A 70,707-nucleotide genomic window follows, 5' to 3' on the forward strand; every position below is an offset into this window, starting at 1 on the left:
CTCCTCGTCTCCTTCCTCTTTCACGCCCTCCATTTGGATCTGAAACGAAGGGAAATTTCAGCAAGGCATGCATCTATCACAAAAATCTTTTTATGTTAGGCCGAGTTAGTTGAGGAACACACTTACCAGTTCTGATTTGAGCTGCTTTACTCTTCTATTCAAGCTTGCAATATGACGACTGAGGGCCTGTTGCAAAGAGTAACACAATAATATTAGTGCCTGGAACAAATGGGTCAGACAATGTTGATAAATTTCACTTCCAGATAGTGAAAGTTACTCTAGCATAATACAAACAGATGATGCTATAATAAAAGAATCAGTTTCCCTTCTTTTGGAGTACCTAATTTCATGATGCGTGTTAAAATAGGTAGTAAACAATCTTAGCCACCCAAGAGTCAAAATAGTTGTACCTCACGTCTCTGAATCTCAATGGATCGAGCTAAAGCCTTCCGCTTTGACAAAAGATTCCTGGGTCTCAGCTTAGAAGGCCGTCTATAGTCTTTCCCACGAAACACCACGATGGCATAACCCTTGGAGACTTTGTCCACAGAAACTAAAATACCCCCACTCTCAGCTTCAAGAGACAATGCGATCTTCTTGACCTCTCCAAAAGACTTTGCTTTCACAAGTATTTTCACTAGTTCCCTGTACTTCCAGTGCAAGTGCATATTCTCAATAGTGCCGTCAAAAACTCCTCTCCTGCCTGAAAGCGGAAGAAAAAAAACTTAAGTACATAAATTTAAATGATGCAACAAGGAGTACTTTGAAGACTACATCTCATGTAGAGTAGATTATAACAAAATGAACATTGCTCTATCGAGAACAAAACATCAGAAGATTTGTAAGAAATAAAGAATAATATACTGGGATCCAAAAGAGTTCACCAGTACTACAAAATCAAAAGGAAACAAATTGCCCCAAACGTGTTATTAGAGATTACCTAGTAGCAGGAATGCCTTCATTCTTAGACCAAGCTTCCGAAACATGAATCTCTCTTCATCTGTTATTGTTTCAGCTAGTTTGCTCCCTTCAGTTGGCTTCAGAGCTGTCTCAACTTTTCCAAGGACCCTTTCAGCTTTTGCTATCTTCTTCTCTGCCTGTACAAAAATAATGTGAGGCAAGCAATTTGACAACACATACATAATTTTATGTGTGTATATACTAAATAGCTTGCAAGTAAACTTTGGATTTGTACTCTACAGAAAGAATACAATTGAGAGCTAGGTCGATTTCCCTAATTTTCAAGAAATAAAGTTTCATCGAATTTATACAATTATCATTGTAGTGTAGTGGCTTTGTTTCTGATGTAAGCCGTAGTATGTGCAACCATACAAGCTGATAAATTTATCTTGAGATTATCTAGACTGATTAAAATCGACATCTTGCTATACAAATGGATTGTTCAGATCATAAAATATCACAAACTTGTATGATAAATTTAACAAAGTGACCATCCTAATCAAACTCTGTTACTTACAAGTGAGAGCTTCCACTCTAGCTTCCTTACAAGGTCAGCATGTCTTGCAGCTTCTACAGTTCTAGTCATCTTGTCCTCAAAATTTTCATCCAGTTTATTTCCATATTTAGAGTTAGCCTCAAGAGTCTCTCCAAGGGTACCAGCTACAGTAGGCTCTAAAGGTGCCTCAGTGCTGGAAGCAAAGGAAGATGCTGCATTTAACCGCGCTTGCTCCTCATCTTGTAGGGACTTTGCCAATCTTTCCCTCTCTAACAGTGCCTCTGCAAGTTCTGAGGACAAGAAATCCTTCCCCCTGTAGAAGACTATAAAGTCATTGTTCCTTGAAAGCATTACACCACCTGTTAATTTCTGGTGTACCAAACAGCATTAGTCATGAATAATCAATTCATTACAAGAACTACATAACAACAAAAGAAATTGAATGTCGAAAAAAATTCAAGAAGTTCAATGCTATCCTATATCAAAATGAGGCTCTAAATTGTATTGAATAAACTGTCTCTGAATATGAGTATTCAAATGTACAGGTATGACTGGTATATGTCCATAACTGTATACATGCCAAAGTAAAAATGTCAGGTTAATTAACATAGTGACATAATTCGAACATACCCCTTCCAAGAGGTAACAAGAAACTACTAACAGTTAACAACTTGAGAAGATGAGAGAGTACGACATGCACGACTTCCTAAATGATGAAATGCAATCCAAACAAAATAGAGGAACTCCAACACTGCTTGAGAAGCCAATGTTCAACCAGACACATAAACGGTGTCAGGAATAGTATAGCACATGTGGTGTTTGTTTAAGTAAAGATACATGAGTTTAGTAATATACTTATATGCACAAATTAACAAAGTTGTCGTAATACAAGTAGAGGTGCAATACAATTATCCAAAACCATAACTCTGGCTAATCCATTCCCTCCAACCACCATGGACTAGTAATATCACCAAAAATATTCACCTAAACCCTCACAAAGTTCTTTGCATCCCATAGAAATTTCTCAGCTCCTTGCAATTACAACAGCTAGTAGCTAGCTTCTGCTCCACCTCAACAATGAATTGGGATACAAGTAACCATTCAGAAACCAAACAACCAGGTATGCACCAATGCATGGTATTTCTCCAGATCAAAGAAAATGATATAACTTAAAATTGACTTGCCATAAAAACACACAAACTAAAAAAGTGGTCCTAGATTCCATGGCTCTCATTCATTTAATCCTTCATGAGAATCTATAGTTCTTCTCTCAAACTCAGACAAACTTCTTATTGCTGAGGTGCCAGGCACCAATAAAGCTCATGCAAAGAGCACAACAATCGATGAGAGCCTTCAATTGCATGCGTAAACTTGTATTGTGCTGTTGCCAATAATCGATGAATATTTCACACTCTAAAGCACTAAAGATGCCAAGGAGATAGTGAAGTTAAGAGCTTTTATATGTACCTTGATATCTTCAGCCATCCTTTCACTGGTGGTAAGCTGTACTCCTCTTTTCAGAGCAATTTTTGCAATAGAACTTTTCTCCCACAACTTCACCATAGCTGCTGCTAAGCCTTGGAGTTGTCTGCTTCGCCCTAACATTCGTCAACAAGGAGAAGGGTCACTGAACATAGTAAGAATTGATTGAAAACAAAAAATGGCTAAAAACAGCAGAAAACGTACCAAGAGCAAAGTGAGGTGGCAGCCCACGGGCAAGACGCCGTAAATTTGTAGTGTCCCTTCGGCCGAGAGATGGACGCACTCCATATGGCAGAACTCTGAAAGGGGGTTTATATCCTGGTACAGTTGCAGGAAGCAAGTCTGCATCTACTGGTGATGGATCACCTCTTGGCCAGTCAGTGTATCTTGGCCCAAGCTCATCCAATAGCTTGTTAATTTCATCTTCATATTTGATTTCTGGAACCGGTTCAACTAGTCTATCTTTCTCAGTATTAGATAACAAAGCTCCATTGGTATCTTGCATGTTGTTTACTTTCTCATTGGGTAACAACGAAGGACCAGGTGACTCTTTGATGGAAGACATCATACCAAGAGTTTGCATATTCTTACTTGTTCTTTTAGTGGGTTCAGGTATGTCATAGGCTACTCCCCTGTATAGAGAAACTGAAGTTCCAGACCTCCATATTACCAACCCCCCTGTTTTTCTCTAACCACCATCAACCAAAATAAATAACAGAGATCAGATTGACTAGAGTTACCGGGCACATAAAAAAATATATCCAAAAAAATCTAACAGGTTGGTTCCAGAATGAAGAAATTAGTTGCCATATTAAGAACATTACACTTTATTCAGTTTATGTTTTAACAGTTCTACAATAGCCTTGGTTGTGTAATTTCCTCTTAGCTGGTAAATCAATTTCTCTGCTATTTATCATGGGAGCTACATACAGCAGCAAAAATGAATTATTTATACAGCATACAGTGTATTGATTTAGACAGCAGTTCTTATGTCGGTTAGTTCCAGATTGATTTCATGCCAAACTCAAAGATTTGCTAAAATATTTGTTTGGTCCAAAAAGTTTAAAACCTTTTCTCAACAACGCTAAATAATAGCACTTGGGTGTTAAGCACTCAGTTGAACAAATTCTACGGTGGGGCAGAACTGGAATGGGCAAACACCAGTATCAATGATCATCATAGAGACAAATAGTTATAGCCAATATAAACACACTCAATCTTTATTCTCCACTTCATAACAACTGAACGACTTTACAGGCTAAATGGTATTGCTTAGGGACAACTTCACAAGCAATTTATATAACAAAGCTGCATAGCAAACCGTGCTCAACCTCACACTTCGGGCTTAAACTTTCCAAGTGTCAAACCATGCAACACAATATCACCAAGAATTTTACCAGCAAATCCTAAAACTCCTACAATTCGCCTTGGGCATCAACGCAAGTTACAGTTCTACAGAAAAATTTAAAAGGTCACCAAAATTCTGATGCGGTATGAGTCTCTAGCAATTAGCTGACTTCTAGAAATGTACCAGCAATCCAGCATTTCCACTAACAACAAGCTACGGTGCTACATTAATCAACGGAAGGTACACAATCCTGCCGAAATTTGCAACACACCTCGAGTATCTCGTGGAAGAGACGCATGTTGAGCGCGGGCGTGCCGGTGACCTTTATTCTGACCACCTCCTCCGTCCTCCACCTGTCCCTGATCCTCTCCACGATGTCCTTGGTGACCCCGGCGCCCCCCACCTTGATCCTCGACTTGAGCCTCATCCCGGCGTGCCGCAGCCGCCGCAGCTCGGCCTCGGGCAGCGTCAGCTCCGCCATCCACGACTTCGACCTCGCCGCCCGCGCCGCCGCCTCGGGGGGCGGCATCGGCAGCTCCCACGGGAACCGCGCGTCCCCGAGCGCCGACTCCCCGCCGCCGTCGTCGAACCCTCCCCGCGCGTTGGGCAGCACGCCGTCGTCGACGCGGAACACGTCCTCGACAGAACCCCTGGGCGGGTGCCGGGGAGCGGCGGCCCCCGGGAGCGCCGCAGACGACGACGAGGAGGAGGAGGCGTGGTCGGCGGGCGGGTAGTAGCCGGCCTGGCGGAGGCGGCCGAGGATGAGCGTCATGGTGGAGCGGCCGGAGGAGCGGCTGGTGCCGAAGGCGTCCTCGTCGTCGGAGTCGGAGGACGGGGACGGCTCCGGGCGGAGGTCGAGCGCGGAGGCGGGGCGGCGCGGGAGGAGGCGAGCGCGTGGGGACGGCCAGGCGGAGAGCCACGGGTAGGGGGAGGTGGAGAGGAGGAGGAGGCGGTGGAGGCGAGGCGGGTGGTGGAGGTGGAGGTGGGCGGTCGGGGCCATGGCCGCCGCGGCCATGGGTGGCGGAGAGAGTGGAGGAGGAAGGGGTTTAGCGGCTTGGGGATATTTTTTTTTTTGGATGGCTAAGGGGATATCTCGGTTACTGTGGGCCGTCCGATCGGAGATTGACGCCTGCAGCCCGCAGCTGCCGCTCACTTTGAGCTTTGGAAGGCACGTACAAAGCCCTTATTGCTGTCTATCGGTGCATACTCGCTGACATGAAAGAGGGAGGATAGGAGCTGACATGAAAGAGAGAGGATAGGAAAGAGAAAAGTGACTGTTTTATATGGAGTTAGCAAAACATCGACTCTTTGCATATAAAACAAGAGACAACCAGAAAATCTGATTTGTACGTGTGACGACTCTAATCAGAGACGCTGATCAGATGGAATGTGAACAGAGAATTAATTAGCATGTAGTTATGAAGAGTCAGCTTGAAAGACTGTCTTTTATATGAGAAGATTATTTTTTCTGCTGACATGGCTTGAGATAGAGCCCATAATGGGCTCTACCATTGAACATGCCCTAATACTCCCTCCAGGTTTTACCTCGCGGTTGGCTTTTTTAAGGCATGTTTAATTATTTTTGTTATTTAAAAATTTTATATAAATTTATAAGTTAGGTTTAAAGTATATTTAATAGTAAATCAAATCACAACAAATGCTTGAGTAAAAATTTAACGGTGTTATCTACTTAAAAATCGGAAAGAGTAATAAATTTACAGGGTTACCACTTCACTGGTCATTTACAGCATAAAACCAAGAATAAGCTGCAGACCTGCTATAGTTAGTGCGCTACGAATATATAATAATTAATCCATTCAGTCTATAGTAATTTGTCAATTCTAAAGTATAGAAGTAACTCAAACTTCAAATAACATGGTCGGGGTTATAGTTTTATTTTTTTATGAGAACACAGTACAACGTAAACATTCACAACGCACGCACACTCTTCCCTAAGAACGCGCGCAAACCCCCCTATAAGCACCTCCGAAGACTGGCTGGTCGAACCCAGGACCTCAGGTGCTACTAAGGTCTTAAGTAACCATAGGCTACAGGCCCTTTCGCATGGGATCATAGTTTTATGACATGGCTAAGAGCATCACCAATAGCCCATCTATCCCATCCTCCATCCTAGAAATAGAGAATTGAGAATAAAAGTTAAGCTCTAGCAGAACATCTATCTCATCATCTATTTTTGGATGTCATCCTTATTAGGAGAGAGAAACTCTATATTTAGATGTTCTCTCCAATCTTCCAAATAGATATAGAGGATGTCATATATAGATGATCTGCTGTAGTACAAAGAGATGAAGGATGAAAGTGTTTTAGATGATCATCTAAATGAAGATATGGATGACTAAATTTAAATGAGTCGTTGGGATTCTCTGAATATAATACCTTCGTTTTAACAATTAACGTAGTGGGCTGTAGGTACAGAAAAAGAGGATGTGTGAGTTCCTGAGAAGATAGAAGTAACTCAAATATAATTGGAGTCTTGAACTTTATGAAAGGTAAAGAAATTGGCAGAATGTAACTTCTGGTACAGAACTAAGTCAGAGAGATATTTTGTAGCCAATTTTCGAGAATGATGAGGTAGATTGCTGCAAACTGTAACCAATTCATTTCCATGTGAGATAACCTAGTGTTCTGCTAACGCAGCAAGGCAATGAAGAACGGAATAATCCATATAAACACAAAAAATGAAGAGCTGACCTAGTCTGAAATCTTGGAGACAATAGCGTCTGCACAGGTGGTGTTCCGACATGGGCAAACATGTCCGGCAATGGACCACGGCCCAATACAAATATAAAAAAAAAAGATATCTGCTGAAACCTTCTTGTTCCATGTCGGAGAAAACGCACCATTCTTGAACTGATGCCAAACACCAATTATTCTGTCTGTTGTTCATAAAGAACCTGGTATGCATGTTACAAGCAAAAACATGCAGTTATCGAAGCACGTTGCATGATTTGTTGCCGCCTAAAATGGTTAAGTTCAAACACAAACTTAGAATCAAATGCATATCGACACGAACTAAAATGGTTAAGTTCAAACTCAAAGTAGATTAACGAAGAAACTTAGAAGAATGATACAATATTCCAGGAAATCTCATGAGCAGAAAAGGTACTGTGACCTTTATATCTGCTCACATTTTGTGAGAAGTTTGCACCGTTTGACTCTACTTGATCATAAAATGGCTCATATACAGAATACTCCCACATCCCACAAGAGCCAAGATGGAAACCTCACTAAAAACTCAAGTCCAGTCCATCAGGTGAAATCGTCCAGAGTTTCAAGTACCATGGTCCTGGGAACCCATAGATAGAGCTGGACGCCACAGGCACTGTAAGCTCCATAAGATTTGCAGTTGACAGTGGATTTCTTCAAAGATAATAAAAACAACTAGGGTGAGGCTGTGAGGCTTTTGTCGGAACAAACTGCTATCTTGAAGTCTAACTAGTCCTACCAGCATTCTTAAACATTTGAACATTTCAACAGGGACATTAGCAGAAATGAACGAACTACTGAAATTGGAAAATACACCTACGTGGTGCTATTTTTTAGGATAAGCTCTGCCCAATGTAGTCTTCATGAAGATCTCCGATCAAGCAGGGAGTGTACACGAATGACTCATGTAAACCATGTGAGTCGATTCCGTCGTAATTCTTGGGGCGTGAGTAGCCAAGATACTGAATCTTTGAGCTATCCAAATGATAGGCTGCTATTCTGAATGCTTGCTTCAGGAAAATAACATCCTTGTAAGATGAAATCCAAGGATGCCAAAGTCTGAACCTGTATTTCTTTCATCATCATCTTCTTCAATAGGAAGAAAATCATCATTGTCAGAGTCCCACTCAAGATCTTTGTTTGATACAACCTCAGTGTTTTCTTGCATATCGGTATCATCCTCTTGCGACATCCAGGGCCCAGTAATCCGGTCACCATGAAAATCGATTGACTCTATTTGTTTGGCGAAGAACCCAAGGTCATGTTGATAATTTAAGACCCATTCCATCTGTCCAGCTGATTCATTGAGGATCCAAACCGATAGCTGATGATCACAAATATATCCGAAAGACACACCCATCTTTGATTTTCCTAGATATGGCGTTTCATAATCAGCTAAGTGCGTGTTTCTTGGTACTCTAATCAATTGGTACCTGTCATCTGACAGGGAGAACCTGAAAAAGGGAGGGAGTAAATGTACCACGTATGAATAAGACGCAACAAATTTTCGAAGTGTAAATTTTACAACCTCCTTGTACATGTGGTGTTGTAACTGAAATTCATAAAAAAAATTTAACTAGTCTCTATCTAAATTTAACCAAAACATATATCTATCCATAATTATTAATAATAATAATTATAATTATACTAATTGGACACTTCTTACTAGCTTCCATGCTAATTAGAAAGATCCAGCCGTTGATTAGGTGGATTAAATTACCCTGGCCGTTTCTGATTAAAATTTCAAGTTAGATAATTAAAAATACAATTGAAGTTATCATGACAGTTTAGTTCTTTAAGTTTTCCAATCCAAATAAATGTGCATAGAAGTGGGAAATCCATTATCGTCGTATATGGTTTATCTGTTTGAACTAGTGTCTATAAATCTTCTAACCAAATGATGATATAACGAAGCAGCTATATATGAATTTATAGCCCTGATCCCAAGGCTATCTGTTATGTTTGTTTGCTGAACAAGCATGCAACCTAATCAATATAGGCTTAATAATAGAATTGAGCTGACTGAATTCACATGGTATATTCCAGACTAAATCAGTTAGTTTTCTTTTCCGTCTAAGCTAAATGAAAATTTTGTTGGAAGCGCTGATTGACTCTATAAAACTATCGATTTTTTAATATAACCCGTGCAATACATGGGATAGTGACTACTAGCATATATGAATCAAAAGTGCAATGGACTGTTAAGATTCATAGCCTCATAGGATAGTGATGAGAGCTTATATATACCTTGTAATGACATAACCTCCAGAGTGCACATACAGTGCTCCCTGCCAGAACACGCTGTACCATTGGCGCGGCTTAAAATAATTCTTCCATGGAGTCATGTCGTGCACCGTTGTCAGTCTCGCCTTCCCTGACAAAGGCCCTCTCCTCCCACTGCCCGGTCCTTGAGGAGAAGGCGTGGATCATGTACGGCGATGGCGGCCATTCTGTCAACCAATACCGTTCTACATTGTTCTCAAACCTCTCCCAATACACTTGTTCATCATCCGTAGATGACGGAGATGGCAGCAGCTCCCCTGATGGATCCCCCACCTCCTCCATGCTCCGGGAGGCGCAGTTGTTCCTCCCGGAGGCGGAGTTGATCCGTCTGAACAGCGAGATCAACGATTTGTCCTTGTTGGTACCGCACGGAATTGGTTCAGGTGGCACGGGCTTCTCCGGCAAGGCGGGGATCAAGAATACCTCGTAGTGCGGCGACACGGCCGGATCGAACACGAGGTACGTGCCGGCGGTGAAGTACGCGTCGTTTGGGCGCTGGGGGAGCGTCGCCCACCGCCGCGTCGCTGGGTTGCGGACGCAGAGGCAGCCATCCCAGCCAGCGCCGCAGAGGAGGAGGCCGTCACAGTGGTCTATCACGTGCCACCACCTGCCCCTGTGACTGCGAGTGTCCCTGTCAACGAAGGAGAGCTTACCGTCGATCCTGCATCCGCTCACCGCCGGCGACGATGAGGAGGAGGAGGAGTAGCCGGGGCGGGAGATGAGGTGCGGGCGGCGGTGGTCGTAGTAGTTGAGGAGGACGCCGTGCACCGAGCGCGGCAGGAGGTGCGGGCTCAGCAGCGCGAGGCCGTCGACGAGCGCGCGCCACGGCCTGCACACGCACCTCGCCGCGGCGAGACTCCGCGGCGGGAGGCGGCGGAGGACGTCGGCGAGGGCGTCGTCCGGCAGCGGCGGCGGCGGCGGAGCCATGTGATGTGGGGAATCAGGTGTCCATCTTCTAACAGTAAAACCCTAGTAGCAGTTGTAGTTGGAATTTTTTGAATTTTTGAATTTATTTATTAATTAATTTATAAAATTGATTTTGTATTTCAAAAAATCCCAGATCTAACCTCCTGAGGGCGGAAAGCCTACGTGGCATACGACGAGGTGGACGGCACGAACGACGATGACGGTGGCTCGATGATTTTGTGTTTAGCCCCTTTTTCACCATCTGTAAAGAGAAATTCGACACTATGCCACTCCCAATACCGGGTTATACTAGAATACCACTCCACATATTACCATATTTAAAATATCACTCTCGGCCTATACCGGTATTTGTTTTGCCATTTTGGAGAATCTAGGCCAATTTAATGTGTTTGACGACGCGGTGTGACCAAAATACCCTCGAGCGTGAAAGAGAGGTGAGGTCGTCGTTCTGTCCGAATCCAGTGTCCAGTCTCTCCTCCTCTCCTCTTGTCTCATAGGAGACCAGACGACGAATGGCGGCCGGCCATCGTCGAGCGCCGTCATCACCGTGGTTCCCGCCATCGCCACGCTTAGCTCTCGGTTCCTCCTCTCTCTGCCCAGCAGCTGCTCCCCCTTGAACATCGTCAAAGCCCTGTCAACCCCCACTGGGTGGAGTCGCCTACGCCCCGACGAGCTCGTCGCCCTCGCCTTGGTGCTGCCGCCTCACCCCCGACGACCCCGCAAGCTGCCTCCACGTCTTCCCCAACAAGCTGTCACTCTCCTCGACTCCGATGAGAGCTCTGATGACCCCGTCGTCCCCAACTCCGACCACCTCATCGCCCTTCGCTGCTCGGTGCCGCGGCGTGGGCCCCGACTACGATGTCGCCCCCCTCTCGGTGGCGACGAACATTGAGGCAACAACGGGAGAGAAGGCATGGTGACCGACACGCCGACCCACCTGCGGACGAAAGGACGACCTACGCCGTCGCCGAAGCCAGCCCGCTATTGTTGGAGCAAGCCCGGACCCAGTGAGGAAGAAGAAAGAAGAGTGGGCGCCGACTTCTGATAGCCTCAGCCTCCTAGCGAGGAAGAAGAAAATAACGAGAGGCATTTTCGTCCGCCCAAGTCAGCAAAATGAGCAAAAATGCTAGGATTCTCCAAAATGGCAAAACAAATGATAATCCCGTGCTCGGAGTGGCGTTCTGGCATAACCCAGTATTGAGAGTGGCACAATGTCCAATTTCTCCTCTGTAAGGGCGGAAATGGGGGGTTTTGCAAAATGGCCATCCTGCCTCCCTCGCCTCTTGGTGGGTGCACTTTTTTCAATTTTTCCCTTTCCGTCCTTGCAGAGGGCGAGAAGGGGCTAAATACAAAAAGCTCGGGCCGCCGTTTACGGCCGTCCCTCGCGGTCGGGCGCCTGTTTGCCACCTCACATTTCCGTCCTCCTAGAGGGTGGCAGGTGGCTAGTTTTGTGATTTTTAAAATATAAAATTAAATTTGTAATTATTTAATTAATAAATTCAAAAAGTTATTGGTAGTTGTAGGCGGCGGACTGAAAATGGGCCCGAATTGGAGCCCAGGCCCACGGTAGGAAAAGAGTGAAAACCACAAAACACTGGGTACTGTACCCTTCTAACGCTATAGCGTAATTTAGTATTGCAAAAAATATCATAAACTATTCCATGTAATTATATAAAATGAGGTGTGTGGTCGAAGTAGTTGAGGAGGATGTCGTGTACCGAACGCGTGGAAAAGTCGAGAATAAAAAATCTAAAATAAAAAGAACGCCCCGTAGTAGTAGACCTCCATATGAGAATTTTTTTTCTCTCATTAATTCAGTTTTAACTAGCTAAGCTAGCCACATATGGAAAACACAGGTTGCTGCGAGCAAGGAGCAAGTCCTGGTACCTACACAAAGGAGTCCGAGGACAGTTAGAACGTGTTTGGTTCCAGCGATGGAATAGATTAGGACAGAGTCAATCCCTCCCTGACTCTGTTTCGTTGGTAGATGGGTGGGATGGGTTGGACATAAGAGAGGAATATTCTTCCTAGATCTAGATTCAATCCATCCCACCAAAACGGTGGGACGGATTCATCACAGGACGACCACGACACACATAGTTATTTATTAAATTTATTTAAAATATATTACTTGTATAAATATACATTCAATTACTTTAGGTTATTCATATATTAATCCTAGTATTTAATATTTTATTTTGGATATGAAAAGTAACATTTATCCCATCTCATCCCTTCAACCAAACAAAAAAACAGGTCTAACCCATCTCATCCCATCCCTTCCACCAAACAAAAAACAGAGTTCAAGCCATCCATCCAACCAAATAGAAAAATGGAACCAACCCATCCTATAATCCAGGGATAGAGCCAACTTAACATACCTCGTCCACGAACCAAACGCATCCTTATAGTTCACCAATAGGCTGTCAGAAAAAATGTACAGGATAAGCAACGACTTCCACTCTCATCTTTTACCAAAATATAAATTTTCAACCACAAATTTATAGTTTATTTTAATGTTTTTTCATCAAAGTTTATTTTTCAGCATTAACTTTTAGATTGCTAAGAATACACATATAAAACAAATTTATTAATAAATTATTTTTCGTTTGTAAATATACTGTTTGATTTTTTCCATAAAACCCCGACAATCGCCCCTAGGTGGGTTTTGAACATAAACGCTGGTGAGTAATCCATGGCTTAAATCCAGAAATAATAACATTTTTTTATTATTTACAACCCACAAATGGTAAACTAATGAGAGGATTTGAAAGAGGAAAGTTAAGACCATGTTGCAGTGAAACAGATAAGGTTGCTACAGAGAACCGAAGAAATTGTCTCGCAGGTAACATGCATCCTCGATTTGCGCGGGAGAATCATCTGGTCGTGTGCACAGCAAAGGACTTTTGAAAAAAAAAACAAATCAACAACAAAACGTATACTACCCGTCCCAAAATAATATCATTTTCAATCTTTTATATAATATTTTGACTCTTTGTCTTATTTGAAATTTTTTACGAGTAATATTTTTATTCTTACTAAATGATAAAACATAAACAATACTTTATGCATGACTAATTTTTTTTAATTTTTTTATAAATTTTTTAAATAAGACGAATGGTCAAATGTTGGACACGGACAAACGAAAAATTGGTGTTATTATTGAACAGAGGCGGTAGGAAATCGTGTACATACGATGAAATTGTACGAGAAAGCCGTCTTCGCTGTGATTGTTTGCCGCGCCGATATATGCCGATAGGCGCGCTGCTACGTGGTCGCTGTTTAATCATACGTATGGCTAACGTATACGCTAAAGAGGGGAAGCAAATTAAGCTCAACACATAATTAATGAGCATGGCCCATATTTTAGTTATTAAGAACACCGTATCTTTTAAGCGTACGGGTAATAGTGCGAAAAGCTACCAATTAAGCACGATGGAGAAGTATTAGAAGAAAATAGTAGTGGACGCTCAATATGCGCTCTTTATAGGCCGCGTTCGTTGGAAGTTAACTTACCTGGCATGAAAAACGTTGTAATAGATTAGTATATAATTAATTAATATTAGTTATTAAAAAAATATAAAATAATTAATATATTTTTTAAAACAATTATTCTATAAATTTGTTTTTAAAAAATACACCGTTTAACAGTTCGGGAAGTATACGAACGGAAAACGAGAGAAATAAGTTAACTTACCCATACAACCGAACACGGCCCTAGACTCTTTAGAAGGAAACTTAGACTTTTTTTTCTATCGACCTTTGGTGGAAAAATTTATTGGTGCTCAGGAGGACTCTACAGAACTAGAGCCAATAGTGGAAACTAAAGACCTCTGGGGTCGTGTTCGGCTAGATAGTTATCTTATGTCGTATTTTTTCGTTTTCTGTACGCATGCTTTCTTAACTGCTAAATGATATATTTTTTTAAAAAAAATTGTATATGGAAGTTGCTTTAAAAATATATATTAATCTATTTTATATTTTTATAATTAGTAATTAATTAATCATGTACTAATCTATTATTATGTTTTTCGTGTCGGATAACTAACACACATTTCTACTGCTCCCAAACGCAGCCAGGCCGCAGATCTGCCACTTAATTATCACCGTGGAAGCCACGTGGACTGACTGAATGGAAAACACCTATAGATATGATTATTACAACACCCGCATGAACCGATGGCAAGTCGAGTAGCAAGAAAGCATAATAACTGCATAAGTAATACCGAGACAACATTAAAATGGTTTCATGGCTGCATGTAGTGAGGCGGATCGTCAATCACAGCGTGGGGAGCGTTTGGATCTTCTTGTTAGCCCTAACTTGCATCGCTGCACCATGAAGACGCGCTCTGTGCCGTAAGCTCTTTGGATGAGATGAAAAATGCTGAAAGCAAACCTCTGAAATGCCATCGGCTCTGTTCAATTATAGGTGATTTGCTTACACATTAAAAAAATCTAGATTGATTAAAAGATATTTAGCAGTACGTAGCTAGAATTAATTAATGCATTAACCATGTGTCATTTTACCATTTTCTTCTTTTTTTTTGAATCTTTCAGCCCCTTCTTCCTCCTCCTCTACTCTTTCCCACTCAATCTCTATAACCTATATAGGGTTTCAGTGTTTAGTGGGCTCGAGCCCCCACGCTAGATCCGACCCTGCATGAGTGAATAAGGACGGATACAGAAGAAAAAATATCAGTGCTGGCTAAATATTTCTTTTCCAGGTTTTAGAAAGAACTTTAGCTTCTTTTATTATAAACTTATGACAGAAAATTTAGTGAGGCTTTAGAATGGCTCCATGACATTAGAGCATCTTCAAGAGAATGCTAATAATTTGCTTTCCAAAAGTTTGTATTGGGTTCTTCTAAAAAAAATATTAGGCGTAAAATTTATGCCATCCTCCAACAGAAATCTAAAAATGAATAACTTGTATTGGGAACAAGTATTCTTACCCTAAATTTAGGAAACAAGTGATTTAATTTTATCCATGCATAAATATTATGAATGCTTTTAGAAACACATTGCAGATGTATTTTCTTGCTCAGTTCTCAAATTTTAGTTTTAGAGATTAATTTTAGACATATCTTGAACATGCTCTTAGAAAGTACTGCCTCCGTTTCATAATGTAAGATGTTTGACTTTTTTGGTTAACCATTTATCTTATTCAAAAATTTATTACAAATATAAAAAACGACAAGTTATGCTTAAAGTTTTTTTATAATAGAGTAAGTCGCACGTAAAATAAATAATATTTTTATAATTTTTTAAATAAGATAAATAGTTAAATATTGTAAACGAGTCTACCGCCGTGGCCCCGCGACAGATCCGCCGCTGCCCACTGTGAGCTTAGAAGCCGGGTGGGGCGAGCTCGTTGTCGGCACCCAGCTGCCGGCGGGCCGGGTGAACAGCACCCGCGCACGTATACCACAATCGATCCATGATCAATCACCGCACGAGCTACATGGCACACGAACCCACACGAACAATTAAACTAAAGCAATTAAAGCATGCAAGTACAGTATCGTACCAATACGTACGCTACTATATACGTATATACATGATCGAGACCGCGAGACGATGAGACCGAGCTCGCTAAATTAACGTACACAACGCATGCAACAATAACGCCGATACAGTACGCATCACGTACCTGTACTACTACTCTACACACGCTACACGACTACACCCATAGTTAGGGTTGATGGTTCGGACGATATATTTATAAACAAAATAATTTATAAATAAAATTTTACATGTATATTTTTACTAATCTAAGAGTCAGGACCAGATAATAAATTTTGATAAAAATGCCTCAAAAATTAATTTCAATTTTAACTTTAAAAGTTTAAAATTTAGCTTATAAATATAAGCAGAAGTGAAAATATTGGCTCCGTCTCCTACATGCGTCTCTAGGTTGAGACATACTTTGGGGGGAGTGGATTATAAACTCTTGAGTGAATATATTTTTTTCTTCTATTACATGTCATCAAAATGATTATAAAATTATTTTTTTAGAAAAGATGTGAAGATAGATTAACATGTGATCCATCACCGCAAAAACATGTAAATTCAAATATGATGTTTACGATTGTAAAAAATAAAAAACAAAAAACATTAGTATACATATATTGATCACATTCATAAATGTTATTGTTATTATAATTTGTAGAATTTATATTTATACTTAGTATACATAGATGCTCATCAATCGATTTATCTCAAACTAATCAAACTCCACAATCCTTTTCAACCTTTCGATCGGACATATGCAAAACATTTCATCTGCTACTGGATTTGTTTAAATTCATTCGTATATCAAAATATATATCATGTATATATTACTTGATTTATTAGTACGTATATGAATCCAGAAAATCTTACTAACGTACGTACAGCGACGTGCGCGGGTGGGGATCGGATGGATGATGATGTCGCGCGCGGCGAAATGGGACGCGGCAACCGATCCAACCCAACGGCCAGGGGTTGGGATCCGATCTGGCTGGCCGCGTTATATGGATGATCGTTTGGATTATTTACGCTATAGTCAGTTATTAGTCACGAAATAAACTAAATATATATTTGTAAACAAATAATACTCCCTTCTATCAAAAAATATTTTATCGTTTAGGCAGGGGAAACTAAAATTTGCTCAAGAGTAGAGCTGAGTTAATACAATTTACATAAATTTATCTTTTATCATTTCTTTTTTAAACTTTTAAGTATAATTTTAATGGATATTTGGGCCTAGGAGTAGGGCTCTAGCTCAATCTGCCCTTCTCCTAGTACCGGTCCTGCGTTTGGGACAAAATTTGATCAAACTTCTAAAATTACAACAAACAATTATTTATTAAATGTTTAGTTTAAATAAAAAAAATGATATACAAGTACTATATATCATAATTTATAAACATATTAGGTTTTATAAAGTTAACTTAACATAAATTGCTTGTCGGAATTTTATATGTTTGACCGAATCTTATCCGAAACGACAAATACTTTTGATTAGAGGGAGTAATTTTTTAATAAAATATTTATATATGTGCTCTTAGCGATCTAAAAGTCACTAAAACATAAGCTATGATTAAACAACTAAAATCTCAAAAGCAGAAATTTAAGATTGAAGAAATTATAAACGAAAGCGGAAAAATATGACTAGCTAGGACTCAAAGGCAGAGGGAGTACAGTCGTACGTGGTACCAACTGGCAGGCTACACTTTTGTGGCGGGGTCGGCGTCGGCGACGGCGACAAGTCGGTCGTTACGGCTGGGGCATCGGCCTCCGTGGATCACTTGCTTGGTCATCTAACTTAGGAGTATTAGCGTTTAATTTGGTTATCGCACTATAGCTAGGCGCCTAACTACATACACCGGTAATGGGTTTTTTCTAACCCTATTTAATTTTTTTAAAAAAAATAGCTTAAAATTTTAGATAATTTTATTTTCAACCTATTTTAAACCTAGCTCTTAAAATTTATAGGCAAAATGATTGAATCCATTGCCACCCTTACGTGCACCTGACTAGCTGTCGACGTGCCAAAAGGTTGGTGCCTTACTAGTCTTGGAGAGAGCGCTATAGTTACTCCACCTTTGAGCCAAGTGGATTTACTGTATAAATGAGCAAAATGGCTAACGGCATCTATGTAGCATAGCTATTTTTCTAATTTATTATTTGAGGTCGTTGACTTTCGATCACGTTTAATTTGATTGTTTATCTTATTCATAATTTTTGTGCAAATATGCAAGTTACAAGGCATGCTTAAAGTATCTTTTGTAATAAATTTTTTATACATATTTAACTATTCGTCTTATTAGATTCTTTTATAATATGTAAAGATATATATATATATATATATATGCATAAAAATATATTTAACAATAAATAATAAAAAATAATTAATAATTATGTAATTTTTTTAATAAGACGAATAGTCAAACGTGTATAAAAAAGTAAATGATGTCGAATATTTAGGGAACTCCAGTAGGCTAGTTGTTACTGTAGATAATTTATCGGTTACGTCACAGATGTATGGACGCTCATTTGTTAACCTACCAAGAAAATAAAAAATATATACATGTCTTCCCCCACGTGAAAAGCTTATAATTTTATATACTTGAATGTGTACTTTTTGGCACAACGGAATAGCATTGCATGCACGCCAACACCGTCCATATAAGCTACTATATTAATTAGCTTCATTAGGTTTCATAGCTAAAGTTAATTAATTAATTGTTAGCTCAGTTGGCCATTGTCAGCTAAGAGCCTTACTGCCTTTCAGTGAACAATCCCAACGGGCCCTATAGCTCGATCGATCGAGCCATCCATTTCGAATTCAATATCTTGATAATTAATTCCCCTAAACTCTTTTGCGAACTCTTGTTTCTGATCTGATAGAAGCTCTGAATTAATTCTTTGGGCTTGCACGTCAGTCTCAGCAATATTATCTCTACTTCTAGATAGCTTTAATTAATTTGATATGCTTCTCCATGAAAATTTTACAGGTTTCAAGCCTACTGCTTATACATCCATGTAGTTGAACTGTTACATGAAGACCAACTGTTATGTCTAGAGAGAGAGATGCTTCTCCCTGAAAATTTTAAGAGATTTGCTCCAGTTCAATAAAAAGTAATAAAAAGTATCTCGCAGTACCAAATCGTTTCTAATCATTAGATCTAACAGTGCACATCCTACTCAGCTAGATCCAATGGTAGAAAATAATTTGGTATCTTGAGGTACTTTTTGTTAGACCGTAGTAAATCTCAAAATTTAAAGGTTTCAAGTCTACTGCATACATCCATGTAGTTGAACTGTTACATGAAGACCAACTGTTATGTCTAGAGAGAGAGAGGGAGAGAGAGAGACTTGTAGTAGTGTGCAAGTGCAAGTCAGAAGATTTCTTGGAGCTTTCAGTGACTAGGACTGTTCATCAAATGCCTCTCTCACTCATCAGCTGATCAGAAAAGAAGAAGTTCAGAAATGTCAATGTGGCACAAGAAATTATTAGCTCATGAGTAGGTGATCAGTTTGCAAATTAAAAGTGATGATGTGTTATTGATCGTACAGAGAGCGAGAGAGAGAGAGAGAGGTTGGTAGCATGTCATGATGCTGGGATAGTGCTTCACTGGGGCTTAATTAGTACTCACACTTAATTAGTACAATACTCCCACTTGCATGGTCACGGCTATGATAAACTCATTGATGATTACGACGATGAGACCCTGACGAATGTTTCCTCTGCATCTGATTCCGATTGCAAATGTTATTGTTTTTAGTTTTGGTTTAACTTTCTGTTTCATTTGATTCCTTTGACAGGTAAAGAAAGACTGGCTAGCTACTGTTCTTATGATCAGCTGGTGATCACCAATCGCACACGTGCATTGTTTGAATAACATTTGTGTGATCTCTCTGTGATGCAAGAGTTTGATTTGATAATCATTTGGAATATGATCTTGTTGATTATCATGCGCAGGTTTCGATTGTTTAGTGTAGTTCTGCCTGCTTAATTAATTGAATTGATTACCACGCACGCGTTCGGCATTACTATTAGGTCTCTCTTATCTTCAAAATAGAAAAAAAATCAAATTAATATGGGTCTCTGTCCGCTCTATTTTACTGTTAGTATTATGCTATTAGAACTAATCTCATCCGTTAATTTAAAAAGGTATTTTTGTACTTTGTTAATTAACTGGTTAGTAGTATTTTGTAATTTTTTTAGACAATAAAGATCACAATAAAAAGGAAAAAGAACGATATTATCCCTTCAAATTTATACTATATATAATATTGTTGTTAGTATAATTTAATTACAGCCATCCGATAAAAATAGATTAACGGTGTGATTAGATTCTACTGTAAGTAAAATTCACTGGAGTTAGCCCCAACTAATATATATTTCCGAAACATGACAAAAGCATCAATCATTTTTGTAACGTCTGATCTATATATGAATTCAAATATTTGAGCAGAGCAAAGCTATAAAAACAGAGGGGAAGTTCAAACAGATTGCACAGAAAAACTTAGCTATGAATGAGCTTAATCATCTTCTATGCTCCCTTATGGTGATTCTGGACCGTCTGATTGGCTGTACTAATTAAGAATAATCATGAGCTGACAAATGACCAAACTCACCAGTGATAAGAGAGACATAGATATGCACACCAATTATAAGTGATCTAGCCGTACAAATCTAATTATAAGTGATCTACACACCAGCTGAAAACCAAGAGGAATTTGCTGTTTGATGCTGAAGTTTTTATGAGTTCATTGTCTAGAAAGTTTCTATGAGTTCAATAGAAGTTACATGGCAAATCACCTGGGTCCTGGGATTAGCCACACTACCCTGTTTGGTTTCTCTCTCTCTGTTTTTTCAGATTTGCTCCCATCCAACAAAAAATACCTCGAGGTATCGGTACCTACAGTATCAAATTGTTTCTGATCGTTGGATCTAATAATGCTCATTCTGCTCAGCTAGATCCAACGATAAAAAATGATTTAGTACCGTGAGATATCGGTACCTCGAGATACTTTTTGTTGGACCGGAACAAATCTTTTTTTTCCTGTGTGAATCTATCAAGGGGCCAGAAAGCTCATGCTAGTTAAACAATCTATGTAAACTTAAAAAAAGGTCATGGCAGCTAATGGTACTTTGTGTTCCTTAAACCTTGGTTTTGTGGAAAAGCAAGTGCGTTCTGGTGAGACAGAAATGTGAAAATGAAGTGGAGCTAGCTCAGCTGCCTACTTAGGCTAGGTGCTCATGCTACTAACTAATACACAACTGTGAAATTATGGAGTTGCTCAATCTAATCGGTTACACCTACTTGTGGCTACCAATAGGATTCTTGCTGATGGCCTATTGGGTTCAAACGAATTTCAAGAGAATTTTATAGGAATTGATGAACCGTTCCTATAAATCCTTCATAATTCTTAAGGGCCTGCCTGAAATTTGGAGTTGCGCAATCCTATAAGAATATACATCATAGGCTTTTTACGGTAGCTGAGAAAGTACACGAAGTTACCACATTTTACGTGTAAGAGAAATCCAGTGTTAACTTTTGGTATACCTGATATTTTTCTTCACCTAAACAACAACGGCTATAAAGAATTCCTACTTTGTGTGGTGCAATAAAAAGTATATAAGACCGTGTTCGGCAACCTATATTACTAACCCATATTCTCTTTTTTTTCGTACACATGCTTTACAAATTGATAAACGGTATATTTTTACAAGAAAATTATATATGTTACTTTAAAATTTTAAATTAATCTATTTTTTAATTTTTATAAGTTATAATTATTTAACCATATACTAATTAGTTACTGTTTTCCAAGCTGGTTACGAAAACAATACCGAACGCTGCCAGAGGAAAATTTGTTAATTAACTGAATTACCAGTATTCTATAATAATTAATCGCAAGGGTATATGACGAGGAATTCTGAGACATAATCAAGCTAACCATTACTCTGTAGCATTCAAGATATTGTAGATTCAAAATGACCATGGAACTGTAAACCTATCCTATCACGACGAACTGTCACACGTAAACAAGGCTTAACTATAGCAATCAGCCAACTAATCAAATAGTCATCGACCAACTAATTTAACTTCCGGGCCAACCAGCCATCAAATTATCGCGACAACGCAATGCTCTAATGCACACAGTCCAATCTGTACACGTCATACTTTAATATTCTACAGTATCATCGGCATTTCCATCCTAGCTAAAATGTCCCAGATTCCCAACCAAACACAATTCACCTAATTGTTCTCTTATTTACGACGTCAGGGATAGGAAACTAAAATGAACTATTAATTTCACCTCAATTTAACGTAATTTAGCTTCTCATTTAAAGTTTACTCTTTTCTCCGACGCTGGGGCTGATCAGGCATCTGTGTAAGACCTCATTGCTAGCATCTCTATTCGATGTAAAAAAAAAAAGTGGCTAACGATCGAAAAACACTATTATTATTTGTGCTCTATAATATTGTCGGTTTTGCCATTATTTCTATCAATTGTATTTTTTTCGAGACAACCATTAAAATATCTATAGAGAGTCTTAACGATCGCGCATACTTATGACATGACACTCACACAGGGGCAGAGCTAGGAGGTTTTTCATGATGTCAAATAATCCCCATAAAACTTTACAAACCTCATTACAAATTAATATATCATATTATTTTAAGTAGATATGACACTAATAACTTTTTAGCGTACCTCCGCACCTGCTCACACGCTAAACCAAACACAGGACCATTTCACATAAAACCTCCAACTTTTCCCCCTCTTACATTCACCTGTCCTGTCCAAAACGATCGAACAAGGAGAATAACAAGTAACACCGATGGCTGCCAATCAACCGCTAGGAAGGCAGGAGGAAATCTGTAGTCAGGAGGATGAGGAGGAGGCGCCCAAACCATTCGAACAAAGAACCATCCAACCAGCCGTACGGTACCACCGCCACCACACTCCAGCCTCAGCTGCTGCTGCTGCTGCTGCTCGCACAAAAGCAGAGCTAGGAGAAGGAGGAGGCAGCCGGGGGACCCAAGCAAGCAAAAAAAAAAGCAGCAAAGCAAGGCAGGGAAAGCAACCTCCGAGCTAACCCGGTTTGAACCAACGAACCCACACCACCACCACCATCTCCTCCTCTCTTCGTCTTCCCCGTTACAAATACCACCACCACCCCCACTGCGCCTCTCCCGGAACAGCCGGAAGAAGCCAACCAGCTGATCGAGCCACCAACAAGAGGAGGAGGAAGAAAGAGAGGTGACTTCTTCTGTTTCTGTTTCTTTTTCCTGCTCGGGTGATGATGGACTGATTGTTTGTTCGTTTGTTTTGAGGTGCTGATTAGCGTTTTCTTTGCTAGTAGTGCTGGTAGCCTTGTTCAGTAGTTCATCTCAGGTTCTGAACCTGCATTATGAGTGGTGTTCTTGTTTTAGCAGTTTTGTCTTGAACCCTGCACTAGCTGCTACTCTTGCTTCACAGTTTATCTGAACCTGCGTTAGTTGGTTGGTACTCCTGTGTTCACAGTTTATCTGAACTTGCATTTGCGTTAGCTGGTTAGGAAAAGAAAAGCTGAATTTAGTTCTCGGTGTAGGAGTTAGGACAACTTTTAGTAGTTCGTTATGATAATGTGAAGTGTTAAGACCTCTTGCCGATCTCTGCATCTCATATATAGTTTTTTTTTTTTGAGATGATGGCTATCTCTGCATCTCGTATGGAGCAAAGAGTTGAGACAAAATCATGTAAATGCTGGAAAATAGATCCTCAATGCTGTGAAACTTGCTGTTAATCCTGCATCAGAAAGAGAGGGGATCGAAGATGGTAGATGCATCAGTTATTTTGATCTGATAATGGATTATGCAATTTAATTTTATCCTCTTTATTTGTCATGTTGTATTGTGATAGATAGGCCGACAGGGCTTCGGGTCGTCGTGGTGTCGCTGTCTCACGGGATATGTAGATCATACTGGCTTGGACTCAATACATGCTAGATAAGACGTTTTGTGGCATTTTGTTCAGCACTAGAAGCGATCAACATGTTTAGAATAATCTGGGATGTCTCCTGCTTGATCATTGGAACTGGTTGGCAAAATGTCAGGAACAGTTCTGCACGCATCCATTAGTTTCGTTGCGTTCGAATCTACTTTAGTTTTTGAGTTGAGGTGCACCTGCTGTTGTCAAATGTTCGATAATCTAAATTTCATGTAGTTTATAATATTGGCAAGATGCACAACCAGAATCTTCGTGGAGAGATTGCTATTAGGTTGCTTTAACAGACATGCAGATGAGATTCTAACAAACTTGGACATGTTTGTTTACTATTGGATGGGTCCTAGTTACTAAATCCTACAAATAAAGTGAAGAAGTACAATTCACAGCAGTTCTAGACTTTTTAAAGGGCATCGCACACTTGCAAATGTTAACATATCAAACAATCATTTGTCGGTGAATCCACTATAGACTCGAATGCAAGATTCACATGTGTGTGTCTTATGCTCTGATTCTTTGTTTCCTTTTCTTTCTTAATTTAGATTTAGTAGTACAGAGGCCAATTATTTGTAATCTTTTTGTCTCCTTTCTTCCCTTATCTTCTCATAATTTGATGATGCCAACATTCCATAACTTATTGCAGGACCCTCAAAATAAAACAATATGATGCTCACAATTTAATAATGACTCCACAACTTATTGCAAGACCCCCAAATAAAATGATCTCAAATAAAATAGTAGCTTTCAATTAGATATGCTGTCAAACCTCACACGTCATTCTTTTCCACCTGTGCATGTCATGTTCCTGGACCCTGGTAGGTAGTAAATAATTTGTGTCCACAGGAAGGATAAATGATTTTGTCACAGTTGGCTTGTCAATTTCAGTTCTTTGAAAATAGTGGAAGGTCCTATTTTCTTTTCTTTCTGGTCAATTTTGTCCCTTACTCCATGTCTTTATTGGATTAAAAAAGGATTATTTTGTCCTAATATCTGATACCTCTATTTTGCAGGTTATCAGTAAGAACTGATTGCAGTATTACTTCTGCTGGTGTAGCATGGGTATCGAAGTTGTACCTCAGTCCTGCAATGAGAAGCTGGATTCTACTATTACCTCTCCTGCTAGTGGTAACATGGATGTGCCTGATGACACATGTGTTCATCCATCAGAAGTTCCTGGCACTGTAAATGTTGAGAGCTCTGTGGTTGTTGTTCAAGTTGAGAAATCTGACAGTTCAATCTCTGAACTATTGGAATCTGCTGGAGTGAATGGAGGTAGAGAAAATGACGATCATTTGGCGAGTGAGCAGTCTACTGACAATGGTTCTAAAAATTCAGAGGCTGCAGCATATGAAGCATCTCCTGCTGATGCTGAAAAGGGAGATGTGATGCAGCACAGTGATGAAAACAATGCTGATAAACAGGAGAATCAAGACTTGTCTCCAATGGCAGAAACAGCAGGAAGTGATAGCACCTCAGTCACATCGATGGAAGATGTTCAAGAAGAAAAGAATGCTGCTGCATCAGAAACAGATGATGTTACTAGCCTCCGTCCTGATCTGTCAAACGAGAAAGCCTGTGTTGGAAATGGAAATGTATTCCAAAATGCAAAGGGTGTGTTGACAACTTCAACAAAGAAGATGAAGGTAATTACATTTCTTTAACATGTTATTTTTCATGAATTACACACTGCAACCATTCCTTTTACCATCTTACAGTAACCACTAACCTATACTTAACTTTCTGATCAAATCATATGTTCTAGCTCTTTCTTTCCGATTTCTACACAGTCGAATAACAGCGCCGTATTTTTCTTACTAAAGAAAACAATCTTTCTCATAAATCTGACCAAATTGGGTTCTTTGTTGCATATGAATCATGAACTCCCTCTATATGTTTCTACAGAGAAGTGCATCTGGAACTACAAGGAAGTCACCGCAAGCTACTAATACAGACGAAGGGAATGCTTCTACTCTCACTAACTCGTAAGCTTCACTACTTGCACACACCTCATGTTGTTATATGGTTTTATAATCTTTTTCCTGAACAGAGGTTAATTTGATTCACTATTGCATTCAGGAAATCATCAAATGGAAGGATCACAACCGTTCCAGCAGGCCCAATTTTCAGATGTACTGAACGTGCTGAGAAGCGCAGAGAAGTATATCATTTTTTCTAATAATACAAATATGAAATGTGGTGGGTAAAAAGGAGAAAGTGCTTATATTTTCTTATCTTCATCTTTTTTTTCAGTTTTATTTGAAGTTGGAGGAGAAGCATCAAGCTTTGGAGGAGGAGAAAATTCAGTTGGAAGCCAAATTGAAGGTAATTTATCTTTCTGCCGCCATTTCCATGGATATGTATCTCTGTCCCTATATTTATAGCACACTTTGAGGTTCAGATAAATTAACCTGAATTTTGCTGTCTGTTTTGGAGTATTGTGCTAGTACCCTTGATCATGCACATAGTTTAATCTGAACTTATTTCCAGGCTATTTAGTAATTAGGAGCACTAGAAATTGTATATGGTGGGAGAAGTGGACTTGACAAGAAATGGGCTTTGGAGAACATCAGTTATTTAAAAACAGTGTCATGATTAGTTGGAACTGCTTTTTCCTACCACTGTTTCTTGACAACAAATAAAACTCATATTTAGTTTTAAATCTCCAAACTAATGACAGCCAACCATTGGGGCAGGCATCACAAGACAGTCTTAAGCTGAAATATACTAAGGGCCTATTCGGTTTGAAGGATTTTCAGAGAAAAAATGGAGGAATTGAAATGTTTCCTCTAAAATTCCTGTAAAATTCCTGTGATCCGAAGAAGTCCTAAACAGTCTAAAAGAGCATAGGCTCAGCCTGTACTGAACAATTTCCAGAAAGCTGATCTTTTATCAATTTTTCACACTCTGAAATCTGAATCTACAGAAAGAACAAGAGGAAGCTCTCAAGCTCCTCAGGAAGAGCCTGACGTTCAAGGCCACACCGATGCCGAGCTTCTACCACGAGGCTCCTTCTCCCAAGGCTGAATACAAGAAGGTAAGAACACTCTCTGAACTTCTCTGCACTGTATCCAATCTTCAGAAGAAAAAAGAATGGAAAGGAACCGAAAGCTTTGATCTTGCTATTGTTTCTTGACAACCATTTACCCTGCAGCTGCCGACGACCCGGCCGAAGTCTCCGAAGCTCGGGAGGAGGAAGGCCTCGACGGACGCCTCCAACTCGTCGGAGGAGAGCGACGGCACGCGGCCGTGCTGCCGCGCCAGCCGCGACAGCCTCGACAACACCTGCAAATGCGGCAGCAACGACAAGCCGCAGCAGCCTGCAACCTCAAAGCCGGCGATCGCCGCCGCGTCGTCCAAGAAGCAGCCCAAGCCACACGCCCACAAGCTCGCCGACCAGAGCGCCATGAACATCGCAGTTCACTAGCTCGATCGTCTCTCTCTCTCTATATATATATCTCTCTCTCGCTCTCGGCTTGCAACTTGCATGGATCATGGAGGAAGGAACCAATCCAGGAGGAAAAAATGAGTTCTTTTTTCTCTAAGTTATTGGGAGTGATGAACTTCTGCATCTTCACAGCTTGTGGTTTTGGTGTAGATAATAAGTTATGATGATGATGATGATGTGCCTGCCTGCCATGAGTGAAGTTCAGAAGTTGATGTTTTGTGTTTAAATTATGCTGATTTTCACTTTGTTTATTTTGAGATGTGAGAATGGCATGTGTTTATAACTTTTTTTTAATTTATGTGATGTGGTGTTCTTGATGTAATTTATATATTTATATATATACTCACAATGCAAACAGTGGGTTTGTTGGTGCTGGTGATGGCAAGAAACAGTGTTTGTCACCTTATTTATGATTACTTAAGTTCTTGATATTTTTTTTGAAAAAAAGGAGTTGCTTTTTGAGAGGACTGCTCTTAAGCTGTAAAAGAAAATTCAGAGACACAAAACTCAGGCAGAGGGAGCAGTGTTCCAAGTTCCAACTTTACTTTTCTCTGTTCTGCATCTACACATAAAAATTTGTTCACTATTGCAAAACATGCACTCGACTTTTCAAATCGTGTTTTGATTTTTTTTATTAGAAGAAAGCTGCTTTTGAGATGACTGCTCTCCTCCTTCCAAGCACCGGGAAACATCTTTCTTCCCACCTTTTTAACGAAAAAAACAAACGATATATTTACGAATGAGAAATAATTTATGAATAAAAATTTTATATGTATGTTCTCAGTGATCCAAAAGCCAATGCTCAAAAATAAATTACGATGAAAAACTTTAAAATCAATCAAATTTAAAGTTAAAATAAAAATATTGGCTTATAAACATAAACATAAGTGAATGAACGAGAGTGTCCGGATGGAAATCCAAAATTTGCTAGAAATCTTCACCAAATTTTTGTCGAATGATGGCAATCAACCTAAAAAAATAAAATATCACGTACACAAATTTCAGACGGATACAGGCAAGTGTTCCAAAGTTCCAAAACTAGCACGAATTTTCCGGGGTGCATCAAGATTCGTGCAGGCCAACTGCCAGGGCAGCACAAGAGCGCCCCCTCTCCTCTCCCACGCAATCCAACGGTGGGGAGCGCGCCACGTGGCCCTGCTCACCCACCTCAGCCCACCCGCCCACCTGAGCCACTTCCACTCCGGCCAGGAGAAGCCGCCGCGTCACTCCTCGCCGTCGCCATGAGAGCCGCTTGCTTCTTCACCGCCGCCGCCGCCGCGCTCCCCCTTCCTTCCACCTCGGCCTCTGCGTGCTGTCAGCGGAGGCCGCCCGCCGCGCCCCTCTGCTCCCGGCCTCGCCGCCTCGTGGGCGGCGGCGGCGGCGTGGTCAGGGCGCTCGACGAGCGGCTGGTCGAGGCCGCGCCGCCGGCGGAGACCGAGGTGGAGGAGCCTGGCGTTGCTGATGGAGGCGGAGAAGGGGAGAGACAGGGCGAGGAGTTGGGACCGTCGGGGAAGCGGGAGGGGGAGGAAGAGGAGGAGCAGCCGGCGACGGCTCCCGTGAGGACCAGGCGGCGGCAGCCGGAGGAGGAGGAGGAGGATGCGCCGGGGCACGACCGGTTCAAGCTCATCAACGGCAAAGAGGTAGTGGCAGCTCATCCTGGCATCCCGTGGATTTATCTGGTTTTGAGCGCCCAAATTTGAACTGATTGGGATGCTAGTTTATCGGTGAAATTGCATGTGAGAATGCATAATCCTCTCTGAAACATGGAAAAAACTGAGAAATTTTTGGGTTGGAATGAATTTCTGCGAGACGATTTCGCTGTTACTGAAAGTAGAAGCATGCAGATATTTCAAGAGAAGGCATACCTGGTTGGAGTAGAGTGCAAGAGGACTGGAGGAAGTATATTCAGTATAGAGGAATCACTTGAGGAGCTGGAGCAGCTAGTTGACACTGCGGGGCTCATGGTTGTCGGCTCAACCTATCAAAAGTAAGCTCCAGTGGGATTGAGTTGTCTTTTGCTGGTGTGGGCATTCATATAACTGATTGAATGCAGTTGTTTCCCTAAAAGAAATGCTATGTTTTATTTTTGTTTTTTTTAGCTATGCATTGTCTTGTCTGGGGGGGGGGGGGGGGCATATAGCATGGCATGTCCTTTTTTGAAATGCTTGATGTGCAAAATTGAACTAATATTGGTGGAAGAGACGCATAATAATGTAACGAATGGACTGAAAAATCTGGTTACCTGGTTTGTGCAATCATATTGGCGAGATTTTGAGATAAAGAATGACACACTCAGGTTCAAGCCACACCATTTTCTGATCTTATTACTTTCCATGAAAATGTATCAGAAGCAACGGTCTATTATCTACCAGTTGAATCATATTCCCCTTTTTGTATATGAATTATATTCCCTTAATGTGTTATGCTATACGCATATCTTGTTTTGGCTACAGATGTTTCATGGTTTATGCTTTTCATCAGGCTTTCTACCCCAAATCCAAGGACTTATATTGGCTCAGGCAAGGTTGCTGAAATCAAGAGTGCAATTCATTCCCTTGATGTTGAAACTGTGATTTTCGATGATGAGTTGTCCCCTGGGTAAGATTATCATTAAACTATTTCTGCAGAACTCAATATATCTCTTTTTTCCCAGTTTGCTACATGTTGTCCTAACTCCTAAGAGTTCATCCCTGATCATTTGCACTGTTTCAATTCAGACAATTGCGTAACTTGGAGAAGTCATTTGGTGGGGGTGTTCGAGTCTGTGACAGGACTGCTCTTATTCTGGACATCTTTAATCAAAGGGCAGCAACACACGAAGCTGCTCTACAGGTGAACTGAACATCTTGGTTTCGTTTCATTTTCTAGACAAGCTAGATGGATTTAATTCTGTAACTAGCATCTGTGTTATTAGCATAAATTTTCCTTGTAACAACAATTTCATCTTGTAGCGATGAGCCATAGTGAATTATGATCTTATAAAAATTCCTGACAGTTCACTCATCTATATTTGGATGACAAAGAGTATGATCTTTTCAGTGAAATACTAATGTTAGTCCCTTAACCAGCGACCAGCACTAAATTGCTATGGTGGAGTGTTAGGCTCTGGCAAAAAGCTAAAACTATTATAAGTTTATAATCTCTTGGTGGAGAAGTCTTTATGTCAGTATATTAGCTGACTATCTTCATGAAATGGTGTACACTGCACAGAACTATACTATGCCCTTGGTTATATAGCGCACTATGCATGCAATATCAAAATTTCTACATAGAAATTTTATGATGTATCTGATTGAGATTCTATTGGAGTTTAAACTACTAACTGCAATAATGCATTTGATTTAGAATTGGTCTTCATGTTCAATTCTCCTTTTTAGGTCACCTTGGCGCAAATGGAATATCAGCTTCCAAGGTTGACAAAAATGTGGACTCATCTTGAACGACAGTCAGGAGGTCAAGTCAAGGGTATGGGTGAGAAACAAATTGAAGTTGACAAGCGCATCTTGAGAACACAAGTAATATTCTCTTACTTACAGTTAAATGGTATATATTTTGTTTCGCACCAAATATCAAAACTACTGTGGTTTCAGGATCTTTTTTTTAATTGAATGAGGTACATATAGTTATGCATAGTTTCCTGCTCTGTGTATTTGCTACTTTAGATTTTCTCATAGAAATAATGCATGGAGACTTCAATTCTGTGCATATGTCCTGTTACCTATATCTGTGGAGAACATCACTGGAGATATTTTATGTGTTGGTTATTACTAGTTCCATCACTGAAAGAACATGCATGAGTTCATCAATGCCGCATTTTGGTCATTGACATGCCACTTTTATCACCTGTGTGGAACAAAAGTTTGATGATTACTAGCCACTTAATAGTTACTAACAAACTCCTTTGATAATTATTTGCTCAATTTGCATGGATACTTTTTCTAATAGCTCCTATCAAATGTTGCTGACAGATAAGTGCTTTGAAGAAAGAATTGGAATCTGTCCGAAAACATCGAAAGCTGTATCGCAACCGTCGCCAATCGGTGCCTATTCCTGTTGTTTCTCTGGTATAATCATGAAGTTCTTATTGAGTATAATAGGAAGTTTCTTAGTCACTATAAGTTGTTAATATATTCACTTCAAAAACTTTTAGGTGGGATATACAAATGCTGGAAAAAGTACATTGTTGAACCGCTTAACTGGAGCTGACGTACTTGCAGAGGATAAATTATTTGCCACACTGGATCCGACAACAAGAAGGGTTTTGGTATGTTACTAGGTCTCAATAATCTTTTAATAATATGTAAGGTTCTACACTAAGTGTGTAATCTGGAGATAAATAACATATGTTGCTCTACTGTCATTACCATTTTTATCTGTTGGGGAATTTCTCTTTGTGACACATGCACATATGGAAGAGACGAAGCGATGCATTTTTGTAAGAATGCTTAAATGTTAGTGGGTCTCAATAAATTAACTTGAGCAGTTATGTTGCTTTCTGTTTTTATTTCTTTTATCCATCTTCTCCCTTGCATGCTTGATTGCTAACTGATTAAATGTGCACTATTTTGCAGATGAAGAATGGTACTGAATTCCTCCTAACAGATACTGTCGGATTCATTCAAAAACTACCTACTATGCTGGTATGATGTTTTCCAAAAAAAAAATTGCACTCTTATGTAAACACCTCTTCTAGAATACCCATGTGATGTGCATGGCTGTCCCTGTTTGCTATTTGGTTACACCACAATTATCACCACACATACATTATGATTTCCCTTCCCTTTGCTGATGATAACAGAGAAAATTAACTATTGGTACTTGTCCAGGTGGCAGCATTTAGAGCAACATTGGAGGAGATATCAGAATCATCAGTAATAGTTCATCTTGTAGATATCAGGTGAGCAACTGGCATGGAAAAGATATTTTGCCACATTATAAGTCCAACATAATGCATCTATGTTTATTGTGTTAGTGTTTTGTTCATGTGCTTTCCAGTCATCCATTAGCTCAAGAGCAGATAGATGCTGTTGACAAAGTGTTGAAGGAGTTGGATATAGAATCAATTCCTAAGTTGGTCGTGTGGAATAAGGTTAGTTTTTAAATGTATTTGACCTCATTCTGATATTAGCTTCAATGGTCTCAACTAATTTCAAGTGCTGTAGCCTGTGTGGACGGGATTATGATGATACAGCTCCTCTAAGCTTGATTTTGGCATATATGCTATGCCAATGATCAAATTGACAATGTTAAAGCCTTATGAGTAGAAATTGCCTAATTTTAAGCTCTCTAACACAGTTTGGTGCAATGAAGGATTTTATTAAATTAGTAAACCACAATATCTGGATATATAGCAATACCGAATTATATAACAAATTAACAATGACTTCTGAAATCCTGAACCAAAATATGTGGCCTGTAGATTGACAATACTGATGACACGTTGAGAGTGAAAGAGGAAGCTGAGAAACAAGGGATAATCTGGATATCAGCTATCAATGGTGATGGTTTGGAGGATTTCTGCAATGCAATCCAAGCAAAACTGAAAGTACGACTTGTTTCCAGAGTCATCTATAAGTTTTTGTTAGGCATTAATACTTGCTTTATTTTCCTGAACCATGCCTATATATCTTCTACAGGACTCACTGGTTCCAATAGAAGCTTTTGTTCCATACGACAAAGGAGAGCTCCTTAGTGACATACATAAGGTTGGAATGGTTGAGAAAACGGTAAGTATCATGCTCGATCACTAAAACAATCAACTCTTTTTTTTTCATTTAACTCGTAAATACAGGTTGCTGCAGCATGTACATTATACATTGTTGGCACATAGTAGTTTCTACTTGCAGAAATTTACCCATTGTGTTGTATAGCAGCCTATAGGGATTCTGTTTGGATCACCAACTTTCTAAAACCAACCAAAGAAAATCAGGAAACCTTTCTCGTTTTTACTTGGAGCTAACAGCAATGTTTCGCACAATATCTATTGTAGGAGTACATGGAAAATGGTACCTTTGTGAAAGCACATGTGCCTCTGCCTCTTGCAAGGCTTCTCACGCCGCTGCGGCAACAGGTGGTGGCCGCTCTATAATGTGCAACCTCCTGTACCGCTTTTCGTCATTATTTGTGTTGGCAACCACAGAATCTGGCGGTCTTGTAGTACAGAATTAAACCCAGAGATAGATTTTTCTTGCCTTCTGTTTGACCTGTGTAGAAAGAGCATCATCACAAGATTTTAGATGAGTTAGACACTTAGCTGTAAAACAGTATAGTATCAATTTTATTACTGTAAATATTCTTTTCGCAGAAATTCACACTTGCCTAGCAGTCCATAAAAATCTGTTTCACTCTACTGGGTATGCATCCTCCCATCCAGTTCTTTTGTGTAAACTAGTAGAGACTTGATGTAAAACTGTTAAACCTGACAGCGACAAGGACCACCTTGCAAAATGCCACGGTCGCTGCGATTAACCAACGTGCCTGGCGCTCGTTGTTTATATAAACAAAACAATCAACGTTGTGGATTGGAAGATCTGAAACATGTAAAAGTGTCACGAAAATAAAAGATTATTTACTTTTCTAATAGTATAAACTATGTAATTAACTACTATAAAATTAAAATATAAATCATAAATATGAGATGATAAACTTCTATACATAATTTTTTTTTAAAAAAATACACTGTTTTACCGTTAAAAAAACATACATACAAAAGCTAAGCTAAGAAATAATCTGGTGAAAAAAATATAGCCATGATGGTCGGCACATCGTTAGGAAACACAGTAGATTCACTCGTGGACTGAACTAAGGTGGTGTTTGGATAGAGCTAAACTTTTTTAGCCTCATGTTACATCGAATGTTTAGACATTTATTATAAATATTAAATGTAGACTATTAATAAAACGCATCCATAATCTTAGACTAATTCACGAGACGAATCTGTTGAACCTAATTAATTCATGATTAGCCTATATGATGCTACAGTAAACATATGCTAATTATGGATTAATTAAGCTTAAAAATTTTGTCACGCAGATTAACTCTCATTTATTTAATTAGTTTTATAATTAGTCTATGTTTAGTATTTACAATAAGTGTCCAAACATCCGATGTGACATGGGCTTAAAAAAATTTAGCCACATCTAAACACCCCAAACTACGGCGGCAAGAAAAATAGGGAGCAAGGACAACCTGAGGATTGAACAGACAATCCTATGATGCCCATTGAGAAGATATAATGAATGTTCTACCATTTTACAAGGACAACATTCATCGCCAAAGAGAATAAATAAATAAATTTAAACCTCACGCTGCCGAGTTGCAGTAGCATGCAAAAATTGTTTGCCAGTAGTGCTTAACCTTTACATGACAATACAGACCTCATAAAAGGTATACTTCATACGACTAGCAGAACTAATGCAGATGATTGTTTTGGCTTCAGCTGCCAAAAGCAGCTAACCGTTAGTTGTCTTCTCAAAACTGAGTCACCAATTCTTTTTTCTTCGGGAAAAAAAATCCAAACCCAGTTAAATTGCACTGTATGATCTAACTTATCAGTCGTTTCAAGGTAGATATCATGCTTGAGATGTGGCCTGCTACAAGCTCAAGTAGTCCTTAAGCAGCAACAGCATGTGCTTCAGATGAATGATTCTTGTAGAACCTGCTCAAGCTTGTGCGAGCGATTACATCCCCAAACAGGGATGCTGTCGATGACTTGGTAATCTTCACCTCAATGAAGTCACCGACCACTGGCTTACATACTTCATCACCTTCAAATGTATGCGGTACAGGGACGCTTGCAAACGAAACCCTATGCCCCCTATCGGTTTTCCCGATCATCTCTGTTTCAGGAGCCCGCTTGTTCAGTCCCTCAACCAGAACTAGTTGCACTGTACCAACTTGAGAATCATAAATCTTTGCCGTAGTTTCACGGAAGGTGCTGATTAGTTCTGCAAGTCTCTTCTGCTTGACATCATCAGGGACATCATCCACATAATTCCGATGAGCATGAGTCTTTTCCCTCATGCTATATGCAAACATGTAGGCCATATCATATCCAACGGCCCTTACAAGGCTAAGAGTCTCAGCATGTTCCTCTTCTGTCTCTCCACAAAAACCTATTATACAAGAGAATTATTTTTAGTCAAAATAGAGAACAATCAACGAAAAAGTGCACTCGGAGAACAAAAATAAATCACTCCAGATGCTGGTCCTACTGATTTTACTTCATGAGAGATCTGGTTCTATGAGTTGTATTATGGTAAAAATGAGGGCACTCAAAGCACAAGATATGAGACTGTGAAGCGCTTTCGCTTTCTCTGTATGTATGATTTTAAGGGGGAAAATGCAACTAGGATATATCTTTAAAAACTACCATTGGAACAAGAGAGAACATATCAAAATAAATATAGGTTATGGGTGCAATTAGACAAAAATATACCCATGTGTAAATGTGCAAGGGACACATTTGTGCACTTGAACAAATTAGTCAACAGGATAAAGTCTCAATATGCAATATAAGTTTTATTTAGTTAGTGATTTGGTGGTGCTTAGGTAGCAATCATTTTCCAACCCACCTAATACTTCTTACTCCTAACTCCTAACGAAATCCACTTGAGCTATGGTTTATGCTCTATCACCCTTTCTTGAAGCAGCCAAACAGGAAAAAATATTCATATTGCTAGGACTTTGTAGAAAAGATTGCAACCATGAAAAGCAAAATAAATAGGAGACAGATTACAAGATTAGACAATGATGAGTTCTAAAAGGTGGCTTACCAGTTATGAAATCACTACTTAACCCAACATCTGGAATGATACTACGGATTTTCTGAACAAGCTCCAAGTATGCCTCTCTAGTATAACCCCGACGCATACGTTCCAGAACTGCTGTGCTGCCTGTTTGTGCTGGCATGTGAATAAGTTTGCAAACATTGTGCCTATCCCGCATTAAATATAGAAGCTCGTCCGGGTAATCCTTTGGATGCGGAGAGGTAAACCTGAACCGCATCTCAGGGTATTCCAAAGATAGCTGATCCAAGAGATCGGCAAAACGCAACCCCATATTCTTCACTTTGGACATGCTAGAAAACCCTTCACTGAGCTGCCAGTTTTTACCAGGCTCTAATTCCTCAACTTCAGAAGTGTCGTTATAACTGTTTACATTCTGGCCAAGAAGCATTACTTCCTTCACACCTGATTTCCAAAGCTCCCCAACTTCTCGGACAATTGAGGTCACCGGGCGAGACCTTTCCCTACCTCTAGTGAAAGGAACGATGCAAAAGGAGCACATATTGTTGCAACCCCTCATAATTGATACAAATGCAGTCACTGAATTGTCAGAAATCCTAACAGGGGTAATGTCAGCATACGTCTCCTCAAGTGAGAGAAGTGTGTTGATACCCTTCTGCCCATAATCAACTTCCTGAAGCAACCTAGGCAAGTCTCTATATGCATCTGGTCCACAGACAACATCAACCATCTTATCAGAATCAAGAATTTTCTCCTTCAATCGCTCTGCCATGCATCCAAGGACAGCAATCTTTGGAGGCCGCAGAGATTTTGACCGCCCTGCAGCAACATTAGCTTTCCATTGCCTTTTCAGGAACCAAAAGTAGTTCAGTCGCTGCCAGACTTTCTGCTCTGCGTTATCACGGATTGCGCAAGTGTTGATAAATATTATCTCTGCACTCTCGGGGTCAGGGACAATTTCATCATACCCTTCATTTTTCATGATAGAAAGCACAATCTCCATGTCATTCACATTCATTTGGCACCCATATGTCTCATGGTAAATGCGGCTCTTGCTTACTGTCATCGCACCAGACTCTAAACTAGACAAACCACAAAAACGAAGCATGGGGTCAGCAAAGCTAGCAGTAAAATCAGAAAGAGAAGCATCAAGTGAGCATTGTAAATTGGAACAGCGAAACTATTTGTGTAAAGCAAAAGAACAAATATTTCAATCCTTTAAGGTTCAGTGTCACAAGAAAGATAACTGCCTAGTCCAAAAGGGAAATGAATTTGTATTTATGAATAGTTACTGTCAGCAAATTAATTCAAATCCTTTTCCAAAACAGAGGTGAAAAATTTCAGCACTGGTCAAAGAAATTCCCAAGGTAAGGAATTAGAATATATACATGGTTAGGCACCCACCCAACATGAGTTAACTAAAAGATGAAAAGGTGTTCTGTAGACAACAAAAAAATTCTCTAGAACAGCTATTTTCATGTAGGATTTAGATTTTTCTATTATAACACATGGCTTATTACCATTCTCATTTCTACGCAATCTCTTTCTCACATTAAACGCAAATTTTAGCACTGATTTAACGCGCGCACACCACTGATCATTACAGCACGAAAGCCCCCGGAACAATTTCACCCAGCAACTCGCACTGCCAGCTAATCTTCACTGTATTCACAATGTGCTCAATCGATGGCGCTACTGGTCCCTCATGAGAGCAATACCGATCAATATGTTATGAACTAGAATTAGAACACATTTCTTCTAGTAAATAAGTCTACTTTTACGTCTTTAACACTGAAGCGTCAGTGTACCCAGCAACGACAGCAGGAAGAACGAAGAAAGCGAGGAACGTCACATTTACTTACTCCGCCTGCGCCTCGGACACGACCTTCGCGGCGAGCGGACGGACGGAGCCGGAGCCGGAGCGAGCAAGGCGGCGAGGGGGCGGGGCCGGTGCGGAGAGGCGTCGAGAAGCGGCGGCGGGAGGAGCGGGAGCAGGAACCATGGGCGCGGAGCTGCAGCGGCGGCGGCGGCGGAGGAGGAGGCGGTGGCGCTGGCTGAGGCGGACCGCGGCGGCGGCGGCGGCGGCGAGCGGCGCCGCCATCGCGTTTCTTCCTGGTCCTGGGGGTTGGGATGTGGTGGTGGTGGAGAGGAGGGTAGGGATTAATTAATTACTCGGATAATCATCTGGGGCTATGCTGTCCGTCCGATCGAAGATCGGCGGCTAGGGAAAAAACGCGCCTAATTTCTTTTCGATTTTCTATTTCTATTATAGTATGTGGTTTACGACCGCATGATTATGAACTGATCAACCAGACTTAGGGCGAGTTCTTTTTTTTTGGCTTAGTTTGCGTTTGTTTTGGTTTAGGATTATTGTAATATGGATTATAGAAATAAATAATCTAAAATAATTAATTAGATTATTTTGATATATTATTAATCTATAGCATAGATTACTATTACTTTAACCCAGTAATCTCCTCTCAGGATGCCTTCCTTCATTAGGTGGCTAAAAATCGAGTTTAGGCGTCGTTTGATTTAGCCTGGAATTATTGTAATATGAGCTTTTTTACCGTCCTTTATGATGAGAGGTACCCAATCCTATCCGTTTATTGAGCCACATCCAAGGGTTAAGAAGGTTCGGTACCGGCAGGTCCAGGTTTCCCATACGCACGGTACCTCGTCTCCGTCCGCGTGCGGTACTTGAGTATAAGGGCAAAAATGTATTTTCGCATTCACTTCCTTTTTCCTGTGGATAGCATCGTCTGACCTCCAGCATTCAGATTCCATTTGATCACAGGCAGCCTTGTGAATCTTGACGTCGTCGGCAGCGGCGGGCGGCGCCTCGTCGGCGGTGGCGGGCGGTGGCTCGTCCTGTGCGACGGCTGCGCCTCAACCTTGTGAATCCCGACCTCGTCGGCAGCGGCGAGCGGCGCCTCGTCAGCAGCGGCGGGCAGCGCCTCGTCGGCCTCCTTCCTATGCGACGGCTGCTCCTCAACCTTGTGAATCTCGACCTCGTCGGCAGCGGCGGGCGGCGCCTCGTCGGCCTCCTTCCTGTGCGACGGTTGCGCCTCTATCCTGCAGGCGCATCGACGCAAGGGCCGACGGAATACGGATCCAACCCAAGGAGTTTCCCTACCCACACTCAAGGAGTTGTTGCAGCAAGTATCGTCATGCATGGTGGCTATCGTTTGCTGGAAAAACACCGGCTCGGCATTCTGCACGGCGCCCAGATCCGAGGAGGAAGATTGAGCAGCTTTGCTGCAGGTCGAGCGCAGATCAGAAGATTGGTGTTGGTGCCGATTCATGCTAGGGAGGTAGTTGTTTTGTTCTGCTAGCTTATATTTCTTGAATTTGTGGCAAAATAGATCGATGTGTATCTGAATATATGCTCAGTGTGCATTACATTAGTCATCCCCAAAATAAAAGTTTTACAGCAACAATAACTAGATACATTTGTACATAGACATGAAACGAGGTCTCAGTGCTTCTTCGTTGGGTCAGAAATTGCATCTTTTGCTGCTTCGGTGTGTAGATGAGCTATATCTTCTTGCACTTCGATGATAATATTCAGAGAACTATTGATAAGGTCAGAAGCCACCTTTTGTCGGTATAGAGTGGTTGTGTACTGCAGTGGATTGTGAATCAATTGCAGTCAGTATATATATAGGACTTATGTACGTAGCTGAATGCGATTGAATAATACCATTGTGTAGAACTCGCTGGACAAGTCTTTTCCATTCCAATTCTCCATGAATCTCAAAGCATGCAACCCACACGACCAACTGTGGTTTAGAAATATTTATTAACTGCATAGTTAGAGAAGGAATGAAAGGGTTCAAGTAATATTTTTCATTATTACCCGTCATCTTGTTGGGGGACTTGCATAGGGCACAATGGCCATGTGGTCACTCTCTTGTTGCTCCATTGTGTTTGTAAACCCTTTTCTTGTTTTGCATACTGAATGTACTTGTCAATTCCTTTGATCTGGAACATAGTAAAACAAATATGTTAAGTTGAAGTAAAATAGTGTGCACTAAAATTAGAAGAGCTGACACTTACTATATTTGTGAGGTCTTTGTCTGCAGCATAGCTATCTCTGAACATAACTATTGAGTCTAGTATCTGAATGTTTTCATTCTTAGCATTGATGACAACAACAAACCAATGGTTTTTGTTTCTACATATTGGGATGAAAACCTGCAGTAGATATTGTTAGTTAGATTCTTTGCAAATACCGGGAGAAAACCTGCAGTAGAGAAGATGTCAAAGTGAACAATTGTTAATTTACCATATCGTGCTTTAAGTATTTTTCGGCAACAGCGGCTCTTGAATCACGATACCTCTTGCCACTTGTTCCTTTAGATTGACCATCCATGTTCCATATCTGTCCTTGTGTTGAACTTTCAAGGTAGGCTGTACCGTGTTGTCTTGGTTTGTCCCGATGAATGTCTTTTATCACCTCTATATATGCATCTATTACCTGTGATGCAGTCAATGTGAAAATCAAGTACTATTAAATCTTAGATTTTTTACTGAATAGGTAAGATATGCTTACAGTGGTGTTTAACCACCTATCATTTGAGCCAACAAGTAGCATAAGATCGTCAGCAGTTAGGTTGATGTCTTCTATACTTGCAAGTTTTTTTGTACGGTCTGACTCCAGAATGTACTTGACGGTTATTTGGTCTTTTAATGAAAGATCTTTGATTTTTGGTCCCTTGCTTGATGCCTGAGCTCGTCCAGTATAATTTTTTTTGGTTTTTTGATAATACCAAAATTCATTTTGTGATGCATGTGTTGGCTTGGAAATCCTTCCAGACCTGCTTCTAAGCCTTTCACCAGTGCTCTTGATGTTATCCAGTGCATTGTGCTACAAGAATGAAGGAGTTGTATAGTGATAAAGTGATAATCTGAACCAGTATGTGCAATGCATTGGTAAGATTGGGTTTTACCTTATAAATCACTTTCGTGCTGTCATTGTCGCTACTGATAATCATGGGTGTCTCGAATGCCCCTCCAAAACCAGCGTGTTCACTTTCAATGGAAAACTGTAATGTATGGACAGAAGGTTAGTTTCTCTTGTTTCATAGGCTGACAAATAATAGGGTCAGAAATAGGTTGGCACCATAGTATTGTTTTCTTTCTCAGCCTGCAGCATACTGCATCTTAGATTATCTTCATTGAAAATATTGTCATCACTGCAATCAACTCCATCAGCTGGGATTGATCTTGTAGCCATGTTCATCGAGTACTTAAGCTCCTGCATGTTTCAAATTTTATCAAGTTGTCATGAAAGAACTGTACTGAAATTGAACAACTACGAATGTTAGAATTTATGACCTGAATATCTTTTCTACTTTTTGCCAGCGTACTTTCAATTGACAGTAGTTTGATGGTCAATTTGTTGTCAACAAATTGGATGATTCTCTGTAACTGCAGGATCTGATCCATAAGGAGATCGAAGTGGGCTGAAATCTGGAAAAAGGATAAAAGGTTTAGCTACCTGCAAAGGTAATGCTCTATTCATTAAAATTATTACTGAATAAATTTGCAGTAGGTAGCCTTAAAGAATTACCTGTGTGGGAAGTTCATTTAATGATGGGTTCAGACCACATTCTGCTTGCTCAAATGTGTACCTCGGCGGTTGAGTTTCAAATCTTTCGTTCTGAAATGTAGAGTTTGGACAATCAGAACAAGGTTGCTGCATACTGTGGTAGTACTTTTCATACGGTTCTTTTTGGGAGTGGAATTCTTCTGAGCTGTCTTCAGGAATTCGGATTTCAAACACAACCTGATTCAGTGGTGGAAAAGAACTTAATCATACTGTATGCATAATGTGTAATAGAGAAAAAAAAGAGTAATCAAAGCGGAGATGGTCAGTACATCTTACTTTTCCATGTCCTGGTCCATACTTGATATCATATTTGTTTCTTGAGGAGACATTTTTTTCATTCCAATATGACATCAGAGGTGGTAACCGATTACTGTAACTTAGCTTATAGCTTCCTTCCTCAACATGGACATGTTCCCAGAACCAAAACTGCAATAAAAAAGATTTCTTTTCAAATTAGTATTATCAAAATAATCGTAAAATAATGCTGACTCTTAAATTTGACACATACTTGTAGGAATGGCAGGTTACCCTCCAGATTTGCCTTTCCTTCCTTGTAAGATTTAAGAGACTTTAGCAAAAAGTCCCTTGTTAAGCTTGACCAATTTGTGTTTTTAATCTTATCAACATCCTTCACAAGGGATAAATAATCAGAGCTAACATATGGCTTTGTGGTGGGACATAAAATGTATCCAATGGTGAACAACACCATTCTTCTTACGAAGTGCTCCCCTGCTTCAGGGTCTTGTAAAATTGCCTCCTGCAAGCAGCCTAGAGATATGTTACTGCTCCTTGAGTCCTTGTACATGGCATAATATTTGTAATCATCTTCATCCAGTGCAGGTTTTGTGCTAATCTCCACACCCTCCGAAGGTAAACCCATGATACTGTTCACATCTGAAATTGTTATGGGTATTTGTTTGCCTTGGATCACTATTGATTGGCTAGTTATGTCGAAATTTTCAGCCAACCAAATACAAAGTTTGCGTTGAATCGTTATTTCTGGCATTGCTAATAAACCACTAAATCCGATCCTTTCAAGTGCTTCTTTCTGTGCCTCGTTGAGATTTTTGATGAGCGATACAAATTTCTTGATGGAACAGACAATTGTCATCTCTCTTGACTGGCTCATTTGGCAGATGCAACAAGGTAGAAGACGTGTGAGGTTGTTGAATTAAATGTTTGGATTGAAAGGTGACATCCCTAGCAGGACGGACCTTTAGCGTTGCAAGTCTTAAAAAAATTATTAGACATAGTAGTTGAAAGACCTTAAAGACTTTATTGTAAGTACAGAAGAAATGAAGGCTAAGAATTAAGTGTGTAAGCACGAAATTTTTTGTATGAAATATTGTATGAGAATGTTGCTACTGTAAGGTGTACATACCTTAGCTTGGCTGGGAGCTTGTCGGGCGATTCCACCTGAATCCTCCATTGTTGCACGATGGTTCTCCGGTCGTACTGTCATTGCATTTGAGAGTTCTAACATAGCTCGGTTTGGGATGATGGGAATGCCTGGTGAGTGTGTCTGTCGATAGAGTTTTATCCATCCCAGCTTGTGTGGAGGTGTGGTTCAAGCCACATTCAATCGGACGCATCGGTTACTGAGTACGGCATCACTTCGTCGGCCTATACGTATTTCCGTTAACACAGTGGTTCTCTACAATCCTATCCATTCAGTACCGTCAGTGACATGTGGGCCTAGTCTCCCTTGACATTGAATGATTCGACAACACTCCAGGCAATAGAGTAAAGAATAGTAGTATCTTGACCCACTTGAGAAAATCCTGGGTGAGTATGGTAGAGGATCACATTTGCCTGCTGTAAGTAACATCTATCACTTTACCTGACATAAATGGAAGTTCCAATGCATATGTACGTATTGTAGCCACTGCTACAGTCAGAGTAGTATGGGGGCAACTACACGTTTTCCAAAGGGACAACTAGTCTACACAAAACTTGTTCGTGCTTTGATAGTGCACTGACATTAGTTCTTGGGTATATGTATGTAAGACAACCTCATATGTGAATTGAACTTCCACAATGGACGTTATTTATGTGCGTACATAAAGATTTATCTAGTTGATATTAAACTTAGTCATCTTTGTCATTGTAATTAATTTAGTATATGATAACGATCAATTTATTTATTAAAGAATAACATTGGTCTAATATGATATGGTTCGTATATCACATATTAACATTAAAATATTACTATGCGTAGACTACTAAGTGTAGAACACGTGATCATCAATCACCCATTATGGTTGATGGTTCATATGGTAACCAATTGATCGGATCTAAAAGCATAGTAATATATTGATCGACTTCATGAGAATAATAACAATAATCAATATACTTAAAGATAAATTAGAAGCTTACTAAACATAAATTAATACAATCAAATCACACTGGCAATCATCAGCTGTGACTCATTACGAACAACTATAGATTCGCCTAACAATCAATCAGCTTAATGGAGTACAACCTTGATAGATCAGGTTGAACCGAGATAGTGTAAGGTTATGCTTGACTACGATTGATGGAAAGACTAAGCTAAACTACACTCAGCTAATGAGTCGGGTGGCTTAAAAGGCGTAGAAGTCAATGGTTATGATGGAAGCGAAGGTTTACCCAGATTCGGGGCTCTCAACCACTCGGGTTAAAATCGCTCGGAGAGAGCAACCAGAGCTGGGTACCACTCAGGTCCGGAAGCACTCAGAACAGTGTTGCTCCAGTCAGAAAACTCGAAACTTCGAGAAACATCTCTTGGGTAATAGTCCATAGAAGACTATGTTTAATTTCTGCGCATTTAAGCATAGAGTCAAGGGCTACACCTATTAAGTCCATCTCCGATGCACCTAATCTTTTCTTATGTAGTCTCAAAAAGACTGTATGTATTGTTACGCATTTAAGCATAGAGTCGGGGGCTACACGGATGATTTGCTCGGCTATGTACGACTCCGGGGCTGCTGTGCATAGGGGTGGACAGAAAGCTCATGATTCGTTAGCTCGCTCAACTCGTGACAAACTCGGTTCGGCTCGACTCGGCTCGTTTCATTTTCTAACGAGCCGAGCTAGTATTTTAGCTTGTTAGAGATCACGAGCGAGCTCGAGCTAGCTCGTGAGCTGCTCGCGAGCCTAATGAGCTAGACCAAAGACACGCGATTCGCCGGCGTTCATTGATTCCACCCCTATGCATGTGTTCAGTACGTCATATGTTCACCATGTGATATGTTGGTTCAAACTTTAATATTTAGGTACAAATTCATATGATTTTCATGTTTGAACTAAAAATTTACTTGTATAATCTATTGAAAAATTGTTTAGATTCATTTTTCATGTATGGCTCACGAGCCTAACGAGCCAGCTGGAGCTTTGTAACGAGTCGAGCCAAGCTGGGTATTTAGCTCGTTACGATAACGAGCCAAGCCGAGTTAGCTCGTTATCTTTACGAGCTAGACCGAGCCGAGCCAAGCCGAGCTGGCTCGTTATCCACCCCTAGCTGTGGAATACCTCTACTAGAGGTATCCTTAGACTATATATATACGTATGGTAGGGGGTTATCGAATAGAAAAGCAATCGTATCTATATGGGAACGATCGGAGTTTGGTAACTGCCGGATTCGAGTTGTAACCGAATTAAGATAGATCTTAGTCTTACCAGATTAGGACTCTACCTATAAGCCCTATCCCCCACTATATAAGGGGGAAAGGGGCACCCCTCATAGGAGGTAGACACACGGCATATTCGGATCGCCTATTTTCTAGTTGATTTGTCCACAATCAAATACAATTGTCAAGCAGTAGTAGGGTATTATCTCGTATACAGAGAACCTGAATCTGGGTAAATCGTCTTCTTCTTCATCATAACCATCGAGTTCCTAGCTTGATAGCCACCACATAGTTTTATTGTCGATCAAAATCATCGACAATAATGTTTTTTAGAATTGTTCAAAATTAAAAAGTTTGATTACGAAATAAGTCAAAACGACTTATTAATTAAAAAGTTCAATATTTTTAATCACACTAAATTAAATATACCGGAGACATTAAATATTCCAAAATAACCTCTAATGTTAATAAATTAAATGCCGGTTATTTCTTTGGAACATCTAATTGGTTTTATATAATTTTGTACGAGTTTCATTATCCATGAAACATGATTTTATCTCATTACAATGGATTAGCTTTTTGTTGTTTGATTTATTCATCGCATGGGACCGTGGCATGTGCCTTTAGGACGTGTTTGGTAGTCTACATCAAATCAGATTTGCACCCACACATGCAATCGACGAGTGTTTGGTTGCCTGCATGCCTTTCGGGGCCTGGTTCCACCCATGCAAAATCGTCTCCCTAGCCAGGCTGAAGAGAAACGCTCAGGTTGAGCTTCCCTCCCCGTCCGGGCTGGATGCGTGCAGCGCGCGGATGCAAGATGGGAGAGGGGGTCGCGCGTCCCCTCAGCTCCCTCACCCTTATTTGCTCTCGCTAGCAGAGCGTTCGTCGTCGCCTCTCCGTCTCCGCACGGCCGTCGTCGCCTCCGCCGGCTTCAGATCACCGGGCTCCTTCACCCATCGCCGGCAGCCCCCTGACCCAACGCCTCCCGCACTCCGTCGCCGGCAGCTCGTCGATCCAACTCTTCCATCGCCAGATCTAGCGGGAGGGAGGAGAAGCCGAGCAACCGAGAGAGGAGCAAGGAGCGACGGAGGAGAGGGAGAAGCCGAGCGGCGAGGGGAGAAGCGGGCGGCGCCGGAGGAGGAGAGGCGAGATGCACGCCAGAGGAGAGGGAGATGCGGGAGGCGGCGGAGGGCTGCGGCGGCACCGTCACCGCCTCCTCTCATCGCCTCTCGAGCTCAGCGTCGCCTCCTTCACGTCGCCATCCACGCTAGATCCAGGCGCGCCGCCGCCGGTCGTCGCCAGGCGTGCTGCCTCCGCCTCCAACTCGGTCAGCACCACCTCCAACGCCGGTCGTCGCCAGGCAGCACGCCACGCCTCCTCCGGCTGCCATCCACACCGGCCGACGCTGGTGCTCGCTAGGGACGTCGCCGCGTCGAGACATTCTTTTGTGCAGATGAGTTCTTTTGCAGGAACGAGTTCAAAGTTCACTGTTTCTTGTACCATGAATACATGAATCTCATGTATCATCAATGCAAAATTCAGGTATATCGAGCGATAGACTGGATTTAATCCTGATAGATGTTCAGTGTATATCAAGGGATCAACTGAAATTTTATCATTGTTCTAGATACTTCCTGTTCAATGTATATCAATTGATCGACTGAATGTTTTAATCTTTCGTCCTGGAAGCTTGCTGAAGGTTAAAATTCGTTCTGGGTATTTGCCGAATTCAAGTGTTACCTGAATCTTGTTGGTAATGTAGAGTTCATTAGGTAATGCATGTTCTTGCGCAATTTTAACTATGATCCGCAGAAATTTTACTTGATGTAGATACAATTTGCACTGCACCGGATAAATTATGTTATGGTCCTGTGTACATTCTTTCTACGTCACAGTTTCTTCAAATTAAAATTGATTTGACAATTCATTCAAATTAAAGCAGCAGGAGACCAACGATGGTACAAATTAGTTATTTGGAGCCCTTGTTGTGATTCTGGTTTTGTTACTGTAATTATTTGATATTGTGAGCCACAAATGTCTTGTCTAAATTAGTGCTATGTACCACTGCTCAACTGATATCCTGATTATCTATGTCGATATTATATCTGACTCTGAATGTGTGGCTGTCTATATGTGGGAACATACATTATGGAATGCAAATCTGTCACCGTGCTGAAGCTAATTTCAAAAATACTATTTGTAGGTCATAAGTTTGGCAGGTACACTGAAAAAATGCATTCATCTCTGTACGCATGTTATATAATAGAAGATCACCACATGGAGTTGTAATAGCACAGAACTTTGCATCCAAAGTTTCAGTTACCTCATGAAAGTTGTTCACAAAATCGGACATTTATGATTTCAGCCAGCGCAGTACACACGACATAGCATAGTTCACTAAGCCTTTATTACATGCATGATTTTATCTAAAAATAACACCATGCCAATGCATGAATGTTCTCCTTCTCAGAAATCAGAATGCAAGAATATTCAGCTAGCAATCATACAACTGAAAAACACACTAGAAATGGAAGAACCATGATGCCATCACATAACGACATTTATAAACATAAGGGTGACTCAATTAGATACAAAAGTAAGCAGTCCACATTTTTTAGTGCTGTAGTCCTATAAATCCTATCACATAGTGACAACTCAGGCAAAATATTAAAGACAGAAAATGTGCAAGCTACATAGTGATAAAAGACTAGTTGTTGCCACACTTGCAGACCCCACTCAAACGTCTTCTTCCACTTTCCTGCATTGCAAAGAGTTAAAAATTTGTACGAGACTATAAATCAGATTTGATGTAAGTAAAACACAAACTATAGAAGAGAGAAGAGTAGTGTTTGGACTACCTCAAATACAGAGGGCATGACCGAATCGTATGTCCAGGAGCATGACAATAGCCACAATGAATAACACGTTTCTCCATGAAACCCCTGATTCTTTTAGTTGGAGCTCCTTTTGGCATAATTTGATCAGGATCATGAACTGTTGCAGATCTCTCAATGTCAGTACGTTTGCTCTGTGCAAGCACATGACTATACTGCAGCTCTTCATTCCCAACTGACCCACAAGTTTCATCTAGCTCTAAATTTACAAGCATACTCAACACCTTGTCAGTATTTTCTTCAGTCATTGAGCATCTGAATAGAACTTCATTCCCAACGCTACGCAACTTGCGATAGCGTTCCATTTGATCAGACCAATGATATGTCTCACCATACCTATCTGAATAAAAAGCATTTTTTGCCTTCATTGTCCACCTACGCATTATACAACACAAAGGAATTGCATCAGCCTTCAAAAAATGCAAAACAGCAAATATATGATCACAAGGTATGCATTCACACTCCAATTTTTGACAAGGACAAGTTATGCTTTGCAGGGATGAATCTACATACGTACAACTCAATATTTTCATCTTCTCACTATTTTCCTTCCTTGAAATTACATACCTCACAAGACTGTCCTCTTCTATACTATCTATTACCTCCCAATCCATGGATTTGCAAATTTCCAACTTCACCTTCTTAAAAGCTGCGGGGGTAAACACATGCGAGGCATCCTTCTCAAATTCGCTAGCATCGCTAGCTGTGAACGGAACTGATTGAGAAGATTTTGCATCTAACTCAGCCTCTCTATGTCTCATACGTGACAAGCAGTGCTCATAGTGCTCAACCAAAAGAACTAAAGTCAGCTTTCGATCTAGATACTTATGAAGTTTTGAGTTTAGGCTCTCGCTTCGCTGATTGCTTTTCATACCAAGGAAAAACCTACCTTTTGTATATGCAGCAGCCCATTTCTTTCTTAGGTTGTACATCCTCATAAGCCACTTGTTATCTTCAGAAACTTTATGGTTAAACTTGAATTCATCCCACTTTCTCCTCCACTCATCTGGATCAATGGGTGCATGAACAAGAACTCTGAAATCTGCTATCATATCTTGATGTAGATGTCGTCCCATATTCTGCTCAATATGCCAAGTACATAACCGGTGGTCTGAATTGGGCATCACAGATGTGATTGCTCTACGCATTGCATTGTCCCCATCTGTTATCAAGGATTTTGGATGTTTCTGACCCATGCAATTCAAAAATTGCCTAAGAATCCATTCATATGTTGATGTCTTCTCGTCTGCAACTATGGCACATGCAAAAATCACAGTGGAACCATGATGGTTGACACCAACAAAGGGGATGAAAGGTAGGTTATATTTGTTCACACGGTATGTGCTATCGAAAACAACAACATCACCAAAAGCCTCATAATCAATGCGAGATTGTGGGTCTGACCAAAATAACCTTGTCAAAGAACTAACATCATTCATCTCGTACTCAAAAAAAAACTCCATATCATCCTTTTGTCGTGCCTGCATGTACTTGATAACATGGTTGGCGTCACCCCAAAGTATTTGTTTCTTCCTTAGTTTGACAAAGTGGTTATATAGATCCCTAGAAACAAACCCAGCCGCTTCATAACCACCATGGCGTTTTTCCATAACATCCATCACTTGATGCTGACGCAAACCAGCCTCTTTCAATTCCGTTACCTGAGCTTTCTGTTCATCAGACAGTCCACGATGTGACCTTAAGAAAGCAGTTTCATCAGGTTTACACAATGGATGGCTATGCTTGTGAACAAATTTCAGAACATACCAGTCACCCCTAACCTTGTCAAGTTTTATCACAAACTGAGCTTCACAACCACATCGAGTAAGTGCCCGGGGTTGTCTAGTTCTATTTTTCATACCCATATACATATCTTTCCTACATCCTTCTCTAGAGCATGTGTACTGTCTATGGAATATCCCATTTGTAATTGGATCACGTCTCACGTAATCCTTCCTTATGCTGAATCCTTTCTCTCTAGCATAATTATTGTAAAATACATAACCTTCCTCCTCACTCTTAAATCTCATACTAATCATCGTTTCATACTCCTCTTGTTCCTCCAAGTTGGTACTGTTACTACCCATTTTACAAGCCATGAGAAAAGTCTGTACAAACCAACGTATGCATCAGGAAAATATGGACATTACCATCCTTCTAGGGAGCAGTTCAAAAAATGTCAAAAAAATTTTAAATGGTACTCTCCCAACTAATCTGCAACTACCAATGTACCATCCCACGCTATAATGTATAATTAAAAGCAACAAAATAAATTACTGCTATTTTGTTCAGTCCATAAAAAAACTGAAGGAGTTAGAAAGTTTCTACTGGATTTACCTGGCCACTTCTTCTAAGCAACTAAGCCCTTCCTTGATTCAACTTCAACTTGATGTGCTCAACAGAAAACCATGTAAGCTGTCTTGCCTTGCAGTGGAATAAACCATTTCTCTGGGATTCAATATATCTCCATCGATTAGTCAGATCGATTACTACGGCGCACCTGTCACGGCATCCAACAGAAGAAGAGTGGCATGGAACGACGCACCTGCCGCCGCGTCCAACAGAAGAAGGGCGGCAAGGAACAGCACGGCACGGCGTCGAATGGGAGGAAGCATGCACACCGTAGCAGACTAGAGCAAGAAAGGGGAGAGGCAGCTATGGCACAGGTAGATCTGAGCTGCTTTGTTGGTGGCAAGATGAGGAGAGAGGAAGAGACACCGATTTGCTTTGCTGCGCTGGTCGTTTCACTGTTATCTTTTCGTTTGGTCCATCCTGACCCTGCTAAATGAACGGCTAGATTTGATCTGGTACCTCCCAGTACTAGTACTGGCAGGTACTATTTCAAGGACCATAAAAAAGCTCTTGTAATATAGATTAATGAGTCAGATAACTATAATTTATGAGCCATATTACTATCTTTCAAATCATGCTATCTTTCAAATTTCTACTATCTTTCAAATCAAAGGTGTGTGGTTTCTTCAACATAGTACTATCCATTTCCCCCAGAACATCTACCTTTCGCAGGCAGTAACTGAACCCGAAGTCCTCACATTCTGGATTTTTTTTTATTATACATTAACATTAGCTTCAAGAATATACTACATACATAACATAACATATATGCCTAACTGGAAAAGAATAGAAATTTTCAGCAATGTTGATCAACATGCTTGGTAACCAAAATGCCCTATCTGATATTCTGACACACTAACAATTGCATGACTTTGTCATGGAGTAGTGCTCTTCTTTCCTCCTTGCACAGATAGCTGGTTCATGTTAAGGAGGTGATGGAGACCAGCGATAACGTGCTGCCTGCTAGTTGGTACGCCAGTCTTCGCTAAGGCTCTGCCGTTCTTGTCCAGAAGCACAAAGCAAGGGACATATCTGATGTCGTAATGCAGAAGCTGAAAATGTACACAAGAGTGTTGGTGTTAGAAGCTGGAAACATGTTTTTTTATGGGAGTGGAAATATATGTATCATGTGAAGTAGTGCAATGCTACAATAGGAATACTATCGCTCCAATGGTACTACTGCTGCCAAGTGCCAACATACTATATTTCGTATGCTTTGTCAGTTGACACGTCTTGGAAAAATGTTTCTCAAAAAGTAGAGATGATAATGTAATTCATTAGCTACAAGTTTAGTAGCAGGACCAAGTACAACATGACACCATAACAAAACCAACCATTGTTCAGCATGCAACTTTACCAAATCATGCAAGTATCAGAAATGCAAAATATCCCAAAAGAAAATGAGGCTTTCTCTACAACATCAAAGAACAAGTTTAATTTTTGGGTAGCCAAACAATATAGGAAAATGTTTAGGAGAGTAGAAAAATACAAAAATACAAATGAAGTACAGATGGAACATAGATACTATAAGAACTATGATTTACTAGTCCATCATGTTCCTGGTCATCGTGTGCTGACAAGAACCACCAAATTGTAGCAAGGAGATGAATACAACGGCTTATATGTAAAAAGGACTTCAGTTTTTGAAGCTTCTAGTTGTCAATACGATATTGTAGTACCGTCATTGTTTACATGAATTTGAGTGCAAAAGAACATTCACATTGTCCAAGTCCAAGATATTCTATACATCTGTTTTCAGCAAGTTTGTACCTCAATTTTTAAGTCAGAATTAAGCTAGAAATGAAGATCACTTACATTTTCAGAACTAATAGCCATGTCTCTTGTAGACCCCCCTAGTTTACATGAGAAACAACAGCTTCATGGAGCACAGTATGATGCCCCAACACCCAAGCACACATACAAAGAGAAGAATAAGGTTGCAGAATGAAACTTGTTTAGTACATAACATGATATTTCCATGTCTATGGAACCTTCTTTGTCAGGGTATCTTAAAGTACAGAACCCTACGGTTCAGCAAGCTAAAAAGACAGAAAATCTAGCAACTTAACAGAACAGACTTACAGGTACTATATATCCATAAGAAAAGCTCAGAAATCCTATACTTGACAATTTTCAAAAGAAATCCAATAGAGAGTATAACTCACAGTTACTGTCAGAGCCCAAAGTTGACAGTAGCGATTTAACTGGGCCCAATTTTAACACGTACAAATTAACAATTGTAAAGAATATTCACAAAGATAACTAATAACAGGAAACGATGTCCACAGGACAGGACGGTGAACACTCCAATCCACACATCAGGATAGACATCATATGCATGTTCCCAACTACACAACTGATTGTGGGTTATAGGGCATGAGTTGCATGGCCAACAAGGAGGTCCTCAGATAGCCTTTTTAACTGTTAGCAAATTTACTAACACATTAATCAAGAGTGATGAACTACTTAGCCGCTGAGGACATAAATATTACTAGTTTACTTGACAAGGATGGAACCTAAAGCAGCAATCTACAATGCCCAATTCACATAACTTGAATGCAACCACATTATAGGGTTAAGCCCTGATGGCAAAGCATATTAATCTTCAAAACCATGAAAGCTTATTCTAGAGCAGAAGCATGGAACATGACATCCAATTCACACGTCAAGGTCTACTAATTTCTCATATAACCTAGAAAAAAAATGTCATTTTGTATAAATCAATGCACGCTAATTCACCATCTCAGCTCAAAATTTGAAAAGAAAAAAGAATTAGTAGACCAATCTGACTAACAAGTAAAATGCAAAGGTATTGCTTCGTCATCACAAATCTATGCGACATGCGAGCAATGCAATTGGAACGAAAAAGGCGAAGGCGCCTCACCTCGGGGAGCCACCGGTCGTCCTCGGCGTCGGCGAGCACGAAGCCGGCCCGCCCACCAGCGCCGTCCTCGAGCTCCCGCACGAGCCCCTGCAACGACGCGCACAGGCGGCACCGGGGCGAGTAGAACTCCAGCACGGTCGCCTCCCTCCCCCTCGTGGCCAGCGCCGCCGCGAGCGCCCGCTGCTCCGCCTCCCCGCGGTCCGCCTCCACCGCCGCCCCGGGGCGTCTCCGCCTCCGCCCGCCTCCTCCCCCGTCGGACGAGGGGGAGGGGAGGTCCCCGGCGATGAGGAGGCCCTGAGCAAGGGTGCCGATGGACTTGAACAGCCAGGGCAGCTCGAGGTCGCCGCAGGGGCTCGGGCCGGTGGCGGGGTTAGGGCTCGCCGCCTTGGGGCCGCCGCCCCATGGCCACTTGAAGCAGACGAATGGTGGGGGCTTCGCGGCGGCGCCCATCTCTCCGGCGAGGCGAGGCGAGGCGAGGCGGGGGCGCCGAATTGGTGGGCCGAGGACGTGGGGACGAACGGACGGCACCCGTCTCGATCCAACGGCCGAGATCTACCTCACTGGAGAACTGGTCGCTGGTCCCACTTTTGCAAATCGTCCCTCGCGTTCGATCGTTTGCAATATAATCCCTAACTAATTTGGATATTTACGCATATGTGGATAGAGATCATAATATTTTTTTGACAATACCCCTAATACGGACCGTTACGTTGTTAGGGTATTCACAGTGTGGTGGACGTGATAAGTGGTCTCACACCGTCACATCTATCATCAGTCGCCGTGGAGAATAGAGAGGATGGGACGAGTAGCCTGAGAAGGTTGCTCGTGTCTTCTGTAGTACGCACGGAGCCTAGCAGAGAGTGGCGCCGGGAAACAACGGGGGGTCTATGATATGGAGGTTGCAGCTCTGCCTCCTCATGCCTAAGCGTAGACCCTATCATTGACCATGACCAGAGAAGAGAAAGAAGAGAGCGGCAAACAACCGAGAAGAGCGAAGGGTAGGGCTTACCTCGTCGAGCTCAACCCTCGTCATCGCTCACCGAACCTGCACCATGCCCCAAAGATCCATGTTGTCGGAGCTTCGTGTTGCGTGCCCGAGCTTCCCCATGTCTACCTGACCTCCTCCATCGCAACCGTCGCATGCTCTATGCCCCCACAGCCTGATCTGTGTCGTCGTTGCTCGAGCTCCGCTGCATCGCCTGATCTATGTCATTGCCACGGTCGTCATCGTGGAAGGAGGGCGTCATCGCCATGAAAGGAGTTTGGGGAAGGAGAGAAAAAGGTGTTGGGAAGGAGATGAGTGTGCGGTAGTTGGGGAGAGTGAAATGTGAGAGAAAAGGCTAGTATTGTAGATCCCACCCGAGGATATGCGTACTTGTGAAGCTAGTGGTCTCAAAAATGGTCTATCCTAGTTGGACCACGAGGTCACTGGTTAAGACTGTGTGTGCTATAAATGGGCTAAGTGGTCCTAACATTTTTAAAATAAAACATGTGTTGATTCAAATTCCTATTCTCGACCTAAGGAAAAATTTGCCGCCACCAATAAGTGAATGACTATGTGGCGCTCTGAAATCAGAATCAGTACAATGTAAAATTTCTATAGTATAAAATGTTGAACATCTGCTATATACATTTATTGGATTAAATTAGTGTATTTAGGATAAACCGGCTGCTTGAGCTAAGTCAAACGAGGCTGCTTGTCATATAATCTACTACTTTGTTTCGTATTCTAAATTATTTTGACTTTTCTTTAAGTCAAATTTCTTTAAATTCAGTTAAGTTTAGAAAGACGTAGCAATACTGGCAACACAAAACAAACATAATATTAAAATGTAATCAATATTTTATTTAAGAAAATAATATGGCATTGTACGTGTTACTAGTTTTTTTTAGTAAACTTGATTATTTTTTTAAAAACAAATTCAGTTAGAGAAAAGGTCAAACCATGTTTATATTAACAAATGGAGTAACATTCGATTAGCTCATCCAGCTAGTATTGGAAATGCATTATGTTGTTTGGGGGGGAATTAAGTTAAAAAAATTTGATAGTGGCTCATGTTATGTCATGACAGCACGAACTTTCACTTACTGTGGTTTCATGTTGAATGATGGATGCTCATATCATCACGCATATGACACATCCTCCTTCCGTCCAAGAAATCAAACTTGTAAGAGCGAATTTAAACTTATGTTCAAATATATCTCTAGAAGTTGATATTTTTTACGGAGAGGTACACGTGCTTGTTAGGACGGTCTCCGTATTTTGTCAAGTGCGTACAAAATTTAAAGGACCTAAGAAAATTATTTAAGTTAAAAATACTTCGAGCTACCAAAAGTTTTTGCGCAAAATTCTGATGTATGTTTATCTTGAGATACTAGATTTTTAAATTAAAAAATGTGATAACTCAAGATATTATTGAAGTTAATTTGTGGTACTGGGATCCTCGTGTCTCTACGAGGTTTCAGACAAATTTTGCTCCTTTTCACACTTTATTACCAGTCGATTTTATTACAATGAACATAACCATTTACATTAATTAAATATATTCAAATAAAGCCAATCTTCCCTTAATGAATCAACAAACACACGAGTTAATTAAACACATCAATCATCTTCCCGAGAAATTAAATACACATACAATTTTGCAATGCAAACTTGATGGACGTCGTAGATGCATTTGTCGTCGCCGTCGTACGCGTGCAGTCGCCGCCCTACGACGCGTTGAAGCAGGGGAGGCAGCCGCACAGCTTGGACAGAGCCGACGGCCTCGCCGGCGCCGGCTCCGGCGGGTCGACCGGAGCCGGAGCTGGAGCTGGAGCTGGCTGCACCATCGGGACGTGCGAGCCGTCCATGCCGCTGTCCCTGCAGCGGTGGCACTCCTCCCGGAACAGGTCGAACGCGTCGCCGCAGTAGGCGGCGGCGGCGGCGACGGTCATCCCCTGGACGAGGCCCTCGGGGTCGTAGCCTTCCTTGTCATGGTCGCCGTTGAGCGCGGCGCCGAGCTGCACCAGCTCGGCCTGGAACTCGGAGATCTCCCGGTGCTCCTCCGCCTCCGCCTCGCGCAGCCGCACGGGCTCCGGCAGCTTGGCGGGGCAGTCCGCCCTCGGCGTGGCCCGTGTGAGCACCGTGTCGAACGTGCCCGCCCACGCGTCCCGCCTCGTGAGGAACTCCTTGAGCCCGAAGATCTTCTTCACCGTCGCGGGGATCGACGAGTGCTCGTACTGCGACGTCGGCTCGGGCCCGTCCGGCGCGTGCACCACCGTGCCGGGTTCGACCCACGGCGAGACGAGGAGCGTGGGCACGCGGACGCCGAGGCGGTCGAAGCCGAACAGCACGGGGGCGGCGCTGACGATGCCGTCCGGGGAGGGGACGCCGGTGACCGGGGTGGGCACGTGGTCGAAGAAGCCGCCGTGCTCATCGTAGGTGACGACGAGCAGCGTCTCGTGCCACTGCGGGCCGGAGCGGAGCGCCTCGTAGACCTCCTTGACGAGGCGCTGGCCCTGCGCGACGTCGTGGGACGGGTGGTCGTCGTTGCCGGGGAGGAGCTTGAGGTCGAAGTAGCGCTGCTCGATGACGACGTAGTTGGGGAGCTTGCCCTCCCTGCAGTCGCGCTTGAACGCCACGTCGTACGGGTGGTAGTTGCCCAAGTACTTGAGCTGCCTCATGTTCCTGCGTGCCAATATTCACCTCTCCTCATTATTACTGGCTTATTACCTCTGTTTTTCTTTCCCTAAATTTATATGAATAATAATAAATTCGAATATATATATATATATATGCACATGCTTCACCACAGGAATTAAAATAATTATTTCATGTAAAATTTTATTAAAATATATGACACATATATATCATGTGTATATAAATTTAATGACATAAACATTTTAATGATAAAACAAACCAAATCAAAATAATTAATAATTATGGATATTTTAAAATAAGAAAAATAGCTAAATATTCTAAAACCAATGAAGTCAAATAAAGATTTTTTTTTGGATTTCTTTTATGGTTTAGTTCAGCGTGCGCGTTGACATGAGTTAGGTATACTGTTTTCCCTAGTGTGAAAAATATTCTAGCCATTTTGGAATTTATTGATAGATAAATTTAGACAAAACCACTCAATTTTAATTTTTGACCGAGGTTACCCCTAATGGTTTTGTGAGATATCATTGTTATATTATAACAAAAACTAAATAATGCCCAAAATCACACGTCAAAAATCGAATAAGTTTAGTTAACAGTGACATATACACACACATATATATACACTAGCTGAATGCCCATGCTTTGCTATAAATAAAACAAAATATATTAATATTGCCTAAAATAAATAAAAATATATTTTTCATTAAATGTGTTATACATCTTTTTTATAGGAATATTCACTTAATTTGATTTTATATCTAGCTACCTATTTAGATTTGATTGTTAAGTTTAATGGAAAAGTTGTAAACTTTATAATGGGATAGGTGAGGTGGCAGATTCACTGTCATTAATAAATTAATGTTGACAAAGATGACACTTTTAGGATGGAGTATCTTGGTGCTAGAGTCAATTTGTGCATTATTAGACCCATCCTCTTTAGTGCCTCGAGGTCGTAGATGTTCATGGTATAGTAACGCCATCACTGCCTTAAAGCCTACTCATCAACCTCCTCCTCAGTACAAATGGAGAGACTCAGGGCATGCACAATGCAAAGACGTGGTGAGTGGTCTCACTACGCTATGTTGGCTAGAAGCTTGTGTGGAGGAGAGAGGGCATAGAGGGAGTGGTTTGCTAGCCTTGTGTGTCTTGCAGAAGACGTGTGAAGCTTCAGCCAAACTCCACCAAAAATAGCATCTATCACACTTACAGTCAGATATAGTGAGGGACACAAGGAGAGGGTGAGGAGAGAGAGATCACGACCGCATGGTCACTAGATCTGGCAAGATCACGGTAGAATCCTAGGCTGCACTGGCGCTCATCCTCGAGGTCGCACAACCACTACTTCGCCTTTAGATCACACCACTGTAGTTCCGCGTCAGGGACACCCATCCATCACTCTGACCATCTCTAGGTCGCGTTGCTATTACCGGAGTGGATGCCTAATGGCTTGTGAAGGCAATGTTAGTGAGGGGAGGGAGATTGGAAAGCTCCGCCGAGGCGCTCCTTGAGCACTACCACCGTCCCAAGCTCCATCGCCCCCAGGCGGCCAAGCTCTACCTAGCACAGAACCACGCCACCCTCGAGCTATGTTGGCTCGGCGCCACCCAGAGAGGGGACAGATCCCCTGAGCTTCTCCGGATCCATTGTTTTCTCAGCTCGCCATCGCCGCCATCGAGGGAGATGATGTTGTTGGGAGATATATATAGAGAGAGTAGTGGAGAAGAGAGATCCAGATGTGAAGATACTGTTCACCTACCGGTGGAGGGAGGACATATATTTTTGTTTGTTGGTTATGAGGGCTCATGTGTAACATTTTTGGCTTTTTTGTAGTTTAGAACAAGATGAGGACTAAAATGAAAAACATCAAGGGTTGATATGAGTAACGTAAGACACCGGTTCAAGCTACGAGCACCGTCAACAATAATTGTTTGGTCAAGTGATCTCAGTCTACGTACGTGGTACCTGAGAACACTCAGTTTGGACACCTTGGAGCGTGAATGACCTTATGCATCATTGTAGTTTGCAAGGAACATAAATCGACAATAATTTTGCTACCATTATAGAGAAGCACCTTAGCTGCTAGCGAGCTAGATCAATTGAGATCACATCCAATCGATCAAAGTGAGACTGGCCGGCCAGTTGCATTAAACAATTATGAGTTATCATATCTCAGTTGCACTAATTAGTTAGATCACCGCCTAGAGGGTGATAACAAACAAATTTGTACATAATACTTTTATATATGTATTGTTAACGATCTAAAAGCTAAGACTAAAAAATCTACTCTAAATTTAAGGTTAAAAATTTAAATTTTGGATTATAGGTATAAACAAAAACGAAAAGATAGGGACATTACAAAATTAATCAGAACATAACAACAAAATATGAGACCGAACAGGTAAGTGGAAACAATTTAATTTACACTCCTTGAGTAGGTATTAAGATACCAAAATTTTGTATAAAATTTGGTACCTTCTAGTACCTAAGGTACCAACAGATATCAAAATTTACATAGAAAAAAGTGGTACCTCCTGTTACCTTCTCATCAAGTACTATAAAATTGCTCAACTTCTAAACCTCAAAGGTGCCGTCTGCAATAATTTGGTAGTTTATAAATTTTAGTTTGTTTATATATACACATGCCTGCTATACCTAAACTGAGCATCTCTTACTTACCCCATATTATCTAAAATTTCAATTTGCGTATTTATTATATATGTACGCCGTTGAAGGCATCAGAACTTACTATTTAGACGCATATTCTATCGTCTGGTCATTAAGAAAATATTATCTACCGAGGCAGCTGTTGGAAATTAAATATTATATATACAAATGTAAGTCCAGTCAACTGCACATGGTTAAGAGATAACAAATATCTGCCCTAATCTTATATTGTGTAAATTAAGATATATAATGTCCATCTAAGAAGCGGTGATCTGTACGTTACATGGTTAAGAGAATATCCGTTTGATATGTCCCATTTGAAGTCAACACCACATCATCAGTTCTCTTCTCTAACATTGCGTGTAGCAATCATAGGCTGTTTTAGGAACCAATTCTATGCTACATTAATAAGGCAATAATAATGCAGATAATTATTGGAAGTTATACTATATATTCCCTAAGTGTCACAGTTCTCCTTTTTTTTAATTACTTCTAAGCACAACTTGATGAACACACAGTCTTATCATCTCTGCTGTAAAATATGTGCAAGTGCAACTAGTTTACATCTCTATTATCTCATGTTGGCTTCAAATTCAAACAAGCATCTGTACATTGTTCAAACATAGCCATATATCCTATGCGTTCGTCCCTCGTTACTATTGAACAAGTTATGTTTCAGCTATATATATTGGTGACTTCGACAATGACCATATATAATGTACTCTAGCAGTTCGTGCAATTTGCAAGGTTAATTGATTGGATATTTTGATGATCCTGTCATCAAATGGCAAAATACGAACAGAGTTATCAAGACCCAAATGCATGCTTCCGGGATTTGCATAGAACATATTGATCGAGAGTTCATACATACTATCTCCATATCATATTGTAAGACTTTTTAGCCTTACCTAAATTCATCAATTGATGATTGTATATAATTTATATATATGCCTAGATTCACTAGCATTTATATGAACGTAGACAAAGCTAGAAAGTATTACATTGTGAAATAGAGGGATGATCGTGGGGGTGTGTTCCAATCCCCTCTTCGCAATTTCTACTTGCTTTCTCGTTTTTTACGTGCAATAATTGCTAAAAATATGTCTTTTCTAAAAATAATTTCTATAGAAAGGTACTTACTAATTTGTTTTTCAAGTTTTTAAACTAATGTTTAATTAATTATATGTTAATTGTTATTCTGTCTTGGGTTGGAGGGAGACCACCATTATACTAAAATGGAGCCTAAGTAGCATGGTTTGCAATTTCGGTTCAAAATTTTGGGCACCCAGAACGAAATTATTTGGACCCAAAATTTCAGTTTGTTTCAAGTTACTGTGTGAGTTGAAGAAAATTTGAATTTATATTTGTGAGCCTGGCATGCATATATACGATAATACGATCGACTGACCTGTAGAAGAGCACAGAGGGCGGGAACTGGTAGTAGACGCCGAAGGAGTGGCCGGCGTCGTGGAGGGCGTCGAAGATGGTGCGCTGCGGCAGGCCGGCGCGGAGCTGCTTGCCGTCGTTGCTGACGAGGCCGTGGGAGGTCGCCGAGTGGACGAACATCCGGTTGGGCTGCGTCGACGACGGCACGGAGGCGAACCACCGGTCGCAGACGGCGAACTCCTTGACCAGCTCGCGGTACACCGGCACGGCGTCGGGGCGGAAGCCGTTCATCACCGTGCGCGACATGCCGGCGCGCTCCTTCTCCGCCTCCTGCACGAACCCGCTCATCGGCGGCACGGGCACCCCGGGCTTGGTCGCCGGCGAGGTGACCCCCCAAGTGTAGGCGTCGCCGTACACCTGCTCGTAGATGGCCTGGAAGGAGTGGCCCGGGTCAGGGTCGACGTACACGGAGCCGTCGCCGAAGTGGACGGCCGGGGACGTCTCGTCCCCGGCGGTGGCGCGGTTGAACTCGGCACCCGTCACGCCGTCGATCTCCGGGTTGAGCGATTTCATCCACCCGAGCATGTGGTCGAAGGAGCGGTTCTCCTGGACCAGCACCACCACCGTCTTGATCTTGTCCGCCATGGGATCGCGCGCGGGCGCGGCTGATGAGAATTTGGAAGGGGGAAGGAAGCTAGGCAAACGAGGATGGCTTAGCTAGCGCTCGATCATTACTGTATATATCTAGCTAGGGGCAGCTACGTGCGTAGGGGTGTTAACGGATCGGATAATGATCCGAATCTGCTTAAATTGAGGATGTGGTATGGGTTTGCAACTATCAGACGGATATAGAATCGGATTCGGATATTGAGTTGCGGATTCGGATACGAATGTGGTATCGTTAATATCCGGTGGATGCGGATTATCCGATTTTTTTACCGGATAATCCGATAGTATTTTGGCGGATAATCTGAGTTTTTTTATCCATAAAGCACTCAATCAAAAGCCCATCAATAGCCCAAGTATTTTTCATCCAGTATTAAATGACAATGTATTGATTGTATGTACATATCACATCCGGTCGTAATAATCCGTTTCCGAGCCGACTTCACACCATTTCCGACATCCGCAACAATTCGTATCCAAAAAGATCCACATCCGCTTAAAAATTATGATTTAGGATATGATTTGACCCCTATCCGTCCGAATCCGCTTCGTTAAAACCCCTACGTGCTTCTTATCGGTGCCAGTGGCTCCTCTCGTGTGAGATGCTGCATTGCTGCTAAATACTCCCTCCGTTTTATAATGTAATTGACCATTTGTCTTATTCAAAAAATTATAAAAATATCATTTATTTTGCTTATGACTTACTTTATTATAAAAAAACTTTAAGCACGACTTGTCATTTTTTATATTTGTACTAAATTTTTGAATAAGACGAATGATCAAATGTTGTGAAAAAAAGGTAAACATCTTATATTATGAAACAGATATAGTAATTACTTGTCGTTTTGTTAATTAAGCAACGCTTTTGCAGTTGCTGATGTGACATAATTGATTAGGACACACACTTATCATGGCTTATTTCGTTAAAAAGAAGTGGAGAGTTCTCGAAGGAAACTCAACTTGTATCTACCTATCTCATTAGGACACAGACCTACTCTCCGTAATAAACCGGCACAAAAGATCTACTTTACTTTATTTGTGTTGAGTACAAAAAATATCTACGAAATTGCCTATTTTTGCCGGTGCAAAGAAGACCTGCCATAAATGTTTGTGCTATTTACATCGGTTAGTTCTACACGGATATATATATGTGAATCGACACAAATAATCAACACTGCTCGACTATAAATATATATGGGCCCCCACCACATATAGTACTATCTTGGAGAGCAAGAAGAAGAGGAGGAACAACAGAGGGAAGGTTACGAGAATGGTTGTGCCTAGGGGCGGAGGTACAATATAACCATCGGGATCAGTCGACTCGGATGACCTCCGATGAATCCATTGTTATATTATTTAGACAGCTAAGATGATACTAAAAGTTATATAAAGTTAGTGTATTCTAACACCGGTGATCCTAATAACTAATTTTTTAGCTCAGCCCCTGGCTGTGGCAAGGGTTGCGGCGTCTTATCAGCCATGGCAAGGTGGATGAAGGGAGCACGCAGTTGTCTGCTACCTCAGCGAGGAGGAGCACGGCGCCAAGAACATCTACATACAGGTTCATCGGATCAAATATTATTACAAATGGTTCGAGATTCATTTGCAAAGAAAAAAATTGAGTGATGAATTAATCGTTCAATTCACCGGGTTTCCGTTTGGTGGAGCAGAAGATAGAGGGGGAGAATCTAGAAGGTGAGGAGGAAGACGGACAAGGACAAGGGCCGACGCCACCAACAGGGCAATCGCGACCACATTAAACGTGACAAGGTAAAGAAAACACGAACCAATTAAACCATCTCGACCACCAACTTATTCAGTTCAATTTTGAGCACCGCAGGGTAATCCTTTCATTCAAGTGGCCAAAAGATAGACACAAAACACACAACTATATTCTTCAAAAAGGTATTGGGACAATATACATTCTTGCAATGGAGACCTTCACGTGAAATATAATAGCATATATAATTATAATTATCAACCTGTTGTGTGCATAAATAGATATAAAAAAGTATAGGAACTTCATTTGTCGAACACAGCATAAATATCAAAATGTAACTCTACTGATATCATCGTGCCATCGATTGCCGTCATAATTATCTAGAACAAGGCAGGAAAATCCTTACCGTGTCCAAATATAATCTATCAATCATTTGGTTTTATCTTTAAATACAATGCAGCCTCCACGGACTAGACCCTTAGCGTTCACATAAATGGGATAAATTATATATTAGTATGTACTCTATATGTTAGCAGCATTTGCAGTGCACCGGGACTGAATAACGCAAGTAATTTAAATTGCATTATTCATGCATCATGGAACTAATATCTCGGGTCATCCATAACACTATTTTCAAATAACCGTGGTGAAAGTATATATAATCGATGGTTTCATTTGAGTCGATAAAATGTAACATCATCACTCCCAATAAAATACGTCATGTTTGTATTAAAGGCATTCCTCAAGTTACGCTATCAAATGTTCATTTGCATCATACAATATGAGCTGCAGTCCTCATTATCATGGAGGAATATTCACTGAAAACCCTCAAAATAAGTAAAAGCTCATGACAATCGGAACTAAAATGTTTTTTTTATTTTGATGAACAAATTGCCGGAGATAGATGTAGGCATGAAATACATTTCTACCAAATCTCATGTCCAAATACAGTTTCATTTTGGACAAACACAAAAGATAAACTTATTTAGTTGAATAAACTTTCAAGCAGTACATATGAGAGCTTAACAAATGACATCTGACCATTATAATCAGACATGGAACCCGTGGCACAATTGAATATGAAAAACAAAATATGAGAAATAAAGGTGGCATGATACCATAGATATATAGTAAGTAATTAAGTTGGCCTGGCATGTCCCTGACAGGATAATTAACTTTGTGGAGGTGGAGGGGTGCCAAATAGTTGTCAGCATATGGCTCCACACAATCCATCGGGCCCCAAATGGCATGAAACTTGTCAGCAATGATCTTCTCCTCGGGGGAGCATGACTTGTCTGGGCAACCACTCACACACATTGGAGGCCCGGCGTCCTCTGCGAATGACTTGTGGAGGAATTTCTCAACTTTTGGGTACCCGGAGTTGATCGTCGCGGGAAGCCCAAACATGGCCTCGGACACCTCAGTGAGGCTGGCGGTACAGGACTCAAGGCACATGGGGAGCTTTCCACCCTTCTTCATGGTGGCGGCAATGAGTGGGTCGACAAGGGCCTTGGCCTCAGCGGTCAAATTGGCTATGACATGTGGGATTAGCGTAACAAATTCCATCACCTCGAACCTGTACTCGAGCTTTGGGAATATTGTCTCCAACGCCTTCACACCTGGCTCAGGATCCCTCGCATCAATGCACAGTTCCTCAAAGTAGGTCGTCCGGTCACCCACAACTTACCGCACATTTCGATCCTCCTCTGACTCCAACACCCGCCCGCGTTTGGAGCATGTAATGGAGACTAAGAAGGTTGCTAGGACGGCGAGGAAGAGGGAGGGATGCCAATAGCACCGTAGAGTGATTAGGCATGAAGGAAGCCATCATGGTTGTCGAAATCGATTTGATTTGGTATGACACGAGTTCGATGCCAACATTCCTCTACATAACACGTTATATATAGCTGCTCACCTCCTTGCATGCAACTCCGTTGAGCTAACTAGAGTGCTTCACAAGTGTGGTGTCCAGGTTAGTTGCAAATAGGAACCATTCGCTCATTCATGTTTTGTTCTCATCCAACAATTCTCCGTCCACACATCGGTGCATACCTATGGCCATTTATAGTACTTGTCCTTACCTTTCTACAGGTAAGAAAGTAAGAAAGATTTTTAGCTATTGATTATAAATGGTTTGTTTTCTATGTAAAGAAATTCATTGGTATTCCCATTAATAAATGACATAGAAATGAAACCTCATGGTGCACAAAATTCTCGTTCAAAATATTACATTCACGTGTAATACTTACCATTTGATGCAAACCTATCCAAATTTAGACCTACAGATAAATGATTTCACTATAATTTTCATAGGATGTTTTAAGAAATCATCCCGTGCTCTGTTAACAAGAACAATATCAAAACGAATGAGTACCCAGTCGATAGCAAGCTTTATTTCCTCGTTTGCTTTCTGCTGCCACCTCCCATGGTTTTGTCACATCAAAATTAGGATAGTGTGGTTCATAAGTCATCTCTTCGTGTTGTCTTTGTATTAATTCCCCATAAATATTGATTCAAGAGTAAATTGCACTACCGGTCCTTGTTGCCACGTGGTTCACTTGTCTTATATATGTATTTCTTTGTCTTTTGGACTCCACTCCTTACGATGAGTCCTCGGTGATGGTATTTATTGCTCTTTTTAGCACCGCTTGTATTGCGTCCACCTTCACTGTTTAGAGCCTTGTACGAGATATTGAGCATTTTGCTCGTCTTGTACTTTGTTGTCTTTTCTCAAGCTCCTAGGCTTGGGTTGCCAATTGGAATAACATTGTTCTACAATGCTCCACCTGTTCTGAGGTACCCACTTCTCATGGAAAGGTTCCTCTTGCATCATTGCAAAGTTCAATTGCTTCTTCTCTTGTCTATACTTATTCTAGGGTTTTTTTTCATTTTGCCCTTGAACTTCCTATTGTAGCATAATTTGTTGCTGATTTCTAATTTCTAATTATGGTTGCTAGTTCTACGTCCAAAGGCAAGTCATCTTCCTCCATTGTTGTGACCTTTTCCATTCTCTCAAATAACTCATTAGTTGTAGTTGGTCCGTCTTTGGAAAGATCATAGCATAATGGTCCCTTGAATAACCCTCTCTTCACTATTGCTATAATAGCACTCTCATCTGGCTTCTTTAGTTGGTATTGGATCCTCAAGAATTTGCACATGAACTTGTCGATCGACAAATTAGATTTTTGAGAGAATTTTCTCCACATTTAAGGTTAAATCTCCAAACTAAGCCAATAATTAATCTAACCTTTATTAATATTTAAATTATCTATCTAGGGTGGAAACACTTTCTAATTAAACCTATTTCATAATTTGGAGTGTTCACCAACATATTATTGATTATAAAAAAAAGAAAAAGGAAACATAAAATTAGATTATTCAATTTCAAATAAAATTGGGCAACACCATTTATCGGTCACCAGCTAGCTGTTCACCCGAGTTCTGCAAGTGCCAACTCTACACACGCGTGTCACACCTAGCCATCACGCCAACGCTGCCCAAGTCGCCACTGCCACCTTGCCCCACAAGATCATCACTCTGTAGATGCCATTCTAGCCAGGCTATTGTTGGTTTGTCATAGCCATCCCTTCCTCTGCCTTGTCACACGTGTTCCTGCCATGTCACAACCGCATTGCTTTGCCCTTTTGCATTTTCGATCCCTTGCTGCCAGTCCACTCTAGGTTTTTTTTGTCGCACTAACTCGACTGTTGTCACCCGGCCATCACGATGCCCCCATCAACTGCAAGTTGCCACGTCCGTGTTAGCACGGGCTCACCTATTGTCCCCTCAGGTATTTCTACCCACGCCCACCCCATATCATGTACTCTGCCAACAAACATGTCTATTGTCGCCATGTCATCCATACATATAAGACATATATCTCCTTACACATATACGGACACACACACAACTATACCCATATATATATATATATAGGTTTCCTATGCAATAAACAAATACGAAACTGAAAATACTGAGAAACTCCCAAAAGGAACAATATGGATTAATAATTTTGAATCTTTAATTCCACGCAATATAAAAAGGAAATAACAGCATTCCCTAAAAGTACATAACAGGAGAACATCTTTCATGCATAGAGATAGTACTACAGGGTAATCCTTTCATTCAAGTGGACACACAGCTGCATTTTCCAAAAAGATATTGGGACAATGTATAGTTTTGCATTGGAGACCTTCACGTGGAATATAATAATAGAGTTTCGACAAAAGCATATAATTATCAACCGGCTGTGTGCATAAATAGATGTAAAGAAATGAAAGGAACTTCATTTGTCGAACACAACATAAATATCTAAATGTAACTCTACTGATGTCATCGTGCCATCAGTTAACGTGATAACTATCTAGAACGAGGCAGGAAAATCCTTACCGTGTCAAAATATAATCTATCAGTCATTTGATTCTATCTGTTGTCTATTGTGTTGTTGGTTTTATCTTTAAATACAATGCAGCCTCCACTGCATTTTGTTGTCTTTTACCTTCCAGTGCAGTTTTGATTTTTTTTTTTGCCTTTTATATTAATACAAATTTACAACCAGTAATATTTCTTTTTGCCTTTTATATCCAATATAAATATACAATCAGTAAAGTTCGAACGCAATTGTATGTTAACCACACTTTACTATTCCGAACTCAACACACAGTTTGTTTTCAAAACTTAATTTCAAAATTTATTTTAATTTGTGTAATGAAAATCAACTTGACCTGGTGCAACGCGCAGGAATTTTTTTTCTAGTCTATACCTATTACTCCCTCCGATTGATAATATAAGACATTTGATTTTTTTACTTGCAATGTTTGAATATTTTTCTTATTCAAAAATTATGGAAATATCATTTATTTTGCTTGTGACTTACTTTATTATCAAAAGAACTGCACTACTTGTCATTTTTTATATTTGTATTAAATTTTTGAATAAGACGAATAGTCAAACATTGTAACAAAAAAGTCAAATATCTTATATTATGAAACAGAGGTAGTATAAAAGAACGTTTGTGCTTCCATTGCCCGTCAACCAAATAGCGTGAGGAATATATAATGTAAGTTGCGCTCAAAAACACTTCAAATCTGCCTCCGTGCCACCGTGGAAAACCAATTGACCTAGATCGTATTACATTTCTCTTTTTTTTTGTCTGCATAGGTTCCCATACGATGCAACACAAAGATTATGTTTCTCATTAGATCTTTTCCTTAGTACTTATGTACAATTAAAATTATGTTTACCTGTAGCAACCCACGATATTTCTAGTTATATAAAAAAGCAAGAAGAAACAAGGTTGCAGGGTCACGGGAATCACCAGTCTATTTTGACTATGGCTCTGGTGTAGTCATGTGCTGACCAAATTTTGAGGCCTCCCGATTAGACCACCAAATTGGAAAAAAGAAAAAGACAAAGAAAATACAGAACAATCTCGACTCTATGTAAAATGTATCCACCTGGCCATTGATCAATCTTTTACATGTCAATGCATGTATAAAATCATTTGATACGAGGAGAATGTAACAACCGATGACAAAGTTATTATTTCTTTCAACTTTATGCATTTGAGGTTTAGAATTCATTATATATAAAGTAATAGAGTAGAATTCATTATATATAAAGTAATAGAGGAAGAAGCCACTACGTTTCGCTCTTATGGCCTAAAAAATCACATATTAATAAAAATAGAAAAAATACATTAGAAATACAATTTGAAAAAATAAAAAAAGTGAAAAAAGAGTCCATGTGGAAATAATTTAGCAACATCTAAAAATCAGATTAGAAATAAGTATTGTTAAAGAAAGAATCCACGTAGATCGTGGAAATACAATTTAGAGTTATCTACATTTGGATTAACAATAAATATTATAGAGAGCCTATCAAGGAATGAAATTTAGAAATATTTTAAATTTGAATTAAAAATAAAGAATACAATGAGAAAAGTTCATGTGGAAATATAATTTATAAATATCTTAAATTCAGTTACAAATAATAATTATTGAGAAAAGAGTTTAAGTATGAATACAGTTTAGAAATATTTAAAATCTAGATGAAAATAGATAATATTGAGAGAATGGTTCATATTTAACCTATATTAATTGAAGATTCTTATAGGACCAAGGTATTAATCCTGCAAGATAAAATTGGTAAAAGTTCTCACGTGAATTAAAAATTATCAGAATTTGGGCGTTAAGCAAAGAAAAATAAAATAGCTAGATCCACACACAAAGTATAACTAATGAATTAGATTGGATCCTCAAATCTATACCAATGTCATAATGGAATTCCTACCTAGAGTCCAAACTGTGAGCAACAATAATCTATATATAACTATACCTCGGTCTGGTCCTAGAATTTAGAAAATTTACCATCAAATTCGCCTAGCTCAACTCTTTTACCACTCAATCCGCACGTGCTCTATAATATATCATTACGAAGGTTAATTAGTCTATTTGGTACCACTTTCTCTATTATTCATCTATTTCATATTTCTTGATTTCATTTATACAATTTTTCAAGTTTGTGGATATTTTTTGCCCTTGACCCCGCCTGTCAGATCCAAAGAGATCCACAGAGAGAATAGATCGTTCTATCCACGAGCATACTCCATAGTGTCGTCGTTGTCGCTCGCGTCCCCTCCTCCACCAACCCCGCCACCGCGATCGATGTTCTTCGCAGTTGCCCATGCCAGCGGTGCTCCACCAGCCCGCCGTCGAGCGCCACAGTCACCGCTACCAGCTAGTCTACGCCAGCGCCTCGCTTGGGAGGCGTCGCCCCACCGACCCTGCCACTGAGCGCCGGCCCATAGTACAGGTGAAGGTGATGCATAATGACATCATGCTACCTTTTAACCTGTCGTGCAGTGTCAGGCCAAATAGCAGGGAAGACCAATTAATTGTAACCAGCATGCGAAAAATAGCTACAGTTATATCTTTCTTTGACCTCTAGAAAAAGCCATGAAAAAATCGATGTCTTAACATCAATAAGATGCAACTGAACCGATGCTCTCAGATCAGAGTCACAATTTGGTTGTGCTATCTTCTGAACAATCTAGTTGTGATGTGCAGCAAATGCAAGGATGCATTCTTCCCTGATATATATGAATCATTCAGACTTGAAGATATCAGATGGCTCCTTATGTGGTTTCAAGCAGAGCTCCATCGCATTGTAGGCTGAAGATCAGAAGATGGTGGTAAAGGTGTTGTTTTTATTTATTTAGTTAGTTTTTTCATTGCTCCCAAAATCAATTGGAAGATGAGATGGCAGCACAAAGCAGATCATATTTTGTTCAGTTGGAGATGTTGATGTGTATAATAGCAGCAGCTGTGTGCACTTTTTTGACAGCATATATAGCAGCACCGGTGGCA

At 40.7% G+C, this 70,707-nt stretch overlaps 7 protein-coding genes, 1 long non-coding RNA gene and 1 pseudogene across 8 annotated transcripts in view; 3 read left to right on the forward strand and 6 right to left on the reverse strand.

Annotated features, from left to right (window-relative positions):
• The window catches only part of LOC102708942 (CRM-domain containing factor CFM3, chloroplastic/mitochondrial), a 6,168-nt gene extending 867 nt beyond the window's left edge, over positions 1 to 5,301 (reverse strand). Inside the window, exons 1-8 of the mRNA XM_006663504.3 lie at positions 4,558 to 5,301; positions 3,143 to 3,626; positions 2,924 to 3,054; positions 1,478 to 1,825; positions 941 to 1,097; positions 411 to 703; positions 127 to 186; positions 1 to 39 (exon numbers count right to left, since the gene is read on the reverse strand). The exon at positions 1 to 39 is cut by the window's left edge and continues 51 nt beyond it. Coding sequence (XP_006663567.2) covers positions 1 to 39; positions 127 to 186; positions 411 to 703; positions 941 to 1,097; positions 1,478 to 1,825; positions 2,924 to 3,054; positions 3,143 to 3,626; positions 4,558 to 5,301 — 2,256 coding nt within the window. The remainder of the gene's footprint in view (positions 40 to 126; positions 187 to 410; positions 704 to 940; positions 1,098 to 1,477; positions 1,826 to 2,923; positions 3,055 to 3,142; positions 3,627 to 4,557) is intronic.
• A 2,373-nt stretch (positions 5,302 to 7,674) lies between these two features.
• LOC102709224 lies at positions 7,675 to 10,236 on the reverse strand (annotated as a pseudogene).
• Positions 10,237 to 22,881: 12,645 nt separating this feature from the next.
• LOC102716540 (protein WVD2-like 1) lies at positions 22,882 to 27,545 on the forward strand. Its single transcript, XM_006662956.2, has 7 exons — positions 22,882 to 22,985; positions 24,722 to 25,354; positions 25,614 to 25,693; positions 25,788 to 25,869; positions 25,962 to 26,033; positions 26,635 to 26,745; positions 26,863 to 27,545. Exons 2-7 carry the CDS (start codon positions 24,767 to 24,769, stop codon positions 27,133 to 27,135), a joined length of 1,206 nt encoding a protein of 401 aa, XP_006663019.1. The 5' UTR covers positions 22,882 to 22,985; positions 24,722 to 24,766; the 3' UTR covers positions 27,136 to 27,545.
• An 825-nt stretch (positions 27,546 to 28,370) lies between these two features.
• Positions 28,371 to 33,491, forward strand: LOC102716820 (GTPase HflX). Its single transcript, XM_015842222.2, has 13 exons — positions 28,371 to 28,796; positions 29,001 to 29,143; positions 29,638 to 29,754; positions 29,874 to 29,988; positions 30,534 to 30,671; positions 31,125 to 31,220; positions 31,307 to 31,420; positions 31,728 to 31,796; positions 31,983 to 32,053; positions 32,152 to 32,245; positions 32,576 to 32,701; positions 32,793 to 32,882; positions 33,146 to 33,491. Exons 1-13 carry the CDS (start codon positions 28,398 to 28,400, stop codon positions 33,242 to 33,244), a joined length of 1,671 nt encoding a protein of 556 aa, XP_015697708.2. The 5' UTR covers positions 28,371 to 28,397; the 3' UTR covers positions 33,245 to 33,491.
• Positions 33,492 to 34,262: 771 nt separating this feature from the next.
• LOC102717103 (CDK5RAP1-like protein) lies at positions 34,263 to 38,019 on the reverse strand. Its single transcript, XM_006662957.3, has 3 exons — positions 37,766 to 38,019; positions 35,931 to 36,985; positions 34,263 to 35,270 (listed from the first exon to the last, which is right to left on the reverse strand). Exons 1-3 carry the CDS (start codon positions 38,002 to 38,004, stop codon positions 34,768 to 34,770), a joined length of 1,797 nt encoding a protein of 598 aa, XP_006663020.2. The 5' UTR covers positions 38,005 to 38,019; the 3' UTR covers positions 34,263 to 34,767.
• Positions 38,020 to 38,701: 682 nt separating this feature from the next.
• On the forward strand, positions 38,702 to 41,941 carry LOC121055770. The gene is made up of 3 exons (XR_005812782.1): positions 38,702 to 39,217; positions 41,343 to 41,414; positions 41,580 to 41,941. It is a non-coding gene; the product is annotated as an uncharacterized LOC121055770 (long non-coding RNA).
• Positions 41,942 to 48,427: 6,486 nt separating this feature from the next.
• LOC121055683 (protein FAR1-RELATED SEQUENCE 5-like) lies at positions 48,428 to 50,061 on the reverse strand. The gene is made up of 2 exons (XM_040528561.1): positions 48,912 to 50,061; positions 48,428 to 48,432 (listed from the first exon to the last, which is right to left on the reverse strand). Exons 1-2 carry the CDS (start codon positions 50,059 to 50,061, stop codon positions 48,428 to 48,430), a joined length of 1,155 nt encoding a protein of 384 aa, XP_040384495.1.
• Positions 50,062 to 50,935: 874 nt separating this feature from the next.
• On the reverse strand, positions 50,936 to 53,796 carry LOC102709789. Its single transcript, XM_040528923.1, has 2 exons — positions 53,259 to 53,796; positions 50,936 to 51,426 (listed from the first exon to the last, which is right to left on the reverse strand). The coding sequence occupies exons 1-2, from the start codon at positions 53,706 to 53,708 to the stop codon at positions 51,250 to 51,252; spliced, it is 627 nt and encodes a 208-aa protein (XP_040384857.1). The 5' UTR covers positions 53,709 to 53,796; the 3' UTR covers positions 50,936 to 51,249.
• A 2,173-nt stretch (positions 53,797 to 55,969) lies between these two features.
• LOC102717382 (non-specific phospholipase C4-like) lies at positions 55,970 to 61,680 on the reverse strand. The gene is made up of 2 exons (XM_006662958.2): positions 60,977 to 61,680; positions 55,970 to 56,928 (listed from the first exon to the last, which is right to left on the reverse strand). The coding sequence occupies exons 1-2, from the start codon at positions 61,597 to 61,599 to the stop codon at positions 55,971 to 55,973; spliced, it is 1,581 nt and encodes a 526-aa protein (XP_006663021.2). The 5' UTR covers positions 61,600 to 61,680; the 3' UTR covers position 55,970.
• Between the last annotated feature and the right edge of the window lie 9,027 nt (positions 61,681 to 70,707).

Source organism: Oryza brachyantha, chromosome 11 (assembly GCF_000231095.2).
Source record: "Oryza brachyantha chromosome 11, ObraRS2, whole genome shotgun sequence".
NCBI classification, from domain to species: Eukaryota; Viridiplantae; Streptophyta; class Magnoliopsida; order Poales; family Poaceae; genus Oryza; species Oryza brachyantha.

Excerpts from the sequence above, each read along its gene's own strand:
- LOC102716540 (XM_006662956.2), top strand. The coding sequence starts at position 24,767 with ATGGGTATCGAAGTTGTACCTCAGTCCTGCAATGAGAAGCTGGATTCT. Across the intron at positions 25,694-25,787 it reads GCTTCTACTCTCACTAACTC|GAAATCATCAAATGGAAGGA; the intron begins GTAAGCTTCACT and ends TATTGCATTCAG. Across the intron at positions 25,870-25,961 it reads GTGCTGAGAAGCGCAGAGAA|TTTTATTTGAAGTTGGAGGA; the intron begins GTATATCATTTT and ends CTTTTTTTTCAG.
- LOC102716820 (XM_015842222.2), top strand. The coding sequence starts at position 28,398 with ATGAGAGCCGCTTGCTTCTTCACCGCCGCCGCCGCCGCGCTCCCCCTT. Across the intron at positions 30,672-31,124 it reads AGCGCATCTTGAGAACACAA|ATAAGTGCTTTGAAGAAAGA; the intron begins GTAATATTCTCT and ends TGTTGCTGACAG. Across the intron at positions 32,054-32,151 it reads GTTCATCTTGTAGATATCAG|TCATCCATTAGCTCAAGAGC; the intron begins GTGAGCAACTGG and ends TGTGCTTTCCAG.
- LOC102717103 (XM_006662957.3), bottom strand. The coding sequence starts at position 38,004 with ATGGCGGCGCCGCTCGCCGCCGCCGCCGCCGCCGCGGTCCGCCTCAGC. Across the intron at positions 36,986-37,765 it reads GTGTCCGAGGCGCAGGCGGA|TTTAGAGTCTGGTGCGATGA; the intron begins GTAAGTAAATGT and ends TGGTTTGTCTAG. Across the intron at positions 35,271-35,930 it reads AAGTAGTGATTTCATAACTG|GTTTTTGTGGAGAGACAGAA; the intron begins GTAAGCCACCTT and ends CTTGTATAATAG.
- LOC121055683 (XM_040528561.1), bottom strand. The coding sequence starts at position 50,061 with ATGATTAGTATGAGATTTAAGAGTGAGGAGGAAGGTTATGTATTTTAC.
- LOC102709789 (XM_040528923.1), bottom strand. The coding sequence starts at position 53,708 with ATGGGCGCCGCCGCGAAGCCCCCACCATTCGTCTGCTTCAAGTGGCCA. Across the intron at positions 51,427-53,258 it reads ACGACCGGTGGCTCCCCGAG|CTTCTGCATTACGACATCAG; the intron begins GTGAGGCGCCTT and ends GTACATTTTCAG.
- LOC102717382 (XM_006662958.2), bottom strand. The coding sequence starts at position 61,599 with ATGGCGGACAAGATCAAGACGGTGGTGGTGCTGGTCCAGGAGAACCGC. Across the intron at positions 56,929-60,976 it reads CCCTCTGTGCTCTTCTACAG|GAACATGAGGCAGCTCAAGT; the intron begins GTCAGTCGATCG and ends ATTGGCACGCAG.